The sequence below is a fragment of the Pollicipes pollicipes genome, unplaced genomic scaffold (genome assembly GCF_011947565.3).
Source record: "Pollicipes pollicipes isolate AB1234 unplaced genomic scaffold, Ppol_2.1 Scaffold_6686;HRSCAF=7923_pilon_pilon_pilon, whole genome shotgun sequence".
NCBI classification, from domain to species: domain Eukaryota; kingdom Metazoa; phylum Arthropoda; class Thecostraca; order Pollicipedomorpha; family Pollicipedidae; genus Pollicipes; species Pollicipes pollicipes.
This window is the reverse complement of record NW_023596921.1, coordinates 46,786,478-46,847,425: the sequence shown is the minus strand read 5'-3', so window position 1 is coordinate 46,847,425 and position 60,948 is coordinate 46,786,478. Positions and strand designations below refer to the sequence as shown.

The 60,948-nt window shown below is 51.6% G+C and overlaps 2 protein-coding genes and 1 long non-coding RNA gene across 12 annotated transcripts in view; 1 reads left to right on the top strand and 2 right to left on the bottom strand.

The window, feature by feature from the left end:
- Positions 1-12,184: 12,184 nt before the first annotated feature.
- LOC119107318 (uncharacterized) lies at positions 12,185-16,634 on the top strand. Its single transcript, XR_005095231.1, has 3 exons — positions 12,185-12,318; positions 15,689-15,749; positions 16,125-16,634. It is a non-coding gene; the product is annotated as an uncharacterized LOC119107318 (long non-coding RNA).
- A 3,500-nt stretch (positions 16,635-20,134) lies between these two features.
- LOC119107317 (low-density lipoprotein receptor class A domain-containing protein 3) lies at positions 20,135-31,024 on the bottom strand. 4 transcript variants are annotated; one of them, XM_037230742.1, is made up of 9 exons: positions 30,904-31,024; positions 27,744-27,881; positions 26,802-27,021; positions 26,434-26,585; positions 24,303-24,434; positions 23,619-23,792; positions 23,156-23,230; positions 22,296-22,537; positions 20,135-21,989 (listed from the first exon to the last, which is right to left on the bottom strand). In XM_037230742.1, exons 2-9 carry the CDS (start codon positions 27,814-27,816, stop codon positions 21,633-21,635), a joined length of 1,425 nt encoding a protein of 474 aa, XP_037086637.1. In that variant the 5' UTR covers positions 27,817-27,881; positions 30,904-31,024; the 3' UTR covers positions 20,135-21,632. The 4 variants fall into 4 exon arrangements, with proteins under 4 accessions (XP_037086637.1, XP_037086636.1, XP_037086638.1 ...); XM_037230741.1 differs by having other exon boundaries at positions 30,895-31,023; XM_037230743.1 differs by having other exon boundaries at positions 30,956-31,002.
- An 18,721-nt stretch (positions 31,025-49,745) lies between these two features.
- LOC119107483 (cAMP-dependent protein kinase catalytic subunit 1) overlaps positions 49,746-60,948 on the bottom strand; it is a 168,531-nt gene continuing 157,328 nt past the window's right edge. For 5 of the 7 annotated variants that reach the window (XM_037230927.1, XM_037230933.1, XM_037230934.1 and 2 more), the window contains 6 exons: positions 60,327-60,453; positions 55,672-55,767; positions 55,229-55,351; positions 53,314-53,478; positions 52,542-52,709; positions 50,732-50,858 (listed from right to left, as the gene is read on the bottom strand). In XM_037230927.1, the coding sequence (XP_037086822.1) occupies positions 52,578-52,709; positions 53,314-53,478; positions 55,229-55,351; positions 55,672-55,767; positions 60,327-60,453 (643 nt within the window). In that variant the 3' untranslated portion in view covers positions 50,732-50,858; positions 52,542-52,577. Of the gene's footprint in view, positions 50,859-52,541; positions 52,710-53,313; positions 53,479-55,228; positions 55,352-55,671; positions 55,768-60,326; positions 60,454-60,948 lie in introns of all 7 variants that reach the window. The other 2 variants (XM_037230928.1, XM_037230930.1) reach the window with 2 other exon arrangements.

Here is a 60,948-nt window from a genome sequence, read left to right as displayed (position 1 = left end):
GGCATAGCTGTAGATAATTCAGTAACAAATCATTCGGCATCAAACAATTAGATGTATCTTGTAAGGTCGCTGACTTATAGCAGGTCAAAGTTAAGTCATGGTTTCAGTGAAGGCAATTTCTAGGGAATCTTTTAATCTGATCCAACAACAGAGTGTTAGACGGAACCATACATCGCTGAGATACTTTCCTAGGCAACGCGGCAATTGAATGAACAAATTACGTTGACCTAAGGTCAGGTATGAAGGTCAGACCAAAGTCAAATTCAACCTGTCTTATTACTCTAAGGCTATGGGGTAGTTTCTGGTGCTCATTTCGAATTTAGTGATAACAGGAACCGTATAATACACCCTTCATAGACTTCTCAGATGTCAAAATAGGTCACTAACCTAGAATGACCCATATCAACATTTTGTTTTTAGGAGCATACTGCCTAGCGTAATCTTTGTCGCTTATCCAAATGCAAAACTCAAAGCTATGTTATATGGTCACTGTGGCCTTTGAAAAGTCAAAAGAGGTCACTGACCTTGGATGAGAATGTGGCCTTTTGCTTAGAGCAGCCATCTAGGTTCCAGGTGCTCTTTGGAGACCAACCTGAAATTTTACCTTGTCTGACTTTATTGGACCCGGAAGTAATGACCTAGGAACCTCAAGCTTTGACCTAAGTGAGTTCACGTACAGATCAGCATATCCTGTAAATTTGGTGTCTCTAGCTCTATTAGCTCCTGAGATCTCAGGAGGGTCACATTGACCCCCACCCGAGCGAAGGGTATCCAAGCGGCCACCCGGACGCGTGTTAACCGCTGCGCGTCTGGAAAACCAGAGGTACGGGGCTCGATTCTCCGCAGTGTCCGTCCCTCCCGCCAGGGTGACAGGCAGGCGGCGCTATATAACCTCAGTAGCTGAATGCGTCATAAAGCCCATTGACATGCCAAATGACACACAAGGAAACATCAGGCAATGTCAAATGGACCTCATGACTCCGCGACCTTTTTATGTGACTTACTTTGACGCCTGTCGCATAATTAAAAAGGGTTAAGATGTGCTGAAAACGGTACCTTCATATGTTTCCAGAATGAATGAAGATATCGATATGTGGTCAAAGACATTCGATTGGATGAGCAATTCTGGGGAAGAAATGTATCTTATTCTTTTCTCAGCCAAGGTTCAAATCAAGGTTGTATTATTGGTCAAATACCAAAAATTTCATAATGAATTATTTTGTTCTCATGGTAATTTGTACAAACGACATATGCATTGAAATCCACTGTTCACTTCGTAATTGGTCAACAGTTAAGTCGAACAGTGCATTTTATTTTTGCACACAATGTATTTTAGAATTTGCTATATTTGCCCCATGCTTGCTGCCGTATCTCAGACCTTAACAAACACATAGTTCTCAGAACGCACGTGTTGTTAAACCGGCTAAAACCGTAACTTGGAAAGGCAGATCCCCCGTTTTAATCAGTAATTAATTTCACGCACATCGATGCTGCTCAATGCTACAGTTTCTCACAGTGTCAATATGGTGTTGATTGAAAAGCGCCAAAACGTCATCTGGACAAACCGATCATGAAGGCTGAGAATGTGCTTCAGAAATTGTAAGACAATGTCGTCAGCCGCATATCACTCATGTTTGCGTATCGTTTGTGTTGGCGCTATGTAAAAGCTTGATCACTGTCAATGTCTGCCGTGAAACTACTCGGTTTCACTTTGATGCGACCTCCCGTTCTTTGTCTGTGAACAGCTCATGAACGAGAATGTTTGTTGGCCTGGACCTGGTAGAGGAGTTGACCTCCCTCATTGTTTTTCGAGTACCTTTCAAAAAACCAACGCTTGCAGCAACACGAAATTTTCATTACTTGCTAAGCTATCATTCTTAACTGATTTGTGTAAAGTTCAAGTTTTTTCTAGTAAGGTCAGTGAGCTAGATTAGGTCAAAGAGGTCAACCTCTCAAAAACCTTGACTTCATGTTATTATTTTGTGAGTCAATTGCCCTTGTTAAAACTTGTTAGAGTAATAGGACATCATACTTCCTACAGTCATCATCTTTCAGATTTTTTAAAACTGCAAGTTCAGCGATCTGAAGTCAGGTCAAGCTCTGCTATTTTTCGTAAATGATGTAAGTTTGTACTAATTTTTGTGTAATTTTGGTGTTTATATATGAGGAAAGAGTCTAACTTACATGCCCAACCATTATATGACCATACGGTACATCATCATGGCCAAGGTCATGACCCATATGAGTTGATTCTGCTAAACACATGCTGTGTTAAAAAAGCAGCTTTACCAGGTAATGTTGGGCGTGGAATTTGACTACTCCACTGAAAACATGCTGTAATATGTTTATAATGTATGGTTAGGTCACAGCAGGTCACGTAGCGTCATTTAAGATTATATGAGGTTATCCGAGCTCAATGGCCCATGTTGCCAGTAACGGAGAGGCTCGATAAACGAGTGCGATGCGCGTAACCATCTCCTTATCGAGTTTTTGAAGCTGATGACATATAATTTCATGTACCGACGTGCCTGTACTTAGTTTGTTACAACTACATTGCCAAGTGTCGAAGGAACTATGTATAATGTAGACAGTAGCTGTGCAATCGTGAGCACCAGTTGATATATGATATACTATTTGTGACCACAAACCAGGTTTTATCGGTCACATAGGCTTGATTAGCACTTATGTTCATTTGAATGGCTTATAAATTCCGCCGGAGTTGACCGCAGATATCTTCTAAGTCGGCCTGAAATGATATTTTTGCGTCAAACATACTTTTCCCGCAGTCGTAACTAATATATGTGAAAATATATCATGCTTGTAGGCTGCTGGTAGACCAATTTCGAACAGTGACCTGATCTGACCTAACCCATGTGTGGGAGCAAAAACGGTCGAAATGGACACGAAATGGTCTTAACGTTTATTGCTATGCCCTTAATACCCGTCTTGACATGTTAGCGTAGGGTCTAACTGCTTTCATCAAAACGACAGTTCGAGACCTTTCGTGATCTCTAGTGACCTCGCATTCGATCTAAGGTCAAATATTTGATATGCATTCTCCTTAATTTGAGGAGACCTTCAAAACGGTATTTTTATTTTTAAACATCGTCTAGAAGCTGGAGATCCCCGGATGAAGTCCAATAATGACTTGTTGGCGATGAGTTGTGTGTACAATATTTCTTTGCCTTTGAGCCTCCTCTTTATCACGTGCACGGGGAACGCACTATGTAGGGGAAACGATGTGAGGTATCGGCCACTGCCACTGACCCAGCGGGGCGAATCCAGGATTTTGTTAAGAGATCCATCGATATTCGTTCGCCACGTTGGCAAAAAGCTCAGTTTGATATAATATTTATATTTGCGATTTTGACCTATCATAAGACCTGTGGTAGGTCGGGCCAGTCTCAGCTTTGGTGTTCATCATGTTGAAGAGATCAATATATATTTTTTACACGCGTATTTGCGAAAATCGAACGACTCCATTTCAAGTAATATTACCTTAGACTTACTGCAAATCCGTTAACCCGCACCCGGCGTGCGGCATAGAATGCACACCAAGCTTTTGACCTTAGATCAAATGTCAGGTCACTAGAGGTCACGAAATGTCAAAAACGGTCATTCAGATAAACGCAGTTAAGACCTATGTTAGCATGTCCAGACGGATACTGACAGCAAGAAAATTAGCGTTAAGGTTGTGGGAGTCCATTCCGACCACTTCTGTTCCCCCACATGAGACAGGTCAAAACGGATCAACGTTAAAAATTGCTCTACCAGTAGCGTACAAGAACGGCACTTTTCTTCACAATGTGCTTTTGACTAAGTTTATTTGATTAAGTGCAGCTGTGGGGCAAAATTATTCCACACGCAAAACCACCCGTTTAGCGTGGCCTAGAGTCAATCTGAAGGCAATTTAGGTCAAATTGATAAGCCCCCAAATGACAAAGTTGATGCGCTAACCAGATTTACGTGGCCAGTGCGATGCTCTTCTGTGATTAGAAATAATGTATTGCACATTTACAGGTACATCGTACATTTACAGGTACTACTTACAGGATTGAACAGCTATTGTCTGCGTTATACACAGTCCCTCCGACGCTTGGCAATGCACGTATAAAAATATAAAATCAGGTAAGTTGGCACATAAATTAGACACCATCAACTTCATACACACGGCAAGGAGGTGGCTTCACGCGATGTACCCGTTCATCTAGCTTTACTGCTTCTGGCAATATAACTCATCGGCCTTGGATGGCCTCAAATGAGTTTGCATGTCCCCATATGACCTATTGTGACCTCACTATGCATTGAAATGATATCACAACATGTTTTATCGAAGTATTCGAATTCTGCGTCTAAAATAACCTTTAAAAACTGCCTTTTTTAGGCTCAGCATGTGTTTTTCAAAATAGAGAAACGTCATGACCTGTACCAGCATCATGGACTTTTGATCATGATGGTTGTGCATGTAAATTAGTCCATTTTCCTCATATACATGCACTAAAACTACAAAGAGTGCTTACAAATTTGCTTTTTCAAAGAAATAGCCAGGTTTGACCCGGCTTCAGGTCAACGACCTCGTGTTTTCCGAAAAATCTGAAAGATGCAGCTTGTAGGTACTGATATGTTCTATTACACGAACAAGCTTGAACAATGGTAAGTGACCCGCAAAAAGTTATGTATGGTCAAAGCATTTAAGAGGTACACCTCTTTGATCTGACCTAGATCACTGAACTTCATAGGTCGGTAGTTCGAATTTGTACAAAGGATGCCAGAGGAACATGTACTGTAGTTTTCGTGTCGCTGCGAGCGTTCACTTTTTACCTGTTCTCGAAAAACCATAGGGGAAGTCAACTTCCACCCCGGCCTTGCGCGGGTTAATAGGTAGAAGGAGTAGGGGCTACGGGAAGCTGCGTGCCAGTCTTAGTTTAACTTTGTACTTCATGCTACCAGTTTACGTTACTTCGATGCGGGGGTTTTCAGGTCAATCAATAGTCTACTGTCTAGGAAATATATCTACTGTCTAGGAAATATATCTATCTGAGAATGAATATGAGATTGATGCCAACTTGATAAGCGAACTCAACATGTTGGTGGTCCCTGGACTTTGGTGCCCCAAAAGCCTCCGATCTCGGTCCATTTTATTTTTACACCCTTGTTTTTCAGAGGGAGAAGTTATCCTGTCATCCTGAGTGCAGCCTTGAACGAATGAACATAGAACGCATGAAAGTGGAGAACGTTTATTTCCTGCAGACAGTGGTGAACCCTGTCATTTTGTGGCTAAGCATTTCCGAGAATACGTTGCAAAATGAGTTTATGTCGGCCGAAAAATAACATCAAACCCAGACACGATAACTGAAACGGATGAATTGCTATCGTTGGGCGCGCCTAATCCCCTGAAAATTATATTTATTGGTCGCTGAGATTGCGTACACAAGTGACATCACATGACATAAGCATGGTGGTGTTGGTGGTGGTAGCCGACAACGGTGAAGGCATTTGAATTTTGAGACTTGATGTCATGCTTTTGTCCGGGAGATAAAAACATAGGGTTAACGACTTGGAATGTGGAAAATATTTTACGCGTCGATTTAATGACAATGGGCAAACGTTGTGCTGCGTGTTTGGACTATGGTGAAGAAGTACGAAATTTGGTACCTTTCCAATTCGGCCACGAATGCTGCTTCATCGACCCACAAGTAGTATTGGTACGATATATACTGAATCCATCTAAACAAACGGGGCCAACGGTGCGGTATCCCCATTGAAAAAATCATAACGATTTACTGATAAATATTTAACTTATTTGTATTTGTGAATTTGGATGTAAAGGGTCATTAGCACATGCGTTGACTGCAATGTCCGGCAGCTTTTGTAGACAATTTCGTACTTTTGTGTCTGTTTTGATGATTGCTCACTATTGAGCCTCACGCTCAGCCAAACGAATGACAGTAGACATGAGGAATTTGGTTATGATGAATAATTATTTTCTTTGTCTGAAAGGTACTGGCTGCCCCCCCCAAAATGTAACACTTTTTTACGGACGTAGTTTGAAAATCGGGTTAATTTTTCACATAATATTTCGCATTCGTTGCACGTGCCATGCTTTGTTTCCCCAAAATGTTCGTTGCTATTGGAATTATGAGCTAAGCGAGATAGGACTAACAATCGAATTGAAGAAAATTTTACCTTGAAGAATGTGCAACAAGTACCCCTTCCAGCTGACCCTCCTGGAATTTACGCGCCGTTTCGGTCTTGACAGAGGCAACTTCTCAAACAGACGATAAATTTATCGCTGGATATACACATGCAGATCTCGCAGAATGACACGAGATCTGAACGCTACTCATTCGGAAAGACCGCGATCGGAAAAAAGACTCAATCCAATCGCAGACGTCGTGTGCCAGTCACACGGGTCACACGGGTCACACGGGTCCAGCCAAATTGGCTTCACCGTCGGTGCGAATAGCTTGAACTGCCAAGCAATGAATCGTCTGACATTCTGAAGCAGGTTTGAAACTACACCTACACCGAATACGTGTATTCCCTTAACTCGAATCCCAAGACGTGAAAGGCACGGATAGCGGTTTACCAGTGGCTCTCTGACAAACTCGAGCAGGAGCAGGACTTTCCTGACGACCTGAGGTGCACTGACGCACCTCATACTCGGTGGCCATGTCCACTTAAAGGAAACGCACTCGGCGGAGAAACGAAGCCGACATCGTAGTGCGACGACTTTTGCACTCAGTGAAGTGCACGGCATGAGTAGGTACGTCCCATATGGTCTTATCGGACCAGTCTGCTTCGAGACCGATGTCAGCCGCGCGATCACGGTGCATGAGCAGAGGTACATCAAAGTGTTGGGGAAACTCTGGGAGCATCTTGGACGAGCGCGTGCGTCTGGACTCAAAGCGAGCGTCAGGACTCAGGACTCAGGACTGACTGACGACTGAGGACTAAAAGGACTGACGTGCCAGTCAGTGGTTTCAACAGCACCCCGCCTTATCGTTTCCATGAATCATTGAAGAGGCTCAAGAATCGCTTATGTGAGGAAGTGATCAGTCGCCAACTTGACGTGGAGTGGACGGCTGATTCCTCTGACGTGTCATCTCTCAGCCTCTTTCTGCAAAAGTACCTAAATGGCCATGTCTCTCAAAGCAGCCTCAGACGATCGTGGGGTCCGAGCAGCAGAAGAGCAGAAAATCGAGCGGTCCCCATCGCTAAGTGCGTGCTTGTTGTGAACACATTTTTTTCAAGCGCCTTCGGGTGTGTTTCAGCCGGCGGGGCCAATGTTTTAAGCATGTGACAAAACAATTTCAAAGGCAACATGAGGCACCGTATCATTGGAAAATTTGCGTGCTAAAAATGCACGCCATCACGAATGATGTATGGAAATCTGACGTTCTTAATTTAATTACCGCATATTTAAATAAGCAAACCCATTTCAATTTCTAACTGAGGGGCTCCATTAAATCCTCCCGCTCGCTCCACAAAAAACGGCGAACCTCCCTGGCACACAACGTAAAAACGTCGCTTTGCGAGCAGCTCATGCTCGACCAGGTCTGTAACAGCTTAACACGCTTCAGGTAGAGACTGGAGAGCATACATTTATTTGTGGCGTGACAGCTAGTCGCTGCTCGTAGATAACAAGGAGGGAGCGAAAAGCAAGTAAAAGGTATTTGACTATTAAATTTAGATTAGATTAGATGAGATTATTAAATTTGATTATTAAAGGTAAGTATTTGATGTCACATATGTTTTGAACTCCGTTGGCTGAAATATGATACACGTAAATGAGTGCAAATGTTAGGGCAGTGATATCCCTGGGTGGTGATGGCATCACCTAGGTGGTGATGTCCTCATTGGTGTCTTATCATTGAGTGCTCTTCATGTTTGTTACGATTCCGCTGGTACCTATCTTGATTGGGTCATTCGTATGGACTACTGGGGTCGCAAGTGAGATAGAATTCGTCATACAAAATACTGGGACTTCCGCAAATCTGGTTGGCGGAACCACCTAAAAGGCATGTGCTACAATGTTGACAGGCAATGAGCTTGTCAGCAAGAGCACATCCCTTTAGGTGGGTCCGCCAACCAAATTTGCCGGGTTTCCAACGTTTTGCACATGTCAGTTAAGTACCGTCATGCTCAAAAACCACCTTTCCGTGCTAAAATTATGAGGGCTTATTGTGGGTTCGAAGTCCTTATGCTTAAAATAGTCGGCATTCAATACACCAAAAGGTGCTAGTTAAACCAATTTTTCAAGCCAGCCTGGCTTACATCGTTAAGAATTACACCGAGAATTGCAGAGACAAACTTGACGTTTCGTAGCTGTGTCCATACTCATGACTGGTCAAGGTTTACTCATACATCCCAAAAATAGCAGCCCCATACCGACCATGCCAGGACCGGTCCGTAATAGAAGGCTCCTCGGCCATGCCAGGACCGGTCCGTAATAGAAGGCTCCTCGGCCATGCCAGGACCGGTCCGTAATAGAAGGCTCCTCGGCCATGCCAGGACCGGTCCGTAATAGAAGGCTCCTCGGCCATGCCAGGACCGGTCCGTAATAGAAGGCTCCTCGGCCATGCCAGGACCGGTCCGTAATAGAAGGCTCCTCGGCCATGCCAGGACCGGTCCGCAATAGAAGGCTCCTCGGGTTACAGCCCCAGTCAACCCGAGGCGGCGCGGCTGCAAAGACGGCCGGCAGCACGGCTCACGCGTGGATCGATGCGAATTTCTGTGCAACATTTCTGTGCAACAAACTTACTGTGCAACGTTTCTGTCCCCACATGTGCGCCCCACGCGTCCACTCCACGTGTATCCTGAATACCGGGAAAGCAGTGCTCCCGCCAACTGTCTTCCAGGAACATGTATGCACGATGTACGCAACTGTGGTTCTGGAGTGGGCACATGTGGACCAGCGTATACTGGGAGATAGTCCAACGCAATAGAGCCAGTGTCTTTTCATCAGCCTTTGGCGCAACATCTCGCACATTCCCGATTACAACAGATATGCAGGAAAATTACTTACCACAAGTAGCAGGCATCACGAACATTGTTTCGAGCGCCCCGAACACTTCAGCCGATGAGTCGTTCGCGGCCTGACGCCAAATATGAGGTAACGAGCTTAGGTGCGCACGGAACACAGTCAGCTCATCCGAGGGCATTCGATGACCGAGTATCAGGAGATAACAACTTAACAGCGGGTACCAGTGTTTATCACAACCCGAAAACAACTCCCACACGAGCTTAACCTATAAAACGTCGCTAAAACTGAGCCCCGAAACGACAATTGCATGCTCAGCCTCAGACGAATATCACGGACGTAGAGCGATTCTAATGGCTTGAGACCAGCTCTGTCCTTTCCCGTTGATAAAATCTACTGTGCATCTCAAGTTGTGATTTGCAATTTGCTTTATATCAATGCCTTTTTACTTGTACTGCGCACGGAGGTACGCCATTCGACGCAACACAGTCACGTCGAACGTGTACGCCAGAGACAGAAACGTATGGACCACGCGGGTAATGAACGTCTGGACCTGCGAATCAACAAATTTCAAAATTGCTGATTTTGACTGCTCACACGCTAAAGGCCACCTTTACTTTATTCTAGACAAGTTGGAATTCACTGACCAGTGAATCATATGATGTTGATATGGCACACACGTATCATGCTCGTTTGGCTCTGATACAACGAAGGGCTGGAAATGGACATCGTGTGGACTTCTATATCGACTGCAACGTGTCGATCGAAATAAAGGTGGATTTTGGTGTGCAGTGAACAATTTTTGACTTTGATGACCCTTGGTTCACGACTTTTATGGCCACATGTACCCACACCTTTTTGCATCTGGTTAATCGACTTACTCGCATTGTATGGTGTCCTGTTTGCAATCGTAAACCGGAAAGATGATCTTTAAGCGTGTCAGGATTTTAAAGCCTCTAAAAGGGAAATAGTTGATCCCCTCCGACCAGCTCCGGTGATTTTCACGCGAAACAGCCCCTGGGCACAGGCACGCAGCCAGAGCCTTGGCAAGGCAGGGGCGCAAGGTTGACAAAGGGGCCCGACTGATTGTGAAAAGTCCCCCCCCCAAAAAAAAAAATCAACGAATATGGCTAATTTCTTAATGAGAACATGCTTTTCATCGATATTTTGCCACTTTCCGTTCCATAACTGAAAAAGCCAGAAGCTGGCGCGAGATAAATTTTTACTGAATTTCACAGTCAATGAGCTGAAAAAATCATGCGTCAAACGATTGCATGACGCAAATTACCGGCACTCTGCATTCTGCAATGGTCTAATTGATTTTTTCCAAGCTGATAGCGCTTAGAACCTTCGTGAGAATTTTTATCTGGGTTTCACAGAGATAGCAGGGATCCCGCGAGTGTAGATTGCAGATCGCATTGGGCTGACAATGTTATGAACTTGGCCAAGCCCTATTTGCCTGGAAATGTTTAGACTGCCTATGACTAGAGACTGTCTATTGATATTTAAAATCACGGCCGTGGGCGGATAACCTTAATGTGACCCGCAGCCAGCCCTTCGGGCCCTTGAACTTTCCAATCGGACCCTTGACCTTTGGTCCCAAGGGCCCTTCGGTCCCTCTTCGGACCTTCTGAAACAAGGCCCGTGACCGACTCGAAGCCACTAGTCGCAACAAGACCCGCTGTTAGGTACTGCGGGCTCCTGACCGATACAGAGGCCCCAACCATTGTTTCAGGGAACCAGACCAATGCACATCGTGACTCTAGCTTTGATCCTGCCAGAGAGATGGGAATCCAGGTTTTGGACTGACAGGGAGCCAACTCTTAAGTGTTCGTGGTCTCTGACCAACCGAGGCACCCGCATTATCTCAGAGGTCCTCAAACGGTGCAAGAGGACCTCTGATTGATAATTCAGGTCACGGCCCTATGGACCGCGATTCTTTATTTGACTCTTTGATCTCCGGGTTCCGCTGGGCCCCCCGAGTCCCTCTTCTGGTCTCATCGAACACTACCCTTGGTCGGTTCGGGACCCCTCGCGAACGCAGGAGCCTCTGCTAGGTACTGTGAGCCCCGAGCAGATACGGGGGCTCCAACCAGTGTAAATTGTTGGCCTCGACTTTTAGCTGATTGGGAAGTGGATCTTAAGGCCCATGCCGATACGGAGCTGACTGTCCGGTACTGGTCGTGCCTGACCGACATATAGGCCCATATCGACTCAGGGGTTCCCCGATTGGCGCAAAGGACCCTCTGACGGAACGGGTCCCCATTTTGGGCCCGTCCCCGCATGCTGGAGCCCCTGAATGACACTTGACCAGCCATTCTTGGCCTTAAGCCCTCTAATCGGGCCCTTGATCGATGGTCCCGGTCGGCCTTTTAGGTTCTTCGGGCCTTCTTGAACACTGCCTCTGGCCGACTCGGGCTCCTTGCCAACACAGGGCCCCTGTCAGGCATTTTAGGGCCCTGAAGGACGCTGGGGCCGGACCATTGTAAATTAATGACCCCTGTTTTTCCCCTGCTTGGTAATGGGTCTGAGGGCCCATCCCAAGCACTGAGAAAGGGACGGGGCCGACTGAGAGTTAGTTATTGGTAGTGTCTGACCGACATATATACCCTTATCGACTCAAATGGCCTTTGATCAGGGTGCAGGGCGCTCCGGATGGCATTGACGTGCCCAGTCATGCGGACCGGGCCGGTGAATGCGAACTCCGGCCGACCCTCCAGGCCCTTCGGGCGGTTAAATCAGGCCTTTAATCATGGGTCCTTAGAGGCCCGAAGTGCCCCACGGAACTAAGGGGGGGGGCATGTGGCCCCGTGCCCCCCCCCCCCCAGCCTGTGCCCCCCCCCCCCCCCGCCTGTCGCGTAGGAATCAAGGTTAGTTGACAATCCGATGTCCTAATCGATCAGCGGCATAATTCTTAGCCGCGTTCGTCCTGGCGCCAGAATGTTTGACAGCACTGTTCGCATTTTTACTACAAAGTGCAGGAACTTCGCTAGAGAATATGGAAGCGAATGTGATATGATAGTAAACTGGTTCCAAAACCACCGCTGTTGAGACATTTCAAACGCATATTCCTGACCATTCCGCCACAGCTTACGCCTGGACCCAAGAGGCTATGCGCCCTAAACCAACAACAACAACATCAGCCACAGCTGCGCGTCTGGGAAACCAGAGGTACGGGATTCGATTCCCCGCGGTGCCCGCCCTTCCTGCCAGGGTGAGAGGCAGGCGACGCCATATAGCCTCAGCAGCTGAGTGTGTCGTAAAGCCCCACTGACAGACAGTCCGCCACAGCTGCGATACACGGCTGTCTTATTTAGAACGTTAATTGAAATAAGGTACGTCAATGCCTTATGCTTCTTAATTAATTCTTTTCAGACGTATTGCGTTGGTTTGTGCGGCGCATCATGCTGATTTTTTTCATGCATCAGTGGCGATATTCGTAAAGACCTATGAATGCGATCATTTTTGTGGCAAGGTCTTTCATCGAACTGTTGTGACTCATCAGATAATGTTGCCCGATAAGGTCCCTACGGATTGTAGCCGATAATGCTTGGATATTTCTCCAGCATTTTTACCAGTCTTCCATGAGCCCATGCAATCATCTTTAGTTACTATGTTGATCTTTGTGAATGTGGCTGTCATTACACTGATAACCAGCTTGCCATGAGAGGCTGACTGGTGGACCAGGCCCCTTTAGGCTGGGTTTGTGTACTTAAGCAGTGTAGCCTTAGCCTGAGGTTTTCTTCTGGTGAGTACTTGATGAGCTCTGGGTCCACCTTAAAAAAGTTCTGGCTATGACATTGTCAGAAAACTACTACTATAATTGATGCAAGTGATGCAAGATTTGGGATTTTGGGACACTTACTATAGTGGTCATTACAGTGTAGGTGCACTTTCCTACCTAACGTTAGAAAAAATAATTGCGCACCATTCGTCATGTTTAAGGCGGCACATATCGTAAATAATCTCAAAACAGGTAGAATCATGCTCCTACCTTCGAATTTCAATAACTTCGATGGCGGGCTCCCGAGCGCCGCGCGCACCGCACCGCCTGGACTCCCCAGCGCCGTGTCTGCATTGCCGTTGCCCAAATACAATATTTCTGCTTACCAAGAACTCTACAAAATGTACGGGACCAAGGTAAACCATTCGTCGTGTTTAAGGCGGAACATATCGTAAATAATCACAAAACAGATAGAATCATGCTCCTACCCTCGAATTTTAATAAATACGATAGCGAGCTCCCGAGCGCCGCACGCACCGCACCGCACCGCATCGACTCCCAAGCGCCGTTTCTGCGTTGTTGCGAAAGCACAATATTTCTGCTTATCAAGAACCATAAAACATGTACGGGACCAAGGTAACAATAATAAAGCAACCAAAATCGTTTCTTATCGAGTTTAGGTACATTTATGAAACACACAGGCCAGAATAGCCCAGAACATATCCCAAACTAGCCTAACCTAACCTAACCTAACCTAACCTAACCTAACCTAACCTAACCTAACCTAACCTAACCTAACCTAACCTAACCTAACCTAACCTAACTGAGAATAGACCAGAACCTAAGCTAAGATAAGCTAAGCTAACCTGACCTAACCTAACCTAACCTAACCTAACCTAACCTAACCTAACCTAACCTAACCTAACCTAACCTAACCTAACCTGAGAATAGACCAGAACCTAAGCTTAGCTAAGCTGAGCTAACCTGACCTAACCTAACCTAACCTAACCTAACCTAACCTAACCTAACCTAACCTAACCTAACCTAACCTAACCTAACCTAACCTAACCTAACCTAATCTCCCCACCCTATATCCCCTTCAACCCAGTGTCCCGTTGGCGTCCATGTTCCATGCCATATATACGTGCCATGTAGTGAGCTTTTATTTAGCTGCCATGTTCTCATTTTGCTATACATTTCCCACCCAATCCCCCTGCAACCCATGTTACCTTGGCCCGGTACATTTTTATGGTTCTTGATGCTGCTTGATGCGCAGTAATGTTGTGACCCGCGCAGTAATGGCGCCGGTGTCGCGGGTGCTGTGTGTGTGCGGCGCTCGGGAGCTCGCCATCGTAATGATAAAAAATTGAAGGTAAGATCATGAATCTACCTGTTTTGTGATTATTTACGATATGTCCTGCCTTAAACACGACGAATGGTTTACCTTGGTCCCGTACATTTTATAGAGTTCTTGGTAAGCAGAAATATTGTATTTACGCAACGGCAACGCAGAAACGGCGCTGGGGAGTCCAGGCGGTGCGGTGCGCGCGGCGCTCGGGAGGCCGACATCGAAGTTATCGAAATTCGAAGGTAGGAGCATGATTCTACCTGTTTTGAGATTATTTACGATATGTCTTGCCTTAAACACGACGAATGGTGTACAGTGATTTTTTCTAACGTTAGGTAGGAAAGTACACCCTGACCGGTCATTACTGATGACAATAAAGAGCTGCCCGCACATATCATTGCCAGTTATATAGGCATCCCCTGTTAATTTATGATCCTTACAATTTCAAGCAAAGGAAAATGACAAGTGTCACAAGTAATGGTGTTCCACTTTAAAAAGTCCCTTTGATCATATACTAGGTGTCTGAGTATATGTGACCTGAATAGGACAATTATAAATCCTTCTATATCCTGGCCCAAAGCAGCATATATCGTGATTTATCTCATGCTGGTTTGCTATATTTATACATGCTCATTCTCTTCTTCTAATTGCAAGTAGGAACTGTGTTGGGTTACTTAAGGTCAAGAGAGGTCATATTTGTTATAGGGTGAATATTTGGGTTATACTGTTGGATGTTTCATGACCTGATTTGATTTATCCTAGTTAATTGTAACCCTTAACTAATACATTTGAGAAGTGCTATCTAACAGAAAGCATTAACTTGTAGCCCTGCCATGTGTGGTTATTTTGATAACAGAATTGCCAGGTACCAGTCAAGGTACAAGATTAGCTGAGAACTTGTGCAGTCTCACTCCCCCCCCCCTCCCCACCTCTCCATGCACACTAAAAGGTAGGAAAGACTGAACATTTGGTCTCCTCTCTTGCCTTCTGTCTACCATTTGACTGGCAAGATGACAAAAGGCAAGAACAGGTTGATCGCATAGACCTTAAAGTGACAGGTCAATTCCTTAGGGTTGAGTTGTAAGGCCAATAAATAGAGTGTAAGGTCATTTCAGGCTGAAAAGCCTGGTATCACCAGTGCAGTGATAAATCATAGACCTCACTGCTAAAACTTGGCTTTGATGCTGTGGTGAGCATGAAGTTTTCTGTATGTACCAGAATGTACCAGTACCTGTATTTCTGTATGTGAAAAATGGGGCATTGAGGAGTGAAGGGTAAGAGTGGTGTTCATCCAGTCAAAGAAACATTTGTTGGCAATATATGAAATGCTATTCTGATTTTGGGGGTTAAGAAGGAAATCAGATGCCTCCAGCTTCCTGCCTCCAACTTCCTTTGGAAGCCCCTTCACCAGTGATATCTTTTTTGTGATATCAGTTAGTTGCAAAGTGGCAGAATAGCACTGCCCTTCAGAGTTCAGATGTGTTGAAAACATGGCATGCATTACACTTCTCACAAAAATCCCCAAAATTGAATATGTTCCAGGTCTAGGGATTTTGATGGCCATTGGCCACCCTATGACACATTGCGTGATAGTAGGAATTGCTTTCGAGCACTGATCTCTTCTTACTTCCAGACTCCCGGTCTCAACTGAAAGCAGTACTGCTAAGGTGTGACAATGTCTTGGATTCGGGAAGGTATGTTCCCTCGGATGTTAAAACGTAGTTTGAGAATATTCTGTTGAGACAGACTTTTGTTATACCCAGAGGCTGGGTGCTGACAGTTGGGGTATCTGTATCTGACAGAAATATATGGGTGTTGTGTGCTTCCTGTTTGTGCCATTATTCTGTAGTGTGCCATAACCAAATATGCCATGTCCATTTGCGCTGATTTGCTGTGAATATTTGTTACACTTAGGCAGTTCTTGTAATTTTTTGTGCTACAACATTTTCATTTCAGCTGTCACTCAGCAGCAAAATTTAGTGCTCATTTCTCTGTTAATTTGTAGCATGGTAAAAATTGCACATTCTCCATGAATAGCTGTCACTTTGTCATTTGCATCTTCTCTGCAGGCAATCACGATAAAGCATGGAACGACCCCCCGGTCTTCTCATACGATGCTGCGTCTGCAGCTCAGGCCACTCACAAGCGCACATCCTTAAACAAGAGAGTGGCTTTTCCCTTGTCAAACCCATCTGGTCAAGTATCGCCGCTAGCCTCCGGCTCTGGACCGCCTTCAATGGTGCCAGGCACAGGACCACCATCGATGGTGCCAGGCGCGGGACCACCACCAATGGTGCCAGGCGCGGGACCACCACCGATGGTGCCAGGTGGGGGACCGCCGCCAATGATGCCAGGCGCGGGACCGCCTCCAATGGTGCCAGGCGCGGGACCAACTCCAATGGTGCCAGGCGCGGGACCGCCGGCGATGGGGCCAGGCGCGGGACCGCCGCCATCGGTGCCATGCGCGGGACCACCAGCGATGGTGCCAGGCGCGGGACCACCGGCCCAACTGTCTGATGAGGCACCGCGCGTGGCGGCGCTGACCACCGACGACCAAACGCCGCGTGTGACGTCAGGGGCGGAGCCGCCCACCCCCGTGTTGACCCCTGCTGAGATCAAGATGAAGCTTCTCTCAATTCTGGACGGGCTACACACAATAGAGGCAAGTAGCTGACTTGGTGCGTCACATTGCTGTACCGGAGACTTCGTCGCGCCCTGACTTGGGCAGAACACCTGAGCGTGTGCCCGGGTAGTCCCGAGGGTAACATCTGGACTCTGGGTCTGTGATCATTGACGATTGATGCGGCACCATGTGGAATTGCATAGTGGTATCAACCCATCCGTGCTCTTAGAGTTTATTTGGGGTCGGTTTGGCAAGTTCATCAGAAGTCAGATAGATGAAGACAGATGCTGTCAAAAAGGGACCATTTTGCCGTGCAACAATGTCAAGAATGTGTGTGGTGATGTCGGGAATTTGTGAAACGCATCTAACGTGTCTGTTGTTGCAGGATAAGCTGAAGGATGACATTAGTCTTCGTGTAGAAGTGTTGTCAAGAATTCTGGGCGCAGATACAGTCTGCGGCCCAATCCAAGAGAGAGTGAGCCAGCTAGTGATAGGTGAGGCTATACGTAATGGATTTGATTGTTCTCATTACTGCTGGTTCGCTCTGCCGTCCAGTTCTCATGACACCACAGCTTGAAAGGTCTAAAAAATTTAACAAGTTACAGTGGACCGGAACAAGTAATCCCTTCAGCGTCTGTATTTCATGCATTATGAGAGCTTATGTGGAGCATAAGCAACCTTTGATATGCCAGGGCGACCGGATGGCTCTTGGCGCAGCAAAGCAAGCGGCAATCACAGCCAATTGTTAAACAGCTCGTAAGTGTTAACTGAGATCCACGTGGTGTTGTTGAGAGATATGCCAACGTGACGTCACAGATGGCGGCGGGGCTGGTTTCAGCGACGTTGCCTGTTTACGTGGTTAAGCAAGCGAATGCCGCTTGCATTGACGCTGTATTCATATTCCTCATAATCCCGCGCATATCCGAATCGTTGGTTTTTTTAACAGATGTTTGGAGGACAAGGGAGCAATATACATGGGAGGTACATTAGGTGCTCTCAAGTGGCATACAGTGATGCCAGGGTTAATGCAGGGGCATGTTGTGCAACAGAAGTGTAGTGGGGGAGGGGTGAGCAGTGCAGCATGGCAAAATCTATCCCGAAGGTACGCCACCAGACTGTTCTGCTGACTGTCCTCCAGTACGCCAGTACGCCACCAGACTGTCCTCCACCGCTGTTCTGTTCTGATGCCTAGCCCGAAAACGGTGAGGCGACAATGAAACTATCAGAATGCGATGGCCTGAATGTCTTTCAGTAGATACAGTTCCAGCGCCTGCGGAAGTGACTCGATCTTCACCATGTGCTCACCCGTGCCTGTTCTGTTCCGTTCTGTCACGGGCTCGCGCAAGCGAAGCGTTGCTAAGCTGCGGGGTCAGGCGGGGTACAGATGGCTGCTAGGTGAAACGTGAAGAGCTGGTACAACTTCAGATATATCAGAAATCCAAGTTTCGTCCGGGAGTCGTACCACACTGATTCCAGGCCATCTAACTATATATCATCATTTTACTGATCCACTGGGTGTCTCCGGGCAGGCAAACAACACCGTTCACGGGCGCACCCAACCGCTCAAGAAGCCGACGTCTCAAAACGACACAGCTGGGTGGAGCCGTCCAACCCATGTACTTTGTGTGGGATTGTTTGGGGAGTTGCTCACATGGTGTGGTCAGACTGTGCAGACTGTGATGTGTAGATGTGGTGTCTTCGTCTGCGGCGGTCCGATGAAGCGTCGCTAACGGCTATCTGATGGTGGTGTCGCCGGGTGTGTCACCAGCGCTGGAGGCAGGCCAGCTGGCGTCGGCCGATCGACTCCAGCGCGCCCTCATGGTCGACTACCCGGCCGAGTGTGGCGCCTGGATGCCCGGCGTCCGGCAGCTGATCATGCTGCTGCGCCCCACACCGGAGCCGGCGGTCGACGCCGACCAGAACCGCAGCTGATCATGCTGCTGCACCCCACACCGGAGCCGGCGGTCGACGCCGACCAGAACCACAGCTGATCATGCTGCTGCGCCCCACACCGGAGCCGGCGGTCGACGCCGACCAGAACCACAGCTGATCATGCTGCTGCGCCCCACACCGGACCCGGCGGTCGACGCCGACCAGAGCCACAGCTGATCATGCTGCTGCGCCCCACACCGGAGCCGGCGGTCGACGCCGACCAGAACCGCAGCTGATCATGCTGCTGCGCCCCACACCGGAACCGGCGGTCGACGCCGACCAGAACCACAGCTGATCATGCTGCTGCACCCCATAACGGAGCTGGTGGCCGGCGCCGACCGCGATCACAGCTGGTTGTGGTGCTGCGCCACTTACCGGAGCTGGCAGCCGGCGCCGACCGCGATCACAGCTGGTTGTGGTGCTGCGCCACTTACCGGAGCTGGCGGCCGGCGCCGACCAGGACCACCGCTGGTCGTGGTGCTGCGCCACTTACCGGAGCTGGCGGCCGGCGCCGACCAGGACCACCGCTGGTCGTGGTGCTGCGCCACTTACCGGAGCTGGCGGCCGGCGCCGACCAGGACCATCGCTGGTCGTGGTGCTGCGCCACTTACCGGAGCCGGCGGCTGGCGCCAACTGGGACCGCAGCTGATCGGCACTTCTTCCACGGCCAGATCTGTCAGGGTATCGTGCCCCTTTGCACCATGCCTGTTCGTCGGAGTAGCATCAACTTCGCCGATTACTTCGTCTCGCATTCCAGGCATCCACGGACGCACTCTGGTAAAGTGATTCCACGTTTGCGTCTGCCCTTTCACTCCACGTTTGGTACTGATTTGCTGCGATGTTTCCTTCATCCCGTTGTATTTAAGTTAGGAGTTTTGAGCACGAGTCGACGGCTGTGGTTTTGGTCCGTATCTCACCGCGCTAGTTCAGCCCCGAAATGTCACCAGCGTCCACACGACACCGGACATGGCGACTGCGGCCAATCATCGTGCAGTGCCGTCGCTAGGCTCTGCGTCTTAATGCCGTCTTTTTAATAGTATGTGTATGGACCACGCGGGCTTATTGTATGCATTTTACGGGTGAAGGGGTGCCACCTCCGCTAGGTGGCGCACCCAGCCCATAATGGGAAGCGACCCAGAACACGGTGGCGGAGTGGCCACGCACGGATTGGCCCGGCACGCGTTACCATATGGTTTATGTTTTTGTTGACCTGGGTGTAGGAATAGCCGAATTAAGGTAATGAAATATAGCCGCTCTGGTGATGTTGGTGGCAGCCTAAGATGGCAGTGTGGTGGGTGCTATGTATTTTATTCGCGACAATATCTGACGTTGGCCTAAACTCCGGTATTTTATGAACTGTTGTACGTGAAAAACTAATGAATACACCCTTCCAAAGACTGCACCTGGGCGTAGTTTTCAGGGGCAGGGAAAGTACGTCACTCACGATCTGCTCTACAAGGCAGGCGCGGGCCAGCACAACATGGCTCCCGGCGGTCTTCCGAAGAAAGCAGACAACCCACAGGCGCATTACACGACAGTTTGATTATTCATGACAACCTTACGACACGAGTACACGGCCGGCAGACGGGCGCGCTGGCGGCGGACACGGCGCGGCCTTTGTACTGCACTGAGTCGGTCGGGCGGACGACGGAGCGCCAGACTTCCCCCGCCGTACGGCCGGCATTGGCAAGCTCTAGCTACGCAGAACACTGGGCATGCACCGCCGGAAGATCGAGTGGCGCGTGGATATGCGGAGCGCCGTACGCAGAATGCACGCGCAAAGAATGGACCTCTGTAAAGATACATGGGAAACGAGGCTCATCGCTTCACGAACACGACGCCTTAGCATCCCCCGGGTTCCGCTTCGTAACTCGCGAGCATCTGGGATGGAGGTGAAGTAACCGCCACGTTCCGGGAGTAACTTCCGAAACGCGCTAAGCATGTCCACCGCCCTTGCAGTATCTCGAAAGCTAACTGATGTATCACATGCAATCGCAAATGCTGGTCAGATCAACTAATCCTGGCGTCATCAGTGAATGCTGACACGGAGATTTCTGCCTGTGCACGGACAACCTGCAAGTTCCTTTCTCGTTTTGGGCGCTTCCGACCTCATCCACCGATTGGTGCGACTGTCTACGGGACGGGTTAACACACTACACGATGTCGCACCAGATCACCATCCAATGTCACGCGAGGTCCCGCGGGTTACCCCTCCCCAGCTGGCCGATAGTGGTGGAATACCCCAAGCGGTGCCGGGTTAGTACATGAGAGAACGCGAGTGCCGCGGATTGCTCCGAGTGTCGAAACAGACACGATCCTCCCACGGCAGGGGGCCGAGCCCGCTGGGACACACGAGCGGGAAAGAGCCGCACGCACACGCGCCGACTGGGCCGCAGTCTCGTCGCCGGCGCCCCGCACGCCCCTCCGCAGCTGGTCCGTGGCCCCGGCCGCATCAGAGACGGCGACCGGCGAGATCCGTTTCAAGCTGCGCCCCCTTCCCCCCCCCCCCCCCTCCAGTGCCTGCCAGGTGACAGGAGATCCGCGAGGGCACCGGCTGATCGGGCGTCACGCGAGCCAAACGTCGGCTGTAATATCACGTCGGCTGCACTCCGCGGCTTACAGCATCCACTCGTTATGGCAACGGCAGCCCCCATCACTAACGGGAAAAGTGTCGGACTAGGAATATACAAGGCTACGCTGACGGCAGAGTATTGTGATACAGTAGCCAACAGCAACTACACTAGTTCCATAACTGGACAATATGCGCCCAACCGAACCGTTTACAATGGCTGCCGCTAGAAACATAAGCAGTTATTGCCTACAACAGTGTACAAGCCACCGACGCGCCCCGTGAGCAATCGTTCTGAAGAGTTGGCGTTTGCGTCGCTGCACGAGTCCCTTGGACGCGGAAGACAGCCGCAGCACCGCAGCGGCAGCGGGGCGCTCGTGACCAGCAGGACCGACAGGGCACGACCAGGCTGCGGCGCCGGCCGGGAGCGGCGTCGGGCCGCTGCGACACCGTTCACCACCGCTCGCCGTCGGGCTTCGGATCCGGATCCGCACCAGGGTCCGGGACCGGGACCGGGACCGGAACCGGAACCGGGACCGGGACAGCGACCGGGACCGGGTCCACAATCGCGCCAGCGCCCGCCACACTGTTGCCATTGATGTCGCCGTTGTTGTTCTCGGAGCCGTAGGTGGGCGCCTGTTCGGCCAGCGTCTCACGCGAGGCGTACGGCGGCGGCGGGCCCGCGTGCTGAGGCGGCGTTGCTGCCGCCTCGGCCGCCGTCCCCGCCGGCGCCGCCCCCGGGCTCGGCCGGTCGGCTGGGCTTCCTCGCACGGCTTCTGAGTAGCTGGGAGGGCTGATCAGTGGCATCACCTGCGGCACGAAACCAAACGCCTCAGGCCACTGCTCCGATAACTGAGCCGACCTAAAAGAACTGCATTTCAGTGTTATTCTTTTGGGTTTTCAGGCACGCGCAAATGCTTACCCCAGAAAGGCTGCACCTTCTCTACAGGCCGTCGCGCTGTGGTCATTTCAACGTGAATCCAGAGAGAATTGCAGCAGGGCTATCCCAAACCAGTCAGACTGCGTATCAGGACAACACACATCAAGCAAACATTCAATCCGTAGCCACTACAGGCATACTGACGCGCGCTTCACGGGCTTCTCCCGCCACCTGACCTGGACGCCGTTGTTGATGTTGTATGTGACCATCATGTGGCCGGGCACGGCGCCGCAGTAGGCCGGGAAGTGACCGCCGCCCATGATCAGGTGGTCCAAGTCGGCCAGCGGCGGGTGCGCGGCGGCGGCGCGCGCGGCGCGCATGTGCGAGTACGACGAGAGCCGCGCCGACTGGCGCAGGTGCACCCGGCAGAAGGCCACGATCATGATGGACACGATGAGGATGAAGGCGACGGCACAGCCTGCGGGGACGGCGGACAGTCAGCGGAGTCGCCGCCGGGGCAGCCGCTGGCCGCTGGCCGCCCCCGGCCCGCGGCAATATTTAACTATTTTTAAAACTATTTTTAATTATTTGTTATTTAATAACGGCAATATTTGCCAAAATTCTAGCACGATTGGAAACGGCTTTCGCACCATCCTATCACCAAAGACTTTTTTCCAAGCGTGCCATCATATGCGCGACACATATTGAGATAAAACAATTCAGACAGTAATCGCACGTAAATGATCCAACCACGGAAAACAGACAAAGCAGACACACTGGGATCTGCGCCCACCTGTTCCAGGAGAACAGAGCCTTACCATGTGGCACCCCGCCGTACAAATGCGACACGATTGGAAATGGAAGGTCACTCGGATGACAGCACATTTTGAACAGTGCAGGTAATACGAAACATCCGTGTCGTTTAAGACCATCAGAGCCTCGGGAGTTAGAAGAGCACATCCCATGCCTGTCTGTCGATCAAGCCAGCCACCTATCGGTGACACGGACAACTTATACAGGCGCACGCGGCCGCGGTCGACGCTGAGCAGCGCCCCCCCCCCCCCCCCCCCCCAGGTGGACACCGACGTCGGCCTACCTATGATCGTGTAGATGGCTGTTTCTAAGTAGGTTCGGTCGTAGACTCCTTTGTCATGTTCAAACGGTCTATACTCTGCCAAAACACATGGTCCCATGTTAGCGGAATTCTGCCCGTCAGTGGCCGACTGGTTTGTAAAAACGACACCCTGCGCTTAGTACATCATGATCATACAATACCAGAGAACCCAATATAAGCCTGGGAAAGCCACGTGACGCACCAGACCCCAACAGGTCTAAGAAAAACTTTGCATTTGGTCGCACTTGTATTACATTTTTCAAGATTTAGTCTGAATCTTTAGAATAAATAAACTTATGAGATCCGAGTGAACGCTATCAGCTCTCGTTGCGTGAGACCTGGCCTCATCATCCGATCGTGAAATTCCAAACCAATGGCAGACAAGTAACCCAACTTACTCCTCCCACTTTCCGCCCCCCCCCCCCTCCCCTTCGTCCCCACGTACGATTGGAGGAAGTGAAGTCCTTGTAGTGTTTGCAGCACGGCTCATTGTCGTTTATGTAGTGCCCGGTGGAACAGTTGCCCTGGAAGCAGCAGTAGTGTCGCGGCCGGCAGCGCCCGGCACACTTGAGCAGCTCGCCGGCGCTCGGCCGCACCGTGTCGTCACAGGTCACGTGCTCTGTCGGGTCAGCGGCGGCCGGTGGGTCAGGGTCGCCGCCCGCGGCCGCTGGTCGACCACCAGGTCAGCACCGCTCGGTCGGAGCGGCGGCGGCAGCAGCCCTTCGGCCAGCTGTCCCGGGGAGCTGGGACCGGAGCACAATACTGACGGACGGGACCACGGCGAGACCAGCAGCCGTCACTGGGCCCGACCAACAGCCGTGCACGTGCCGCCCGACACATCACAGACCGATCAGGGATCAATATGCAAATGGCACGCACACAAGCACATTGTGTGCGTGGATAAAAAACCTCTTCCACAGCGAAGTTTGGCCAAGCGTGCTTTGGTCTAGGGAGAAGCAGACAACAAGTTCTGGGACGAAAAAGCGAACGCAGTACTCCAACCTCTCCATGAATTGAGCAGCGCATGTACGCGCGGCACCACAGACTCGCCCACTGTCCTATCCAGGGACATCCATGCCTCCACTGGCGAACGCATCTGCACAAACCCTGACACGGCACCATCACTCACTTCCACACGTCTCCAGCACCTCGTCCAGGCCGTCTCCACAGTCCGGCATACCGTCGCAGACGAAAATCTTCGATATGCAGTTACCCTCTTGGCGGCATAGAAACTGACCCTCCGGGCAGCCGTCAGAGGTCACTGGAATTGACGCGCACCTCTGTCAGACACTACGCTCCACGCGCAGCGCGGGTCGGGGATGAGGCGCGCAGCAGCAAGCCGAGACATTTCATCGCAGATCGATCGGGGAGCAACACCCTTCTTTCAGATCTTCCCGTGAATTGGTATGCCAGGTTATCTGACGCTCTGAGTCGACCTGTGCCATCTCCAACTCAATTCCACCCACGGCTGCGAGCTTTTCCACCCAGGATCTTGGGAAGGTCATGACAGAGTTGCTTGCCCTAAATCCTGTGTATATCTTAAAATAAGCATGCACATTGGCATAAGACTAGATTAGTAGAAGCGCAGGCATGCCAAGCTGCACATTGCTTACACCATGCAAGTGTTGCATGGCCTTCAGAAGGGCTGTTCGACATGTGTATGTGGTTTGGACACTAAAGTAGCCATTTTCAAGGTCACTGCCTACAGCTTACGGTTATCCCCCTCGTAGGACTTCAAGCACCCTCGTCTACGAGCTGGGCGCACGCAAACTTGTGCAGAATATTTCTCGCCGCCTAACTGTAAGTCATCGGAAATGCATGACAAAGTCACACGAATTCCGTCTGCACAAAGGCCAGATTGTGTTCAAGGTCACGAAGTATGACCATTGACTTATTCGTGTCTAGAATACGTCAACACAAATTGTGACATCAAATTGACTTTTTTTCATTTAGCATTTACGCGACAAATGCAAGGTTCAAACGCAGATCACGTTTTGTGATACATGTATTAGGAATTCGGGCAGTACTACCTGTTACGACGGAAATGAGGCCGGAAATCGAATAATTCGCGAATGGTGCCGCAGTCCAGAATGCAAGCCAAAACACGCACACATGACATTCAGTAAAGAGCAAACGCATCGGTTATTAAGCCACCGTGCGGCAATTTGAAGAACTTTTAGATCGTTTCAAAAATTATTAGCACCCGTCCAATGAGCAATTGACATATCCTGGATCATTTTACTACATTAGCCATAGAGGAATGACGTTTTAGCAAGACTTGCACGGCAGCATCTGCCTGTACGTGAGTAATTCAGAGCTTCTTTTCTTCTTCTGAACTGTTTTGATGCAATTCATTCACTGACCGAACTGCTGGCCGATCAGGGTCAGTAATAACAAACAAGGTAAGGTCATCAGCAGAGGTCATGCGACATCAATACATGCATGATCACCCAAAATAATTTGTGACGGCCATTCGTGATCAATAACTTCATACGACTGGCATTTCCCAGACCAGCGACTGCTATATATCACGGGAACCGAAATGGCAGAGAAATCCTAACCACGGAGGTGATCAGGCATGACTTTTGTCTGACTTTGACTCTTGGCTTTGGTTCACATCTTGATGTGATTCTGAAGCGCAATGACACGATGCAAGGTATTTTTGCGCGACCTATGATGTCATCACTATCAACACCCCGACGGGTGTTAACTTGACGACTCTTGGCTTAGAGTGAGAGTTATTGAACACTCCTCACATTTCTGTTCTAGCTGTTCGACCCTAAGATGCCGATACCATCCCCTCCCCGTGCCAAGACGGCCGCCGTCGGCGAAGTGCCCGCGCGGTGCCGGGTCGCGAGGCGAGCAGGCAGCCAGACACAGCATGTACACATGTGAATCTACCCGCCAGATGTTCCACTGGCCACGCGAACGAGTAGACTGTTCAAGGAGGCGCCTCCGACAGAGGCCACCTCAGCGACCAGACAATCAGTCAGGGGCAGCGCAGTAAGGAGGCGCCTCCGACAGAGGCCACCTCAGCGACCAGACAATCAGTCAGGGGCAGCGCAGTAAGGAGGCGCCTCAGACAGAGGCCACCTCAGCGACCAGACAATCAGTCAGGGGCAGCGCAGTAAGGAGACGCCTCCGACAGAGGCCACCTCAGCGACCAGGCAATCAGTCAGGGGCAGCGAAATATCGATGCCAGAGGTGGCCGCGGTCCGGCCGCGGCCAAGCCGCGTCCCAGCCGCGTCCCGACCGCTCACCTCGCCGCACGTGCAGGTGGAACGACTTGAGCAGGATCGGCTCGTCAGCCACCTGGGCCTCACATGAGAAGTTGCCGCTGTCCAGGCTCTTCAGGTTTGTCACGGACAGCCGCACCCTGTTGGCCAGCCGCTCCTCCACGATGCGGTCCTTGCTGCAAGGGAACGACCAGGACCTGTCACAGCGCCCGTCCCGCTGACGCAGCGCCGCAAACCAATACGGAAACAAACGTCGCGCTGTGCAAATAGGCGCCCACGCCAACCCACGCACACAGGAACCAACTGAATGCATCATGAGTGGTGGAGCAACGACAGCGGAGACCAGGCAAGCTGCACGTGTCCGTCGCGCGAGGGCGCGGTGCGCGGCTCACCTGTGCTTGGCAGGCGACGGAATGTACCAGACGATCTTGGGCGCCAGGCGGCGCGGCTGCGCCGGCCCACTCTGGTTCAGCAGGCAGGTCAGCACCAGGTCGGAGCCCAGGTCACGCACGATGTACTTACCATTGACCTGCATGTGCTGCTCGTCGAGGATGCGCAGCTCGGGCAGCGCCGCGCTGGCCGACTGCGCAGCGTCGGCCAGCTCGTCTGCGGCTGCGGACGGTGCTGCCGTGAGGGCGCTGACGACACACCGCGCCGCCGGGCGCGTGCCGCCACCAGCCGGCGGCACCGGCCTCAGCAGCAGCATCACGGCAAACCAGCGAAAAACCGTAAGATCACTGTCGTTTCTTTTTCGGAACTGAACCATCGTCAAGGCACTTTTGGCAAAATAAAACCACAGCAGCCTTGAACCACAATCAAGTACTTCGCCCAAGACCTACATCTTCATTACCATTGTGATGTCCATGTAAGTGACAACATGAAATAAAATCAGAAACATATTTTTAAGGGAGCCAGATAACATAATTTAGACATATTTACGACCTAGCTGCATCACATGCGTTTCTGGATGTTCGCATTTCGATGCATCAGTCTTATGCACCGTTACGTCACCCAGGCTGTGTGAGCCATCTGAAGCAAGTCCACCTGATCAGAGGCGTGATACGATTTACACTTCACCAGTCCTGCCCGCCTGCCATCCGTTGTACTTGTCACTGTATGCAACGACGCCACCAAAAGCAGGGGTAGCGCTTCACAGGTCGGGCGGAAGTACCGACCTATGTGGCTAGAGTGACAACCACCAAGCAGCTGCTGGCCACATACCTCGGGAGAGTGAGGCAGCACTCAGTGCCAGAGGGCTGCAGCTGGCATCAATGTATCACAGCATGCAGGAGGAGGGGGAGTAAGGTCAGGGTTAATAGCGAGAAGCAGCTCACCTGCATGGCAGAGCGCGACGGCCAGAGTGAGCAGCAGCAGGCCCCCACGGCGGTGGGTCGAGGGATGGGCCATGCCGACCCCTCACACATCAGCAGTCACACCAACAGCAGCATGGTTGTCCAGCTACAGTCCTCAGTCTGCAGGCCCAGCAGCAAATGCATGATGGCAGCAACAGCATGTAAGCTGCCTGAATCAGCATGAAACCTGTACCTGGATGGTGTACAGATATAAGGCATTTCACATTAATAGTTGATGTCAGACTTGTCCTTGTGCTGCTTGCCCACACTTAATGTCCATTCAGGTTCATACATCACCCAGGTCTTTTCATTGTAGGCTGCGAGCATTCAGTACATGAATGCATGCACACATCACTGCCAGATTTTTGGCAAGTAGAAAGGAGGCAAACCAGTTGCAGGCTTTAAAGGACACCATTCAGCCCCTCATGTTAATGCACAGAAAGGGTATCACATAGTACACAATGCAGGAAACATTGTGCATCAATCGTGTTCCTGGCTGATTACGCTTTCCGGTCAGTCATCAAACCGACAAAGAACTTGCTGTGACAATGAAGGGATGGGGATGCACAGTGGTGCAGCCAGAGGGCCAAGCATGTCACTTTCTGCAAAGGTGTAAAACATGAAACAAAAACAATAATAGCTTGATGTTAACTCTATTCATCATTTTGCTCAAAACTACCCTATGCTATTCACAACTGCATAAATTACAAAAGAAGTCAGTTGACATGGCAACAGGCAGGATCATTCTGAAACCATCATTCTCTTCATTTATGTGTGGTAAGTCGACAAATCTAGAATTGTGAGTGTTATTACCAGGCCAATGCCAGGTGAGCATGATGATTGCTGGGTTAGGTTACATAACAGATTGTGTTAGCTTAAGGAAACATAGTCCCAGGACAATGGGCTACAAGGAGTGGACTGGATTAAGTGGACTATTTTGTTCCACACAACTATGAAGTTAATTTTTTGATCTATTGGTAACAATCTGCAGCCACAGTAAACATAATCATGAGCTCAATAATGACACAATTTGTTATGGCTAATGATATACATCCACCTTGACTGGCATTTGCAGTTTATCTCCTTTTTAATGGTGGTAGTAATCATAGTTATGAATTGTTTGACATTTTATTGTTGTTACATCATTGAAACAATTTTTGTGTGCCCTTGTGAGCAAAGCGTCAGCCCAGAAGACCTACTCCCAGAAGATTTACTCCTGGAGCTTGGCAGACCTGAGCTCAGAAGACCACTTTGGTAACCTTGCATCTGTTTGCATCTCTGAGATATGATGTCAGTGTTAGACTGAACATTTCTTTCAAAAGGCTATTATGGTACAACTGTCAAATGAGACACAAACACCACCATCCTGACCAATGTAAATGTAAGCATGTTTTTTGCAACCAGCATACCTATTGATGCCTACACAGATTGGGTAAACTCATGGGTGCAAATACAGAATGCATACAACACTGAGTCAGGTTTGAATGCTGGGAGCAGAGGGTGGTACAGGGGTGACTGGTAACTGATGGCAGAAAATAATGGTCCCCGGCATGTGGGGAAATTGGAGATCCATGCTTGTTGAAAGAGAAAGTGACATGTCTTGCACTGGTACATAGCATGAGCAGTACCTCTTCAATGGCATAAGCCATCAAGTGTAGATATTTTAGGAGTATGACTTCCAAGCATGGACATTAAGAGGATAGGTCTTCAGGGCAGAGGTTCTCTGAGCTAGAAGACCTACTCCCTTGCAAAAGTGGGTCTTCTGAGTTCAGGCCTGACAAACACAGACATTCATAGCAGTAACATTCTGACCCCTTCATCACAATACTATACAAATTATATTCACCCTTCATCACAATACTGATACTGTTTGTGCACTTGGCTCAGAAAGTGCCACCACTATATGTATTCTTTCATGTGTGGCTGGCATTAAATGGCTCATATCAGTATTTACCAACCTGCATTTAACATGAAAGTCTGTTTTGAGATTTTCCATGCACAGGGGAGACTGATGCATGTGTGTGAGTGGTGGCATGCCAGGTGGTTCAGACAAATATTGTTGTTTTGCTGCTGTTACACCACACTTTGTGCACAGTTATGCATGAAATGATAATGAATAATAAGTTCAACATGAGGGAGGGAGTGTAACAATATGACAGGTTATACATGTGGTTGTGGGATTATCTGTCATCTTAACCTGATCTTCTGTTGTGATAAAGGCCATGTTTGGCTTGTGTGCTTGTGCCCTAAATAGTAAAAAATAAATGATGCTAGAGATAAGCAGTTTTCTCTTCTTGCCTTTAGGATTAAAGTATTATGGGTGCCTGCAGCCCTGTCTGCCAAAAATCAAAGCAATGCCCAGACACCCAAGAGACATCAGTCACTGAACCTGGCACTTGTTCGTGCTGAACTCAGGTCAGCCTGAAGTCCCATGAATTTTTTGTCATTTTGGCATTAAACTGCTTTTTCAGCATTCTGCCTGAAATTACCTTGACAAAACCATAATTCACAACAACATTGGCTCAATATGAGTTGAACTTGGTGGCAACCAGACAGCTTTGCACTTAAATTTGAAATATGTATGCACTCAACTTGTCATGTCAATTTTGCTGCTATCCTGGACTGTCTGCATAACATGTATTTTTGCAATGTGGCCTGCAGTTTGTCATCTGCCTTTTATTCCAATCCCAACTCAGCTTGGAAACAAAGGATAAAGTTTCAAAGAAAGATGTAGATCTGATTGATATTGACAACATGATGGATATATGAGCCCAAATGATGGTACAAACTAGATAACAATACAGCACAATAACTGACAATAATATATGAACAACATAAATATATATTGCAGCAATAAAATACTAGCAATTAAGTAGTAGTGTAAGCTATGATGAACACCAAAGGAAGCCAGGTCCTTAGCTGCCTATGTTGCCGCTTGGAAATTATCCATGCAAAAACCATTTCTGCACATGAACATAACAGGAGCTGATTATGGCTCTCACCATCAATTTCACCCTTGGGGAATCCAATCAGGATCTGTCTCACAGGAAAACGCATATGTTGATAGATAAGTGGGATGCGTGCTGCAACAAACCGTTCCCTAACCCTCCTTCCCTCGATGTGCAACCACTACCTTGCTCACAGAGGTACGCAAGTGGCACCCCTCACCAGGCCCGTCTCCTTCGTCAGTCTACCTGGCTTCTGTTTTGAAACCTGCCCCTCCGATGCAATGCATTGATACAGCGGTTCAAGACATGAGCATCAGATGGCTAAAACAAAGGTTTCAAGTATCAGACCCCTTAATGACGTCACTGGCTACAATTTGATAGTGTCCGTTAAAAAGTTGAATGGAAAAGAGTCGAATGAAAAAAGAACTAGACCGCAAGAAGTCAAAAGGGATAAACGTCAAATTGGAAACTTCATTATAAAAGCTTCAAGGACTAAAAGTCGCATGGATTAACATCGGCGGGGTTAAGTCAAAATAGAGACGCCAAAAGACTACAAGTCATAGGAACAAAGCGCGGTAGAAAGCCCCCAAGGTACTACTGAGTGCTCACAATAAATAGAAATTCTGAACTCGTAATACCGAGCGCAAAGGTAGTGACGTGAGCATGGGCGCAGGGGGCACGTGCTCTCTTTGTTTAAGACCTGATTTAAAGGCCGAATGGCCCGAAGAGCTCACCGGAGGTCCGACCCGCGGGACCGGGCTCTCAAATGCTAGTCAGAGGGCTGGCTTTTCAGCTTGGCTTAAGCCTGACTTTTCCAACCAGGGGCAGGGCTGAGGCCCGCGATTTAGATTGGCCAGGGACCCAAGTCAATAAGAAACCTTAATGTGTCAGCCAGGGTACACGGTGTCTAACGGGGGGTTCTGTGTTAGCAAAGGGCTTGAGATGGTCTGGGACAGTTTTCGAGGGGTCCTAAAGGGTCCCTTTCGACCAATGATGAAGGGCGATTAAAAATCCGAAAGACTGAAAAGCTTAAGGGACTGGCCGTAGGTAGGTCACGTTAAGGGTCACGGACCCCGGTCAGTAAATCCGTGATATCAGTCAGAGAGCCTCTTGCACCGAGTGAGGACCCCATGGGACAATGTGGGCGTCTATGCTGGCCAGTCGCCACCGACGCCGAACAGTTTGCTCCGTGTCGGTCCGAACCCTGGCAGGCCATTTTCAAATGAAGATAACGGAGTCCGCGATTTGCATTGGCCGGGATCCCTGAAACAATGCGGGGCCCTGTATCGATCAGGGGCCCACAGTGCCTAACAGGGAGACTGCATTGGCACAAATGACCCAGGATCGGCCAGGGGCCATGTTCAAGAGTGTCATGATGTGTCATGCTATCATGCATGCCACCAATCTTGATGTTTGAGATATATCGCTTAAAGTGTTAGGGTGCTCGGCATACCCCACTTTCCCTAAGTTTCCTTATCCGTTGAGAGACTCCAACTCCCCAAAAGTGGGCCAGATCTGGGGAAATCCTCTTGTTTAGTGTATTCATGGTTAGGTTTTTTCCCGCTCAACCCCAGACCTATGATGCAAAATTACTTCCGTAGGTGGAGACGGATTCTTCACCAGATTACTCCAGCGTCAGGTCAGGGACGCGGCCCATTTCCCAGGCAGGGAAGGCTGGTCGGGCCCGTGATTTACATTGGCCGGACCCCTGAGTCAATGAGGGACCCTTCTGTATCGGTCTGGGAATCACGGTGCCTGACAAGGGTCCAGTATTGGCAAGGGACCGCTGGAGGGCACGGAGAGCTGGCAGTAGATCACGTTAAGGACTCGGCCTGCAGGACCGGACCCTCACGTGTCGGTCAGAGGCACTTCACATTCCACATTCCACATCAGTTGCACTGATGTGGAATACCCTGTAACAATGCGGGCCTCTATATCGGTCAGTGAGCACCAGCACCGAACAGCCAGCTCCGTATCGGTCTGAACCCTGGGGGCCCATTTCCTGAGCAGGAACAAGGTCGGAACCCGCGCTTTGTGTTGGTCGGGACCCCCGAAACAATGTGGGCTCCTGCGTCGATCAGTCCCCTGAGGGTCTAACTAAGGGTCCTACGTAGGCAAGGAGCACTGGGTCGGCCAGGGTAACATTTTGTTGGACAGGGACGGGACCTCGAATGCTAGAAGGGTCCCTCGTGTTGGTTGAGGCCCTCTGACTGCGAAAGTGCACATGTGAGTTTACGATGAGAGGTCAAAAGAAGACAATGACAGGCTCAGTGACACTCAGGGGTCCCGGTTCAAAACGGGGAGCTTTACACCCCGTTTCAGTCAGGGGCCCGTTCTACTGAACTGGAATACCTGCGCCATTATTGAACACCTGCGGCGATAAGGGATCTTTGTGCGCCACTGAGCGCCCCCTGCGTCTTTCCGGGGCCAAATACTCGGTTTAGGGGGTTCTGGCGTCAGGTGAGCAACCAATGTATGACTGATCCCTCTAAGTGCTTCCGTATCGATCTGCGTCATCCGCAGTCATCAATCTGGATTTCCGCCCTAGCCACCAGCATGACGGCAGTCAGGCACCCCGCGCTGTAACAGTATAACTATTTGCTTAAGCCTCCCACCGGGAAATATAATGTGCCTCTAGTGCACTACTCACTCTTACCTAACCGAAAAAAGCCTGCCTTACCCGTAAAAATAAGGGTTTTCCTTATTTTCAACAGGGCGGATCAAAACGGTACCAAAACATGAAAAGGCCAACACAAACGACTATGATTATCCAAATTAAGGTGGAAAAATTACATCGGGAAATTTTTAGCCTGCGTGCTCGCAATCTTAGAAGCGAGAGCATCGTTGGACGGCGTTGCAGTTTCCATCAAACCGAGCGGCGTCTGGTGCTGCAGCTGACATCGGGCGACGAGCGCCTGGTGCGCGAGAACAGCCGTCATGAAATATTACCTTCGAAAGTTTCTAAATCAGTTCGTACCGTCCAACAATAAGGTTTGTGCCTATATTTCACCTCTATGACTTTGAGTATGCTCTCGAAGGGAATGAACAGATACCGCAAAGCAAGTATCGGGCTTATATCTGTACTAGTCTAGTTCAACGGCCGAGTTCCAGCACTTGTCTTGCTGTGCTGCGAATGCTAATGCGTTGTTATCATAAGTCTAATAACTGTCCAGGTGAGACCTAGCGCGGAATGCTTTTTAAACGTACAAACTGGCATGCTCAAGCGTTCAAAGACACTTTTTGAAAACGATATCGTTTTTGTCCGCCCACTGGCCGTCGCCTATTACAAGCGCGCATAGTCAAAAGCGTGGGATGTAATTTATTCACGACTGAATTACGGAAAAAGGTTGTACATTCCTAGAACAAAGATGGGATGGACTCGTCAAAAGAAATCTTTGATCTCATTTCGGTCTACAATATACGTTCACTGTCAATAAGTTCACGATGTCTCTATACAACGCAGAAAAATTCCAGCAAACCCCTGAGCATTATCATTTAAAAAGAAGCCACTGAACAACTGCAAAATGAAAAGTGATGGTGGTTTATTACATGCAGTCATTTATGAATTGGCTTCTTCAGTTTGTTGACTGCAAAATACAAACAGAATTGAATCTTTCGGCACCTTCTGGCTTGTCTGGTAAACGAGGTACGCATTAAAATACAACGGAGCAAATTGTAAACCTTTAAACCAAGATGGTAACATCTGGCAATGTTTTGGGTGGGGGTGCTTCGCCAGGAGGGATCCTTTGTCAACCCTGCGTCCCTCGCCCTCACCAGGATTCTGGCTGCGCATCTGCGTGGCTGAGCTCATTGGGCAACGAGCATGGATACATCAGTATAATCGCATATGGCCACGGAAAAGAGAAAGAGCTCAGTGAAGTTAACGTTTTATTCATCGATTCATTCAGCGACGGGTTTCGATTTCTCTGAAAAAGTATCCAGGTGAATTGTGACACGTAAGCATCGAAAATGGCTTTTATTTTGCAATATTATCTGATCAATATATTGTGCAATATATTCGGGGTCAAAAGCTGGGTCAAAGGACAGCGAACTCAATATCACCCTAAAATTACTGATCGATTTTGTAAACTTGAAGGCATCAAAATGTTCATAAGCTCAAAAGCAAGCATCCTTAAAAAAGTTCCGTCCTCTCATGGTCATCCTTCAAGGTCAAATTCATGCTCAAATTACGGGAAACTCGTTATCACCCAAAAATCACCACCCGATTTTGCGCTTCCAAGCCAGCTCTCGAACATATGAATATTTTGACATTTTCAAGTTTGAAATCGGCCGCTAGTGTATGGGTGATATGGAGTTCCCCGTACTCTCAGCCTGAATCTGACCTCGAAGGATGTACTTGAGATTTCAGGACTTTTTCACGGACGCTAGTTGTTTCTGTGCTGAATATTCTGATTATTGCAAGCTTAAAATCAGTCGGTAATTTTTGGGTGATATGGATTCCCCCGTTATTTGAGCCCACCTTTGACTTTGAATGGCGACCTTGAGAGGTCAAGGCTTCTTGACGGACGTCGGTTTTTGTGCAGAATATTCTGATGTTTGAATATTGAAAATCGGCCGGTAATTTTTGAGTGATATCGAGTTCCCCGTCTTTTGACCCAGCTTTTGACCTGAACGGTCACATGATATTGCAAAATAAAGGTCAGCTTCAATGTTCTCGTGCCGTAATTCACGTTGACACCGTTTTTCAGAGAAATCGGAACTCGTCGCCGAATAAATCGCTAAATAAATCGCCAACTTAACGGATATCACGGCATTGACATTGTGGGGCTTTTGCCATACATTCGAACTAAAGCCGGTTAGGGTCGCCACCCCTTTAGAGGCGTAAAGGAATAGTGTCCCCCAGAAACACAACAGACTTGCAAAGCGTGTATAACGAAATGAGCAGGGAATGACATTCTCCACAACAAGGCATCTGCTTTCACTATTCGGGGAAATATTGAGGATCATTTTCGTAGCTGGCGTGTGGAGGAGTGCTTATGTTTTGCTTTACGTTAACTGAAATGCATATGTATATCGATGAAACTGAGGTTTGTCGAGAACCAGCGTGTGAACGAGATATGACAACCGCATATGCTATGAACACTGTATTCTTGTGGATGCATAAATACGCCAAAAATTACTGAAGCAAATAGTGGTAAATTATCCGCAGATCTCACTTTTGGGTATGCAATATAGAGCTGCAGCTTCACCCTTTCAGCTCCATAAAACAGGCACGTTTAGGGTGGAGCGGGGCAACGTAACCTTCCAGCTAATGCACCCCCTGTCCTGTATATTGACTATACTTCCTGATGTTGACTGATTGTGTGAAATAGTTCGAACTTATGCTGTTACCATGGTGTCCTTTTTGTGGACGCCTGGTGTGGATGGCGGATGTGGGGCAGAGAAGAAAAGTTTTTAACGCTAAATGGAATCTTTTCAGTAAAGCTGAGCAGCCTCCTTGCACTTCATCTTCAAGCTTTACTGTCCAAATATGCTCGCGAGTGAACAAGACAGGTGGCTTGCTAGCTTTGGCTCAGAAAGAAACTGAAAAATCTGGCGCATGTTTCTTCATACGATCATGATTTGTATTTAGGCACGGGTGGAGTAATGTGCCTCGTTAGCGAAAGGCGCTGTGCCTCTGAGGGCGCTTTGTCCGTGAAATCGTCGGGCTTACCAGGCGGGAAATTACTACTTATAATGCTTTATGAAGTAACTCCGCACCAGCGTAAGCATGGCTAAAGCGTGCGCTTGTTGGTGTGATTTTACTCACGACCAAGTTTAACAACGCAGTTATAATGTTAAATCGACCCTTTGATGCTTCTGAAAAGAGGTTTTCTTCCAATAATGCTGGCGTGCGTGCGATTTAGATCCGAAAGGGCCAAGTAGGGTTGAGACGGTTGTTGGGAAGCAAAGGAGTCCGCGCGCAGCACAGGAGGTGTACCAGCCCAAAGCACATTTATCCGATAATTCACTCGAAACCTAACTGTGTCTGTACTTCGTCCTCTTTATTTTACATTGTTGGATTTGGGCTGGTCATGAAATTTAACATAGCCTTGACTATGGCTCATAAGCGTCGCCAGAGTTGTCAGAATTTAGGGCAAGCTGGCCCAACGCCGGCTGCCAGCGGGTCGGTGCTTGATTTCAATTTTTGTTCGTATTTGGGACATTTGTTTTGCGACCCCAAAAAGCTTGGACCTGCATCACTCTTAGGGGTCCCATTTTGGTGTTTGGGACTGAAGCTGAGTTGTCCCACTGCACCCACACTTTCCAAAGGCAATGCCACTTGGAGAGTGTCCATGTGACATCCTTCACTTATGCCGTCACTGCTAGTAAGAGGCTATTTGTCGACAGCGCTTTTTAATCAAGACACATTGTTGGGATGAAAAGTTGGTTCATCTCCAATGTCGGTGTGCGGGTGACACTGTGCGAGATGGGCACCACTTTTGGCACCACCTGCAACCGTATGGCTGCCCCCAAAAGCCTCTCAAAGGTTTCAGCGTCAGCGGACTGTGGCCGCTGAAATCTGGAGCGTTCCCGGCCACGACGAATGTATGGGGTCAGCGATGACCCGGGAGTTGGAACCGGATCTAGAGTCGAGCGCGGGCTGTGACAGCATGCTGCGCAGTGCTACGGACGCCAAGGCAGGATATGATGCAGTGTCGGAGCCGACTCCACCGGCACGGGCAGTGGGGTCAGAAACAACGTACAGATCTAAAAAAACATAGCGAACCTGTGGCCGGTCCCAGCGGCGTGCAGAATCGTCCAGAGCCTGTCCCCGTTGCCAAGGGCACCAAAACGTAAGCGCGCACGGCGACAGCAGAAATGCGCGGTGGAATGCCTCTTAACCATACAAAACGGTCTATGCAGAAGAAAAAGCCAAGGCAAAAAGCCGGGGGCAGAGGAGAAAGGTAAAAGCGGTGCAGGAGGGCGCAACGCGGTGAAATGGTGACTTAAGAGTGACATAGAAGGAAGGCGACGTGGACACTGGGGGCTTTAACTGTTGTATACTGTACCGCCTGTCTTGCGAATCCTGGATTCAGTGCGCAAAGTGCCGAAAATGATGTGTGGACCATGCGTGGATGCTAGCAAAGGACAAATGTCGTATGTGTGTCGGAAGTAGAGTCGGAAGTAGAGTAAAACAGAGTCCACATCTGGCAGAAGTAGAGTGAAACAGAGTTTTCATCTGTCGAAAGCAGAGTGAAACAGAGTCTTCGTCTGTCAGAAGTAGAGTGAACGCTGAAGCGCCACATGTGAGCGTCGTTGCGCCAAAGTTCCAGCTTTTTCTTGCTATGGAGTGCCAGTTTAGTGCCCTGTGACCCGTGACGACTCAAACGATGTTTTGATCTTTGTTAGAGATTGTGACTTTATTTACGTATTAAAATTTGTGCTCATTAAATGAGCATGTGAAACGCTGCAAAGTAAATTACGTAAGCAAAACGGTGCATCACAGACATTTGCAGCGTATGAGCTGGAGAGCATTAGACAAAGAGAATGGTCAATGAACGAGCAAATGTTTTACCAGTGTATATTATATGCCCATTGAGCATGTGACACACTTGGAGGAATCGCACAATTTGTCATTTGAAAACGCTTCATTTGACGCTCTTCATTCGTGTACATTTTCTGGATAATTCCACAGATATGACCTCTATGTTTTTTCATGAGATAAAGGCGGAACAGAAAGTGCGCATGAGCATTTTGAGAAGGGCTTTCATTGGTCGTATCTTGAGGCTGATGCTTTGTGCGATACGCGTTGAAGTGAACGCTATGACAAGGCCCACAGCTAAACTTTCGCTGGGAAGGGGCACTTTGCCCCAATGCGGTGTGCGGTTTGCCCCGAACAGGCGGCGGGGCCCTTTTTCACGTTCTTACATATTTTGTCAATTTTTAGACCCTAAAAACACGATCAATACCTTCTAGATATTTATTTAGTGTGAGAAAATACGATGAGCTTGCTACTGATACTTAAGGTGATCCGATTCCGCGCCTTAGTCCAAAGATATGCTGTTTTTATGGAACTGGGGGCGATTTCCCCCACCCTATTATATAATAAATGCATCCTACCATATCCAATATAGTAATGGATTAATAAAACCTTGATCGATCCATAATTCCAGCAGAAACAGCCTTTTTTGAAAAAAAACATGCAAGGTGGCATGTGACATGTGCAGCGCATGTGCGTTCGGACATTGCACAATAGCCTGCCTATCTTCAAACTATCCCCATTACTAAGATCGACCATCTCCATTACTTCTTATATATATATATATATATATATATATATATATATATATATATATATATATATATGTAGAGTAGCAATAGTAAATATATGCAAGTAGTAACTATAAGCTATATATATATATATATATATATATATATACATATATAAAGTAGTAGTAGTGAATACATGCAAATAGTAGTTATATGTTATATATACACATACACACACACACACACACACACACACACACACACACACATATATATATATATATATATATATATATATATATATATATATATATATATATATATATATATATCCAAGACATAAGTGGAAAAATCCGAGAAATTGCTCTTGCTTGTCTGTCGAGTCTTTAGACAGATTTAGCCGTTGCCTATTTCGAACACAAAATGCTCTTATCTCGATTGTTGAATCACGTCTTGATCAATCCATACCTCCGGCGGAGACAACGTTTCTGAAAAAAACATGAGGTGGCATGTGGCATGTGCAATGCATGTGTGTTCGGACATTACAAAAAGCCTGTCTATCTTCGAACTATCCCCATTGCTAAGAAAGTAACACAATGTTAGGGGTGCCAGATGCGTCTGGGATAGTAAGAGCACGGATATGTCTTAAGATGCTAAATCGGGTATGACTTGAGTAAGATGCTGTCCAAAGATGCTAAATCGGACTGTAACATTTGCGTGATATGGAGGTACTCGCTGTTTGTGCTTATATATGACATTTGAGGTAAACACTCCTTAGCACACTAACTCATACGCAGAAAACGATTCTGATGCTGAGAAGTTCGAAATCTGCCGACAAATGTTAGGTGATATAGAGTTTCCTGTCATTTGAGTTTAACTTTGACCTTGAAGGTAATATGCTATTGAAAAAGTTGTCAGATTTGGCGTTTTCACTCCATGACCATCATACACATTTTAATCGATATGGGAACTCCCGACTAAACAAACCGCTAAATAAATCGTGAACTTTACGGACGTACAAACAGGCGTACACAAGGGGTTGAAAAAGCAGGTGCTTTAAACAATGTCATAGACACGAGTTTTCATCAGTGACGCAGGCAGGGGGGAGGGGGGCACAGAGGCACGTGCCCCTTAAGCTACGAGGGGCCCTAAGGGCCCATGTGTCGGTCAGGCACCACCAGCAATGTACAGTCAGTTCCGTGTCGGCATGGGCCCGACGACCCGCTTCACAAGCGGCATAGAGCCGGAGCCAGCGATTTACATTGGTCGGGACTCCAGCGTCGTCAGAGCCCCACAGCGCTGAACAGGTGACAGAACATGCAGAATCGCGACCCGTAGGGTCGTGACCTGAAATGTCCGCTAGCGGTCCTCTTGCACCGTTTGAGGACCCCTTAGACAATGCGTGTGTCTAAGTCAGCCAGAGAACACCAACACCGAATAATTGGCTCCCTGTTCGCCTGAACCCTGGGGGCTCATTTCCTGAGCAGGAGCAAGGTCGGGGCCGTGATTTGCTTCGGTCCGGTCCCTGAAACAATGGTTGGGGCGGGGTCCCTGTGTTGTTCAGGAGCCCACAGTGCCTAACAGGGGTTCTGCGTCGCAAGTGGCCCGAGTCAGTCACGGGCTTTGTTTGAAGAGGTCCGAAGAGGGATCTGAGAGGACCCTCGGGACCAAAGATCAATGGTCTGATTGGAAAACTGAAGGGCCCGATTGACTGACCGCAGGCCACATTAAACATGCCCCGCCCGTAAGACCATGACCTCAAATGTCAGTCAGACGGCCTCTTGCATTGATTGGTGACCTCTGGGACAGTGCGGGCTTCTATTTCGGCCGAAGACCACCAACACCGAACAGTCGGCTACGTGTCGGGCTGACCCCCGGGGGTCCATTTCCCAGGCACGAGCAGGGACGAGCCCGCTACTTGCATTAGCCGTGGTCAATGAAGCCATCAGGATGTCGGTAAGGGGCCCACAGTGCCTAACAGAGGTTCTGTGTCGCAAGTGGCCCGAGTCGCCAGGAGGCGTGTTTGAGGGGCCTCAAGAGGATCCGAAGGGTCTCTCCAGACCAAAGATTAAGGGCCGGATTGGAGGCCTGGGGGGCTCAAGGGGCTGGCTGTAGGTTACGTTAAGGACCCTGCCCGTAAGGCCGTGGTCTCAAATTCAGTTTTAGTGCCTCTTGCACCCATAAGGACCGCTGAGACAGAGCGTTCCTTTATTTCGGCAGGAGCCTTGCTTACCAACACCGGACAGTCGGCTCTGTGTCGGTTTAAGCTGTGGATACTTATTTCCCAAGCAGGGGCAAGGCCGGACCCGCAGTTGACATCAGTCGGGGCTCCTGTAACAATGCAGGGATCCTGTATCGGTCAGGGACCCAAAGTGCCTAACAGGGTATTATGTGTCAACAAAGGGCCTCGAGTCGACCAGGGGAACATTTGCTGAATAGGGATGGGGACGAGACCCTAAATGCCAGAAGGTCTCTTACGTTGGTCGGGGCTCTCTGGCAATGAGAGGTAATGTGAAAAATGTGATGAGCGCTCACATTGAGACAAAAAAGGGCTCTGTGCCCGTCAGGGCTCCCAATACTAAACGGTGGGCTCCCAGCACCTCCAGCACAATTTCAACATGGGCCCATTAACTCAAACTGGAGTCTTTTTGCCAATTATTAAACCAGCTGCGGTGATCAAGAAGCTTGTTGCGCCAATGAGGGTTTCTGCATCAATCCATGGTCCGATAGCGCTGGTCAGAGGGCCTCCCGCGTCAGAGAAGGGACTAATGTGATTTAAGGTATCTCTCTAAGGGCCTCCGGATCCACCAGGGGATCCCGCCCCCGAATCGCCAGGATGGCGTCCAAAAGACGACCCGCTGCGCGTCTGGGAAACCAGAGGTACGGGGTTCCATTCCCCGCGTTGCCCGCCCTTCCTGCCAGGGTGAGAGGCAGGCGACGCCATATAGCCTCAGCAGCTGAGTGCGTCGTAAAGCCCCAATGACACACACACACAAAAGACGACCCGCTGTGGGACGGAGCAGCCATCCAGCCCTTGACCGGAAACAATAATATGCCCTTCAGTGTTATTTAGTATCTCGCCAAGTGCTCTTCCCAAGGGGATCCATTGCCCGGAAAGAAGCAAGGGGTCCCATCAGTGTTGAAATGAGTGGGTTGAAACTAGTTAAAAAATGAATAATGTTTGCCGAGGCCATTCCTTGTTCGCCTGAGAATGCTGATTATATTGCAGAATTAACTAGTGAAGCGACTTACCTCAAACAGTTTTGGCCTACGCGCCCGCAACTCGGGAGTAAGGACAACGATGGTTTGGATTGCAGTTTCCGTAAAACCGGACGGCGTTGGCCACTGCAACTAACAGCCGGCGGTGGGCGCCGTGCGCGCGAGAATGACGGGCGTGAAATGATGCTTCCGTTTGTCTTCCAAAATCAATTCGTACCGCTCAAAGATAAGACTGGCCATGCCTCTTTCACAGCTTTGAGATTGTCCTCTTGACACATTAACAGTTACCGCAACATGAAAATATACAGGTTCTACCCATACTCTTCCAGTTCCATCGCCAGATTCCAGCACCACTTCGCGGTGCTGTAGAAGCCAATCTGTTCTTATCATCACTCTAAAAGTCGCACAGGTGAAGCTGACGCCCGGATTTACTCATAAATGTACGATCTGATGTCATAACGTTTAATGGTACTTCTTTCAGATCCGTTATCATTTTCGTCCACCCGTTAGTCACAACTTAATGTTTGCCGAGGGGCTGACGCCGCGCGGTCTACCGAGACTGCGACACCTGCCATTGAGGTTTTGGTGACGAAGATTTGCGGGCGAGCACTTTCAAAACTACGTACATAATTTGTGTCACTAGTAGGTTCTGACTGAATGTTGAACATTTCCCGACAAACATCGCTTGGTCATGTTAATACAAATTGATGACCAATTTTGATCCACAATATACAGTCACGGGGTAGAGAAAGTCCAGCATTTGAAGATATTAAGGCAAGCAACTGGCCGGGTGAAATAGACTCACTTATAGCAATCGGTATAAGTGCCTGATATAACTAAATATCGGTATCGGTATATACAAACTTTAAATAATAAATACTGCTCTAAGGAACACAATTTCTCGCAATCTCTCTATTCAGCAGGTACGCTCCTCAGTGCGCCATTCTTGGACAGGGTTCTTGGGCGCGCCGACTGCATAAGACATATTGCGCCCATAACGTTGTCATTTAGTTACGAAGCGAATATATAGAGCGAAATCCGATTTTTGCAAGGAATGAAAGCAGTCAGCCATCCTCAAGAAGTTGCGAGCGACTGCCAAGAATGTCACTTAGCGTAAGGGAGGTAGCATTTTGCCCAAAGTAGCGAGCGCTCCGGGGCGAAGTTCTCGGATTGCGTCAGCGTACCTTGCACGCTACTTGTTGAGGGCCAATGGACGGTCGTTACGTCTGGAAATCAGGCTCACGAACGCCAGATAAGAACGATTCCACAAGCACATTTTTATTGGCCTTGATCGCCGCATGATTAATGCAATGGGAGGATTTGAATGACTTTGACGTCATGGATGCCTGATTGACCTTGAAGAAGTCTGCACAAAAAGGCTACACATCTTTGCGGGTGTGCAGGGCGCGTGTTGAGTTGCATTCCTTTGGGTGGGCCACTGCCCCCCCCCCCCCCCAGTCCAATTTGCCTCCCATGGTGAGCTTGCCCCCAACCCTCTGGAGCCTCAGTATGTATTTGCAGAACATCAAAAGTGTAAGTTCAAAATTATATGAGCTCTAAAGGTTTCTAATGATTGTTTCACGGGTAAGATAAACAGAGAGAGAGAGAGAGAGAAAGTCAAACTTCTAGAGCTCCACGTTCCTACTGTATCTCTTAGAGCATTCTCTAATCTCCTAGAGCATTCTCTAATTTTGCTGCATTGTGCATACATTTATGTTGCACACTTATTGTGTCTTGTTAACTCTGGTCAAGTTCTATGCCATTGCCAGTTTGTTTTGGCATTATGCAGCGCTGTTTTAAGCTCCATGGGCTGCGACAAACTGCATTCGCTGTGATATTCTGCCAGCAAGCGTTATCGCAGGATTAAAATAAGCCCAATAAAGCGCTCGAATATAAGCAGCCAAAACGTGACGAATTTTCTAGCCGCCAAGTTCGGAAAAATCCTTGAAATGTGCCGGCCTCCGCTTGGACGTGAATATTAAGTGACACAGTTGCGAACACCTAACGATCGACTAACCCGCGCGATTAAACCGATAGTGGCTACCGTCCAACAATGATCAGTAAAGCAACACTACGCGCTTCAACATGGCCAGCGCGAGTGCAGCGTCGCAGCCTGAAGCACTTCTTGCGGATCGCTGCCGGCGGTTTCTCTGGCAGCCTTTAATAGTCGCGCGCATCAGCTTACCCTTCTTATTCCCGAAGCCGTACACGTCCAACAACGTCTGGAGGCGCAGAACATCGACCCTGCGTCGACTACCGAAGCCCAGTTTGGGCCATCCAGGAAGAGCAAAATAATAATGATGCCAATGTCAACATCCCCGCCGATACAGAGCGAGTAAATGTGTTGAAGCAGGAGTGTAGTTTCGTGTTCACTTTGGGGAGGCTCTTGCTGCCCAACTTTGGGAGGAAAGTAGGTCAAAGTCGGCAGAAGCCTGCTTTTAGTGCATTTTGGGGGCAAATTTGACCATTCTCCCCGTTCAGTGTCCCAAACCCGTTTTGTGAAACTACACACCTGTGGTGAAAGCTTTATGACTGCCACATGCGACGGATTCGCCGGCACAGTACCTCACCGCCCAGCTCATAGCACCGCTCCAAAGTGGAAAGCGTCTGGGTCAAGAGGCAGGTGAATCAAGATCGCTGTGAAGTGATCGGCAGTTTACACCAACCACGTTGCGGCCCCACAATTTCAAGGATTCGACCGTATTGAACACAAATTGAAAACTGAATCTTTAACTTCGCATTTAAGAACTGCTTCGATTAAAACACAAATCTGGAGACGGTACTTTAGAGATCCATAAAATATGGGCATATTGGTCAAAATGTCAAAAAGAACCTACACCATCGGGACAATAGCGACAACAGAGCATCGAGCGAACTATCGAGCTTCTCCTCGTCTGGAAAAAGGTAAGGGTCTCATAAGCATTCAATCTAGTGAATCGAAACGGGGTCAAAAATGAAAAAGGACGTCCCATGTTTGCCCAATGACGTCAATGCTTTTGTAGGATGGATTAGTGAAACAAATTGCATCAAATATTTTAAGCCAGCGCTCGCCATCTTGGGAGAACACCGATTGGCTGGAGCTGCACTTTCCATCCAACCGAGCGGCGGTGGCTGCTGCACGCAACGCTAGGCGTTGGGTGCTGGACACGCGAGAACGACCGTTGTGAAATAATCCCTCCGAAAGTCTTCCAAAACTAATTCGCATTGTTCAAAGATTGGACTGGGACGCATACTGCACGTGTACAATTTTGAGGCTGACCTCTGAACAGTTTGACGGTTATAGTGACAGAAAGTCGTTGAGATTTTACCACGACTTTCCAAGTCCTACCACCAGCTTTCAACATCACTTCGTGGTGCTGGAAATACTAATTCGGTCCTACTGTCGTCAATCTTAATATCGTATAGGCGAAAAGTTCACCTGGGCTGCCTTCCAACCATACTAACAGATGTCCGTAAGTGTTCGAAGACTTTAAACGATGACATATAAAGCGTTCCAAAACAATGACCTATCCTTCCTTCAGATACGTCGTTTTCGTCCTCCCGTTGGCCGCCACTTGGCGTTCACCGAGGAGCCGACTCTGTGCGGCCTTTGAATACTAGCGCCAGGTGTTTTTTTAGGACTTGGCGCATATTGATAACTACCTGATGTAGTTTCATCACCATTCAGTCTGACTGACGGTTGGGCATTTCCAGACAAATGTGGTTTGGCGACATCAATGTACAGCTTTGATCTCAATCCGATGTGCGATCTACGTTCACGGTGCCCTCATTGTCTATATCTGTAGAACTCAAAACCCGGCGGAGCCACCAATTGTCACTGGGCTCGTAAAAATTCGCCAAGCCATTGTACATTCATAGTGCCGGTGGTGTATTCCATGAAGCCATTGAACGCCTGGTAATAACCTTGGTGCTATTTTTTGAGACCCTGTCTTTCACATCACAACTCCACGATATCGTGCAGAAATGCGCAGGAATTCCGGTTGTGCTATTACATCATACATCATCATATCATATTTGTCAGCATTTTCATTGTTATATCACATCATCCAAAAAACCTCGTGCGTCAAACGCCGTAATCACCGGTTCTACCGAATATGTCCCGCTGCATCACTGTTGTAGCCGCAGCGTTCCATTCTCCATTATCCATTGTCCTTAGTTCCATTATCTTAAATGTGCACTGAGGAATGCTTATGGGCACTTATTGCACTTATTGAGAAGTGCTTGTGCTTTTGCATTCACTGCAATGCATTTTTTGCCGATGAAATTTTTGTGTGTCAAGAACATGCGTGTAAACGAATTGCGATGGTCACATATATTCTGTGTCAGTCAATTCTCATGAACATATGACTAAATAATCAACAGTTTTCCCAAGAACACAAAAGTATTTATATTACTAAGATCGTCCCCCAATCATTCTGGGAAATCGAAACCCATGGTGTGTAACTCAGAAACTAACGGTTTTAGGTCTTGAGAAGGGCAGGGCTGTGCACTGCGCCAATTGATCATCTAAAAGGCTGTTTAAGTCAAAACCCCACCAAAAAGTGGAACACTCTTTTCAATATCTCTGTAAAAACCAGACCCAAATTCTGGCAAAGCTTTTGACGACTTAGAAAAATGATCGATTATCGGTCTATCCGTTTAGTTTTTTTTTTGTTTTGTTTAAAAAGACTCCGCTAGCTCACTGTGACACGAATAGCGCCGGCGACTTATTTCATGCCGTCGTTTTGAAGGGAGTGTTCCATATTTGAAGGTACTGAAGAAAAATCGGATATGATGAAATGAGCTCGCGTGTAACTATTTATATACTTTTATCACGCGCACGGGCGGCCGATTGGATACCCTTCGCTCGGGTGGGGGGTCAATTTGACTCCGTAAGACTTCAGGAGCTAAGAGAGCTAGCGACACCAAATTTACAGGGTGTTTTGACCCGTATGTAAACTTACTTTGGTCAAAGTTTGTGATTCCTGGATCATGACCTTCAGGTCATACAAGGTCAAACAAGGTCAAATTCTAGGTTGGTATGCAAGGGCCCCTTGAACCTAGATAACTGTTCTAAGCAAAAGGGCACACGATCATTTAAGGCCAGTGACCTTGCTTGACCTTTTGAAGGTCATGGTGACCAAAAATATACAAACTGCCTTGAGTTTTGCATTTGAATAAGCGGCGAAAATAACGCTAGGCAGTATGTTCCTAAAAGCAATGTGTTGAATCATTTCAGGTCAATGACCTATTCTGACCTTTAAAAAATCCATGGAAGGTGCATAATACGGTTTCTGTTATCAATAAATTTGAAATGAGCGCCATAAACTACCATATACAGCAAGCCCTAGGGTAAAAAAACAAGCTGGTTTTGGCCTTGGAATGATCTTTATACCCGACCCTAAGTCAATATGATTTGTTCATTTAATTGTTGTGTTACCTAAGAAAGTATCTCAGAGATGTATGACTTCGTCTAACATTCCGTTGTTGGTTCAGATTGAACGATTCCCGAGAAATTGCCTTCCCAGAAACCCTGGCCTGACTTTGACCTGCCATAGGCCAGCGACCTTACAAGGTACATCTAAATCTTTGATGTCAGGCGCTCCGCAATTCAATCGCCTCTAAATACGTAAAATTTGGCGCAGCTACGCCGCGTTGTTCGGACACCATTTTGGAAAAACCCAGGGGGGCCAATTTGACCCTCTCCTACTCGGGCGCGTGTTATGAAGAAAAACTGCTCTAGACAACACAATTTCCTCATTTACATGCTTCTCAATATGTTGTTGTTCGATTATGTCACCATACCCTTTTTTAGCTTTGAAAGCCAATTGACGGCCGTCATATTTGGAAATTATGTCCACGAACGCCAGATATTAACGGCTCGACAATAACATATTTCTTGGCCTGGATCGCCACATGACTAATGGAACTGGGGCATTTGAACGACGTTATGGCGTTGTGTATGCCTGCGCAACCCTGAAATAGCACCCCGAACTAGTCTGCACATCTTCGCGGACATGTAGCTCAAAAACTAGCGGGGTTTAGGTCTTAAAGGAAGTGTTTCACATTTGTATGGTTTTGGAACTGGAGGAATCACCTTAAAGATCATTGAGGGCAGTTTACGGCCCTGCCCTTCTAACGACCTAAGCCCTCTATTGTCTGAGCAACATGCCCACGCATATATGCAGGCTTTTTAGGGGTACTTTTTCTATGTCAACCAAGGCACCTACAACGCCACAATAACACCATTGAAAACCGCCATTCCCTGAGCCATGTGGCGGTCAGGGGTAAGCAAATCATATGATTGTCGAATCACTCACATATGACGCTCCTGCGCACGATTTACAGCCGTAGCGTCCGTCGACTGACTCTCAATCAATGTTGTGCAGGGTACGGTGACATAATCAAGCAATGACGCATTGAGGACCATATTCACTAAACAGAGAAATTAGGTTGTCTAGTGGAGTCTTTCCGCGACGATGCTGGTATTGGAAATGCGAAGTGAGGTTTCACCGATGGCGCTGAAGCTGATTTGAAGCTTGTGAATGAGATTTTACATTTCCCACTCGACGCTTTTTCGATAGCGACAATAAGACTCGCTGACGGTGGTCGAGTGTAACAGGCACGATATTAGTGCATCCGTGTTGAAACAAGGAAGACGGACGTTTATTACGCCGCGTTCCGATTCATAAGAATCGGTGATGCTCGGATCAAGTCTCGGTGCCGTTGGAGGGGAAATATATGCGGACAGAGTCACGGACAGAGTCAGACCTGCCCCCGCCCCGCAGCAGCTTGACCATGGGCCCCGCAGCAGCTTGACCGTGGGCACCGACTCGGGGGGGGGGGGGGGGGGCGCCCTCCCATCCAGGTCGAGGTTCTTCTGTTGCCTTCATGGTCGGGGAAGGTCGCCAGCATATAGTGACTTCGATGAACCTTTCGAATTGAAAAATAAGGTTGTCGCCTATGAAAGCTCTTGAGATTGTTGAAATAAAAAATAACATAATTTCAGTTCTCTTTTGCGTAGCTTTGCCCCTGTGAAAAGCAGAAATGGTTACTGCTCTCACATGATTTCAATTCATAGCTTGCTTGGAGAAGGTATTTAGGAGAAGGCCTGAAGAAGTTTGTGGGCACTCCCGACAGATTTCGAGTTTGACCTTTACCTTATTTGGCCTGAAGGTCGCGCCCCAGATGCCACATATACATGTCTTTGATTTCACATAAGAGTCCTGGCTATCCCGTAAATTTGGCGTCTCCAGCCCTCCAAATTCTCAAATTGAAGGGTGAGAAATGTCCCCACTCACTCGATCCGAGCAACCTATACCAACGCAACCTATCACCGTTGGTCGTACGCAACCTATCGCCCGGGCACTTGTTTGAAATGACAAAAGAATGGGCTGGATGCTGACAATAACTTAAAGCCCGAAACTCGAAAAGCCGGCACATATCCGTGAGGTCACTCGCACTGAAAAAAACTGACGCCACAACAGCCTGGTGAAATTTCGTGGCAGTGTTAGGGTGGTGGAGGACCGCAGACCATGCCACGTCACCAATTTGGTTCTGAGTGTTTCAGCCACTTTTTTGGAGACATCCATGAATATGGCACAAAAAGAGCATCAGGTAGCGATTCTCAATATACTTTAATGTATTAATGAAAACCTCCAACTAAAATCACAAAATATGAACGCAGCTGTAACTACAAACAATGAACACTTACGAACGAATATAGACGCTTCCCATATTGTCGCGCAGACAATACACGCTACATCCAAGGAGGGCAGGGGCGGGTGCCAGGCCCCGCGCCACCAGGATATGATGCCGCCCGACGCACGCACTTTCCCACACACACACGCACACGCACACACACACACACACACACACAGCCATCGAGAGAGGGGTGTCAACAGAGCCGGACGGAGACGGGCCCGGGAGACCCGGGGCGCCGGAGCGCCGGCGCGTTGACCTCTCGGCCCCCGGCGGCGCACTACAATCACGGGGCCAGCCGGCCGCCGCCGGCCAGCCAGTCAACGGGAGAAACCGAGAGCACGCACACTAGCAGGCGGCTAAGGGCCTGGGCCGGTGCTGGTCGCCGGCCTACGTCGGCTCGCAGGCACGATCCACGCGCAGCGCGCAGCCCTATCACATGAAATAATTTGTTGAGATTAAGGTCAGCTGCTGGGTTTGTACAACATGTCTGTATATAGTCTCTATGGCGGCCTGGGCAGACGATGCATAACCACAAATCAAACGTTTAGTCGGCAAGCGCCCGGTCTCGCTCTGCCTCCCTCTCTCTCGGCGCGCCCAACACGCACGCGCGCCGGCACACAAGCGCACGGACACATGCTCGATGCAGCCGCAAAGGCTGCATTTCATATAAAACCCGGTAATTACACGGAACATAGCATAATGCTGGGGGTGTCAGGAGGGGCGAACGCCGCGTAGTCGGCGGCGGGCGGCGCCGGCCGGGGCCGGTCGCACGGTGTCCGAGCGCCTCGGCCGAGCCGCCGGGACGCCTCCCCGCCGGCCGCCGCGCCCCCCGGCACGCGCGCGCGCCAGCACACAAACACACGGCACTTGGTTCAGTCGGGACCGCAGCGCCACATGCGGGGCGCTGTTAGAAATCGGCGAACTCCTTGGCACATTTCTCAGTGGAGGACACGTGTAACCTCTCCTCCTCGTAGTCGTCGAAGTTGCTGGTGTCGCCGGGGCCCTTGCACTTGGGGATGAACGGCGCCTCCACCTGGCGGCCAGGCACAGCTCGTCAGCCCCCGCCCGGCAACAGCGCCGCACATCCAGCGCCCCCTCCCAACCACTTCAGCCGCTCACCCGTCCACTGCGGGCGTGCTCGGTGCGCGCCAGCTGACAAACAGACCGCCCCTCGCACGGCGCGCGGCGCGCTCCACTGCCACTGCGTGCCGGCAGTGAGCCCGCTCACGAGGGCACGGCGCGAACGGCCACACCAGGGGCGAAGCCGACCTGAATCCACCCATTCAAGCTTCGATTGTATAGGGTCGGAGCTTCTAACCGTGTGTTCAACCAAACGGCACGTTCCACGGCGCTGCTCATTTTCGTCCCCGGCACCAACCGGCCGATGAAAATTGCTCTCAAAGCAATTGCATTGCCTGACACACCACTTTTAAGCAACGACATTTAGCGGCGGCTTTGGTGCGGCTCTATCTCTAGACATAAGAATCCCCGTCACAAAAATAAGCATGTCAGAGGGTTTCTTGGTTCTTCTGCTTACGGCAACCACTGCAATAAAAATTTCACTGAAAACCTGCGAAATGGTGTACACAACGTATGCTGGTAGGTAAACAGAGCATTTGCAAATAACATTTTAGTGAAACGCTTAGAACCACCAAAACAGAATCCTACGCATATTCTTGCATTTACTGACTTCGCAGTGCTGCTAAATCATGGACCTAAACGAAACAGGTGCAAGTATTCACGCTAAATCCCCATGTTTTGCGCTCTCGTGTCGTGTTCGCAGGCACTGCGCTATCTCCCCCTCAGCTGACCACCGGCGGCGTCGCGTCCGTGTACGCAATAATCCAGTTCTCGTCCAGTCTCTCCCTACTCAAGGCAGGAAGAGACAGTGGATGCTGTATGTTTTGCTTTGTGGTCGTTCCAACGTAAGATTTAAACTTTTTTCCCAAAACTCGGGTCATGGTCTTGAGGCAGGCGGCCACCACTTGGTTTAAAGCTTCAAATTTAAAAAGCATTGGCTTTAATGAAAAGCGGCCAACTGGTTTTCGTTCCCCTTTTTTAAGCTTAATTCATAGGCAAACGTCAGCACACCTGGCAATAGCTCTTCACTTTCCTCTTATTGATAGCGAACTCCCTTTGATAATGTGCATTACAATTAAGATTACACGGTACACTGCTGACGCTAATCTCTCACTCAATGGGACCGTTGACGTTAATCTCTCACTCAAATGAAGCACACTAAGGCGTAAAATTCACTGTAATTCGGTACGCATGGCCTCCTCACAAAGTCCCAGCTTTAAAATGCTCGCGCTTCTTTAAGGCTAATCCAATGAGAGTATGTCTGCTGAAATATGGTATATTTAGCGGCCTTTTGCATTTCATTCGAATCTGAGACTGAAGTCACCAGTATACCGTGCATTCCTCGCCTGCTTGACATAGTTCCTCTTCTCGTAGCGCCTCACAAAATCGTACTCAGCGCATATCTCAACTTTGAAAAGCCTACAACTGTTCCCTCCGACCGGTCCGTGACATTCCCGCCGGTTTTGTGCGGGGCCTGGCCGGTTTGCCCAGCGGCCGAACGGCGGCCAGTTCGCCTAGCGGCCGGTCCGCCCAGCGGCCAGGGGGGCGGCCGGTTCGCCCAGAGGCCGAGCGGCCGCCAGTTCGCCTAGCGGCCGGTCCGCCCAGCGGCCGGGTGGCGGTCGCCGGCGCGTCTCACGCGGTATCGCTGGGGCGGCGGGCGGCGGCCAAACCGCTAAAAGTCGGCGAACTCCCTAGCGTAGAGGCACTCGGCGACAGGCCGCACGGCGTTCGGGTCCTCCTCGTACGAGTTGAAGTTGGACGTGTCGTCGGCCGCGCGCAGCGCCGGACAGAAGGGCGCCGTCACCTACACATGCGGCCGCAGCGTCAGCCGAGCCGGCCGGCCTGCCCGCCACCCACACCGCCACCACCAGCAGCGCCGGGACGGGGACGGGGACGGGGACGGGGACGGGGACAGAAAAGGAGGGCCGTGTCTGCGTGGCAACACGGTCCGGTTCCACTAGTGGTGGAGTGGTTCTGGGGTGTGAGACGCAACCATTAGTGGGGCACACAGAGAGCGGAGAAGAAAGAGGGTGCTCACAGTCGGCGGAGGGCAGAGGTAGCGGAATAACACCAGCGCACGAGCGGCCGGCCGGTGGAAGCACCAGAGGCCTAGGTGGCAGCACTAGGCAAGATAAGTAGCATAGAAACTAAAGTAGTGGGAAACCGAACTAGAAAAATAGATCTCAGCAGAAAAGAGAGTAAAAACAACTGAACTTGCATGCGCTTTGTACAAAATCATTAGTACCGCAACACTGCCTGCCATCTATCTTCAACCAAGCAAGCGCACAGCGCAGGGCGCAGCGCGCACATCATGCAGTGAAGGCCAGCACAACACACATGTAATGCGACTCTCTCCAGTGAGGGAGTCGGCTGCAGACTAGCGAGGGCCTCGGCAGTCAGCGCCCTACCTTCTTCTGGTACACGGCGATCCAGTCGGTGGTGGTGAACCACTTGTGGCCCTTGATATCGTTGACACCGTTCTTGAGGTTGCCGTAGCGCTTGGTGAGGTCGACCTGCAGCAGATTGCGCAGCAGGTCCTTCAGGTCGGAGCTGAAGTGGGAGGGGTAGCGGACCTGCGGGTGGAGGGCGGCGCGCCGTCAGAGCGGGGGCGCGCAAGCTGTAGCGGCCGGCCGGCCGGCGCCAGGCAGCGGCCCGCCACCTGAATCAATACAGCGCGACGACGCCCGGCAGGCCAGGCAGTGGGCGGCCGGCCGGGCGGCGCGCCGCAGCTCCGGGGCAGGTGGCCGGCCGGCCGGCGGCACGGCTGGCTCGTCAGCCCGCACGTGCTGACACGCAACACAGCCAGACGCACCGGGCCCCAGCCCCCACCCCTGCGCCTCTCGCTCAGAAGGCGGCAGGCAGATCAGGAGCACGGGACGTCCCAACCAGCGCGCGGCGATCACTCTTCAATACAAGGGGACCGCTCTTTACTTCAAAGGCTTTAAGGGCCGGCTCACGCCTCGATCATACACGGGTGTCTGCGTTCTCGACCATGCCAGCCACACATCGCTTGGCTGATGTGGACGAACTGAGAGCGGCGTCGCGTCGGCCCTACTGATCTGACAAGTCCCCCGCACCGCAGGAAGACGCCCATCACGAGCGAAGGACACGGACCACATCTCAGATGTGGCGTCACCGGGCGGCTCCCTCCCCCCCCCCCTCCCCATCACCGTCGGGCTGTCTCGTGGCGCTGCGGCTATCGCCGTGCCTGCGTCTTTGCGGAAAGCACACTAAAACCAACGGCGAGTTCGATCTACGCCAGTGACGCACGCTCTGCCGACGCACGGGACCCAGCGCGGCCGTGGCGCAGTGCGGGCGGCGTGCGGCCGCCACTCCCGGCGGCGGCCGACGCCGACGCTGTGCGACGGCCGCGCCCGTCGGCTCCGAACCTGCCGTCCCGACCGAAGGCCACCGCCACGGCCGCGGCGGCAGCGACGGTGGCCGACAGAGGGCGACGGCGGTGGCAGCCGGCTCGCGCTGCAGCCGACCCTGACCGGCCCGCCCCAGTGCCGGCTGCCCCACTCTAGCTGCCGGGCCGACCTGGCACCGCCCAGGACGCCAGCCATTCGCTCCGACCTCCGTGCGAGGAGGCGGCGCTGGCAGGGCAGGCGGTCCGGGGGCGGCTGCTGGCCGCGGTCAGCAGCGCCCTGGCGGACGAGGCCGACTCGCCGGGCGCGCCAAACGACCCGGCAGCCGGGGCACAGCCGCTGCGGCCGCCGCGTCGCACCGCCTTTCAACAGCGGCCACTTGAGCCAGGTCAGGTTTCAGCGGTGGCCGAGATGGATTGAGCAGCCGCGGTACGGCAGCAGCTGGCCGTCGCCGGGCAGCCACCCGCCAGGTCACCGACAAACAAACGACTGTCAATACTGTCCGGTGGCGTAGTGATTTGTACAGCCCGATCTGCCACACATGCTCATAAACCCGACATTCACTGGCCACCGTGTTTGGACAGGCCGATCCCATTGATCGATGGCTTCTGCGGGCCGCTGCTGGCCACCGCTCGTGGTCGGCTCTGCATAGTGCAGCCCGCTCCGGTGGCCGTCGGTGACCGGGTCCGCGCCACCGACCCGGCCGAGCAGGCGGCGCGGGCCGCCCGGCCACCCACTGCGCAGATCCACACACACACGCGCGCGAGCCAACCGCGTGTCGCGCCTCGCCGCAGGGTCGGCCGGCGAGCCGTGCACAGGTGTGCGGGCCGCGGCGGCCGGGCGGCGGCTCTGCCGGCCACTGCCGCCGCCGGTCGACGGGCGCTGGCCGCCGCCGCCGCCGAGCGCACGGCTCCCAGGGTGGCAGCGCGGCTGCGGCGGGCACACAGCCACCTACCTTGCCAGAGACGATCCTCTCGTAGATCTGGATGGGCTGGTCGGCGAAGAATGGCGGGTAGCCGGCCGCCATCTCGTAGATGAGCACTCCCATCGCCCACCAGTCTACCGCCTTGTTGTAGCCCTGCGGCACGGCGCCGCCGGGTCAGCGTCGCCAGGCGGCTCTGCGCGCCGACGCGGCCGTGCTGTTATCAGCCGACACACCGCTGGTCCGGCCATCGTACTCCAGACAGGTGTGGGGCGCGCGGCTCCACCTTCTCGCGGTCACCGCCGACGCCGCCCACCGAGCAGCCTCGCAGTCGTCCCGTGTGACGGCCCCCGCGGTCCAGCAGAGGCCGGGTCACCACACAGGCGGCCGGGGCCGGCACTGCAGCGGCACCTGGTAGCGACGACAGGCTCGGCCTCACGCGGTGCCGGCGGGGTGACCGCTGCGGGCACGCTCACCTTGCTGAGGATGATCTCGGGCGCCAGGTACTCGGGCGTGCCGCACAGCGTCCACGTCCGCCCCTTGACCCGCTTGGCGAACCCAAAATCGGTGACCTGGCCGGCGGGAGCACGGTCAGAGCTGGCCGTGGCGCGACATGGCGAGCAGACGGGTGAGACGGGGCGGCCCGCAGCGCGGCCACTCGGTGGCAACCGGAGCCGCAGACGGGGTAGCCATACGCCATACGCAGCCATACGCAGGTAGCCATACGCATAGCCATACCATACGGGTAGCCATACGCAGCGAGACGCACACATACACGCTGTCAGGCGTGGCCAAACATGAAGGTGGGCAGGAGTCGCGAACGAGGTAGCAATACGCAGCGAGACACACACATACACACACTGCCAGGCACGGCCACGTACGAAGGTAAGCACGGCCAGCGAGACTCACCACCAGGCATGGTCACGGTGAAGGTGGACACGACGGGCACGGTGGGCACGGCAGGTCAATGCGCACGCACCACCACCACCATGATGAAGCACTTTCTCACATCCATTCGTTGACGCACAGCCCGTATGTACGCGCACACACAAACACACACGCACGCGGGACGAGAACTCCACCCATCCGCACGCGAGCCTTTCCTATGCATGCCTCCCGAAATAGACCACCAGGACCGCCTGCGACGGCCGGCACCTGACCGGGCCACTCGCTCCGGCTGCGGGCAGCCACCTGGCCCCCTGAGGCCCGCCGCCCGCCCCGCCCGCGCGCCGGGGTCACGATTCGCTGAGGCCAGCCGGGCCGGGCCAGGCCGCACCGACACAGAGCCGGTGCCGCCAGCGCTCGCAGTCAGCGCGCCCGTCCGCCGCTCTTTCTGGGACACCGTGACACCAGTCAAGCTCGAGGTCCGGAAGTCTCGGTGACGTCACCATATCAAGAGATCTTGAGTCGCCGCACTTTTTCGTTTTCTCCTACTGGCAGAGTACCCTCGGTCCACGGAACCTTTCAAGGCCCTGCAGGTGATTCCCGGAACCTATGCAAGATTCGCGCTTATCACGGCCAACGCGCGGCCGGAAGCCTGCCAAGGGACCAGCATCAACAGAGGGATTGTGTTTTTCCGATCAGCGCCGCCGCCCGGGGAGGCCGCACGAAGCCCTCCGTTCGGCCGGACGCGCTGATTGGCAGCACAGAAGCCCCGCTGGGCCCGCCATGCTCCGACGTATCCGCACGCCCTGTCCCAGCCTCTGGTCTCCGGCTGATGAGATCCCTACCCGCGTGCCTGGTGTGGACAACCACCTGACACTCATAGGTCTGATGACTTTCCAGTCCCAAGTGCTTGGTACTGCTTATCGATTCGCATTTTTTCGATCCTCGTTTGAGTAGCCAACACCATTGAGCGTTACGTAACGCCAAAAGCCAAGGACAGCTTGACAGGGCAATCACAGTACGTAGGGCAGTTAGTTAGGCGTCCTCGAGCGCCCTCGGACGTTTGGCGTGATTTTGACTTCGACCCTATGGGGAATTATGCGATTTCTGCCGAAGCGCTCTTTAAATGCTTAGGTTCCTGATACCCAGCACATGACCGAGACTTGCCCAGGCAGGTCGTGCCAATACACTGGCAGAAACGGCCCGTGGCTTCATATGCTTGGCATCCTTTTCACATGACGCTATGAAAATGAAACCGAACAAGTGAGCGACGATGATCAAAACATTTCATACCAACCTAGGTCAAAGACGTGAACTAGCTTCAACACTGGGCATTTGACCTGACCTCATGCACGCATCCGACATAACACAATGCGTTCTTCTGCTTCCATTGGCGCCCCGTGCATCTCCCTCCCACGCAAGCAGCAGTGTTTTTCCCGCCTCGCGGCTGTTCGCCGTGGGTGTCCGAGTCCGACGCGCCGGCGGCCGCTGCCGCCAGCCCGTCCGCACCGCCCGGCCGTCGGAAGCGTGCGCCGGGGGCTGGGCCGGCGCCGACGCCCCACCCCGATCGCGCGCGGCGCACCAGCGCAAACACACGGCCGAGCGCCGACCGATCTGTTGTTCACCCCCGATGCAAATCGGTCGCCCCTGCTCCCTTCAGCGGGCGCGAGCCGCGCTCCAAACGGGAGTCGGCGCGGCCAGCGCGAGTCGACTCGCCGCAGCCGGAGGAGCCGGACGCCAATTCAAAGTGAATAATGACTTGGTGATTCGGCCGGCGAGAGATTGTGCGCCGTCCCGGCGCCGGTCAGCTCCCGGGCCGCCGCCAGGGTAGGCGCGTGACGTCAGAGCAGCGCTGCGTCCGGGCGTGGCGCCGGCGCAGGCGGCCGGCCGCTCGCGCCGGCCCGCGGGGGAGTGCCACTCCGCCCGGCCGCCACCGCCCACGCGACCCGGGTGACGCGCAAGAAGACGTCAGTGTAAACACTGGCCGCGGCCGCCCAGGCGTCTTGATCATGCGACAAAGCGAGCGCAAAATGACCGGCACAGGATAATCGTGGCCGGCATGCCCCAGTGTCGAGCGTGCGCGCGCGCGGGAGGTCAGGGAGCGCCGGCCAGACCGGGCCGCTCGGCCCCACCCGCGATCTGGGCGCCCATTCATGGGAGAAGGCGAACCGGTTAGCGCCGGCCCCGGCTCGCCGAAGAAAGCCGCCCGCCCACCGGCCGGCGCGCGATAGAGCGATCCCGGCCGAGGCGTGCCCTGGCGCCGGCCGCGCCCGGGCAGCGCCGCCGGCCGGCACGGTGAAAGCGCCGAGCGCGGTCGTTCCGCACGTCTGGGGGCGGCGCGGCCAGCGAGCCCGGCCTCCCGCCCACGCGGCAGCTCCGGCCGCACGCGCCTGTCGGAGCACACAACAGCACCCGCGGCCGCCCCGGTCAGCATCAGGGCTGTGACGAATCGTCCATCGAGCCGCTGGGTCTCCGTCTATCAGCACTCCCGTATCCGACGCAACTGGATCCCTGGCGGCCAGCCATCGCATCCACAGGTGTCATCAGCGTCCCATGACACCAGATGTCACCTCCCGGCGCCACACAAACGGACGCCATGGCCTCCTGGTACACACGACTGACACCATGACCTCCCGTCACACACGGACGGACACCGTGACCTCCCGCACCACACGGACGAACACCGTGACCTCCCGCCACATGCGGTCGGACACCGTGACCTCCCGCACCACCCGGACGGACACCGTGGCCTCCCGCACCACCCGGACGGACACCGTGGCCTCCCGCACCACACGGGCGGACACCGTGACCTCCCGCCACACACAGACGGGCACGATGACCTTCCGCCAAACACGGCCGAACACCGTGACCTCCCGCCACACACGGACATATACCGCGACCTCCTGCCACACACGGACGGACACTATGACCTCCCGCCAAACACGGCCGAACACCGTGACCTCCCGCCACACACGGTCGGACACCGTGACCTCCCGCAGCACACGGTCGAACACCGTGACCTCCCGCAGCACACGGTCGGACACCGTGACCTCCCGCAGCACACGGTCGGACACCGTGACCTCCCGCAGCACACGGCACACGGTCGGACACCGTGACCTCCCGCAGCACACGGCACACGGTCGGACACCGTGACCTCCCGCAGCACACGGCACACGGTCGGACACCGTGACCTCCCGCAGCACACGGTCGGACACCGTGACCTCCCGCAGCACACGGTCGGACACCGTGACCTCCCGCACCACACGGTCGGACACCGTGACCTCCCGCACCATACAGAGGTGGACTGCCCTCCCGAGTGACGAGGCCACCGACGCGCCGCCGGCACTCCGCCCCGGCTAACGAGCGTCGCACCGCACTCGGATTAATGGCTCTTCGATTAGATAGGCGAGGTGGAGGCGGCCGTCGACCACCGGGCCGTCAATCCTCCACAGCCAAGGCCGCCCCGGACCGCCGTGCCGCCGGTCAGCCGGCCCGCGTGTGCCCAAGCCGCCGGAGAGCGGTGACCGGGCGGCGGCCGTCGCAGCGCACCGAGCGGCGGCGCGCCGGACGGGTGTGGTGTTACCGGAGCCGGTCGATACACCGCCGCCGCCGCCACTCGACGGGCAGATATGTTTCCGTGACGCGGCGTGGCGGCCGGGGGTGACAGGGGCCGACTCGTCACGACACGGCGCCGGCCTGTCGCGTCCGCTGCGCGCCGGCGCCCGTTGGCCGGCGCGCACTTTATGCGGCGGCACGCGCGGCGCCGTGCCCACAATCGGCGCCGCTGATCGCCAGCACGCGGCCGGCACGGTGCCGAGGCTCGGTCGGCGGCGGTCGAGAGAGGACCGACCAAGCGGCGCCGCCGCCGCCGCGCCGGCAACAACAGATCGATGAGGGCTGGCCGGTAGGCCGCCGGTGCCCGTCTGTCAGCGGCCGTCACTGGCCGTCAGCGGGGGTGAGCAGCGGCACCGACCGGCCGTCTGAGCGCCAGTACGGCGGCCATCCCGGCCCGGCACGGGGAGCGGCGGCTGCGGCGCCGACGGCGGCCGTGGCCGGCGGGCGGCCGCGTCTGTCGCGCCAGGCCGGGCCCAGTGGCCCGACGCGCCGGCCGGTCTCGGCGCTGCAGCTATGTCGGCTGACGGACGGCGGATAGGCGGCGCGAGATAAGGAGGCTGGTCGGGGAGCTCCGGCCCCGACTCCGGCTCCGGCATCGCCCCTGGCCGTATGCGCAATCCACACAGCTCACCTTGATATAGCCCTGGTTGTCGATCAGCAGGTTCTCGGGCTTTAAGTCCCGGTAGATGAGGTCCAGGTAGTGGAGGTACTCGAAAGCCAGCACTATCTGCGCCGCGTAAAACCTCGAGTGCGACTCACTGCGGACAAGTGGTCACGATCAGCCCCCATTTCTCCATGGGCCGACGCTCGGAGCCAACGCCGCGGCTCACAACACAGTGCGCTCCACTCAACGCGTCCCACGCCGGCCGCCGACGGCCACGATTAACTGATACAGAACGTTTCCCGCCCTACCGCAGCGTCGTAACAAGGCTCAAATGCGACCTCCCTGGTCAAATAATGAGCAAGCGTTCAACATCTCAGTACACGCGGCAGGCAACGCGTGAGCAATATACAAATGGAATGCACTCCGGAACATTTTAGGCGTGCGTCCCAAGAACGCAGCCGCAAGTGCGAAGAGCAAATATTCGCTGGCGACTGCGTTTGGCGGGCGATGCAGCGAGGCGAGGGCAGCAGGGCGCCCGAGACGCAGTGAAGCGGCGTCCGACGGCCGGCCACCGGCTCTACCGGCCAGAATCGATACACCTGCACGGCAGTCGGCGGCAACAGCGGACGACACGGCCGAGCGGCTGGCC

Bases quoted from the DNA above. Each gene is read 5' to 3' on its own strand.
- LOC119107317 (XM_037230742.1), bottom strand. From the start codon at position 27,816: ATGGCCCATCCCTCGACCCACCGCCGTGGGGGCCTGCTGCTGCTCACT. The intron at 23,231-23,618 runs GTACGTGGGGAC...GTGTTTTGGCAG, and splicing joins GGACTTCACTTCCTCCAATC to AGTATAGACCGTTTGAACAT. The intron at 22,538-23,155 runs GTAGGCCGACGT...CCGTCCCCGCAG, and splicing joins AGCCATCTACACGATCATAG to GCTGTGCCGTCGCCTTCATC.